Source organism: Macrobrachium rosenbergii, chromosome 55, assembly GCF_040412425.1.
Source record: "Macrobrachium rosenbergii isolate ZJJX-2024 chromosome 55, ASM4041242v1, whole genome shotgun sequence".
In the NCBI taxonomy this organism is placed as follows: Eukaryota; Metazoa; Arthropoda; class Malacostraca; order Decapoda; family Palaemonidae; genus Macrobrachium; species Macrobrachium rosenbergii.
In genome coordinates, this window is record NC_089795.1 from 65,693,698 (window position 1) to 65,765,786 (window position 72,089).

The 72,089-nt window shown below is 38.8% G+C and overlaps 2 protein-coding genes across 3 annotated transcripts in view; both read left to right on the forward strand.

Moving 5' to 3' along the window:
• Positions 1-2,108: 2,108 nt before the first annotated feature.
• Positions 2,109-56,602, forward strand: Zip102B (Zinc/iron regulated transporter-related protein 102B). Of its 2 annotated transcripts, none has more exons than XM_067098736.1 (7): positions 2,109-2,411; positions 12,717-12,831; positions 23,360-23,515; positions 24,204-24,278; positions 31,101-31,186; positions 46,616-46,750; positions 51,999-56,602. In XM_067098736.1, exons 1-7 carry the CDS (start codon positions 2,316-2,318, stop codon positions 52,209-52,211), a joined length of 876 nt encoding a protein of 291 aa, XP_066954837.1. In that variant the 5' UTR covers positions 2,109-2,315; the 3' UTR covers positions 52,212-56,602. The 2 variants fall into 2 exon arrangements, with proteins under 2 accessions (XP_066954837.1, XP_066954838.1); XM_067098737.1 differs by having other exon boundaries at positions 23,363-23,515.
• Positions 56,603-62,490: 5,888 nt separating this feature from the next.
• LOC136835829 (OTU domain-containing protein 3-like) overlaps positions 62,491-72,089 on the forward strand; it is a 212,835-nt gene continuing 203,236 nt past the window's right edge. The window contains exons 1-2 of the mRNA XM_067099680.1: positions 62,491-62,573; positions 66,685-66,839. Coding sequence (XP_066955781.1) covers positions 62,556-62,573; positions 66,685-66,839 — 173 coding nt within the window. The 5' untranslated portion in view covers positions 62,491-62,555. The remainder of the gene's footprint in view (positions 62,574-66,684; positions 66,840-72,089) is intronic.

Genomic DNA, 72,089 nt, shown 5'->3' on the forward strand with positions numbered 1-72,089 from the left:
AAATGAGACCAACAAGAGAGCGAGAATTAATGTATATTTCTTTATATTCTATCAGTGGATATTTCTGCATTATATTTACAGTAATTCAATGTTCACAGTTTCCATTTTAGATCTTCAAACACAAGCAGGCTAAAGGTATTGAATCAAAGAAAATGTTACGTAATTGTTGCTGACGTGAATATGGACATGGTCATGATTACTATTTTTGTGTCCGTAATGACAGTGTACGGACATTTTTATTACACATTCCAAAACACAACGGTTTAACAGCAATTTTAAACATCATTGACATTGTCCCGGGCATTATAAAAATATAGAGATGATTTACACTGATTACTGCATACAGGAGGAAATGGGTAGTTTTTGTATCTGCAAATACCTTATGCAGTTTATTACATCATCTTATATGAGGGATTGTAATCTCTCTCTCTCTCTCTCTCTCTCTCTCTCTCTCTCTCACTCACACACACACACACACACACACACACACACACACACACACACACACACACATATACATATATATATATATATATATATATATATATATATATATATATATATATATATATATATATATATATATATCACAGTGAAAGTGAACATTAACCTGTCTCTGTGTTATTGCTTGATGTTATTGAATGCTACTTTGTTATGGGAAAAGTTAAAAGGTGAAAATTAAAATAACGTAATCAGTTGACGGAGGGAAATGACTGTTCTTTAATTGTTATTGTAGAATCATGTTGCTTTACAATATATATGTTTTCCTGTATTTAATTCATTAGTCGATGGTATGTAATTAAGTGAGCGTCTGAGTGAATGGTTGTGCTTGCTTAGAATAACTTTAATATTCCTTAATATTCTTGTATTTTTTATGTGCTAGTGATCTTGTCATAAAAGAATTGTCCTGGATTTTCCCCTTTGTTATCGATGTAAGAGAATTCTATTTTTACTTCGTATGGGGAGATTCAATATCTGTTTCAGCTTTTTGTGGATTCTGTTTGCAAAGGTTTTAATTCCGAACCATTATCACTTTTCGTCTTTTATTTATCTTATACTTCTAGTTTAGTTTATAATTTCATTTTTATTTGTTTTTGTTTTCATTTTGACTTTTAGATAAGTTGTAAAACATCGAATCTTACTAGTATTGTGAAGCTCTTGGTATCTGTCAGTTCTGGCTCAGCCTGCTATTATACAGTATTAAAATAAATAATCTTGTGCCTAATACTACTGCACGTATTGCTTAATTTCTCTCAGTTCAAAAGTGTGAAGTGGCTGAGTCCAAAGAAATATGAAATCTATCTCTGTGGACATCCCCTGAATTCACTTGAGAGAGAGAGAGAGAGAGAGAGAGAGAGAGAGAGAGAGAGAGAGAGAGAGAGAGAGAGAGAGAGAGAGAGGGGGGGGGAGAGAACGAACAAATTAAACAGGTGTTATAGTTCTTGAAACCATTGTGGAGCTGATATCGGGCAAAATAAACTTATTTTCTCTAAAAGTGAAAAAAGTTATGTTGACACGAGAGTCAACAGGAGGTGCAACCTAAACACTTTTGTGTAAGGCTAAGATTCGCATAAGAGATAACCTCTTTTTCCTATATTCTCCACCTTAAGATCTAGACCTATAACAGCTGCAGCACCAGACCAGAACAACGCACTACATTAAAATAATTTTACTTCTTTGTGTAAAGTACACTACACACACACACACAACACACACACACACACACACACACACACACACACACACACACACACACACACACACACACACACACACACACACACATATATATATATATATATATATATATATATATATATATATATATATATATATATATATATATATATATATATATATATATATATATATATATATATATATTATATAATGGTAGTTTGTGTAGAGGGTTCAGGCATGCTGCTGATAGGCCTTTTGTACGCATTTTAAACATCATATGCTGTGAAACTTTTCTGTATGGAGTGTTCAACAATTTAAATCTATTCACGGTCCTTGACATTTATTTCTTCCCTTTACCTGAAATAGCATATAGGGAAAATGGGTTGGTTTGTAAAGATTGATACGATGAGAATGAGAAACATTACTTTGTCTTCAGCAGCCGAATTTTCGTGAGCCCAAATGTCACCTGTGCCTCTGTTGGTGTTGTTGTTATCCTTCCGCATCTGGAGGCCGCAGTAGTAATCGAGGGGACCCGTCACTCGTTGTCAGTGTGCTAACCAGGATCGTAGAGAATAACCTTTATGGAAGTTACAGATTTAAGTTTATAACGTCACCGTAAGGAAAGTGAGCCGAAAATGGAGCCCATTATGGTATTATCACTCTTGTCGATAGCAATGTTAGGTGGATGCTACATTGCTGGATCTATTCCACTTGTGATGACGATGTCAGAGGCAAGTCCATTAATATTAATGTTCGAGTACCGCACGTGACAATCCATGTCATTAATTATGCATAATTATCAGCGACATATTTCATACAGACATAGACCTAGGTTAGGCTAGTAGCCAGTTTTCATTCATTCAAATTGTTCTCATCTCCAATGATGCATGTACGTACCATAAGGTAGTCAGTCTTCCATATTTAGCTTTTCTGAACTTTTGTCTTAGCGTGTACCCTTCGTTGCCCCAGGGCTGTACAGGCGAATTATTAGGAAATTGAAACTGGGTGCATGGCGAGCCACCCAAAGAAAGTCTGGTAACAGTAAGCCTAAATCATCACCATCAACCAGGCTAAACTTTACTTTGTTACTTTCTTTGTGGGGTTAGTAGAGTAAAGGGTAAAATTTTACTCTATTTGCGCGGCCTGATTCCCGCCAATCGTCGACCAGGACAGGTTCGTCATACATAAATAGACATAACCTTTCCTGTAATAGCCTACCAGGTCTTGACCGAACCAGATCTTACCTACCTAACCTAACTTAGGCAACATGCCCTGACCTGGCTGAGCTGCTTTCCCCTCCTGCCCCAAAAAAAAAGGCAGTAACCTGCCCTGGTCAGCGACTGGTGGGAATCAGGCCACGCAACTAGAGTAAAGTTTTACGGAGAAAAGTTTTCTTTACTCTCTTCCATCCCGTGCGTTTCTGAACCCGTAACTTATTATTAAGCAGAGCACTGAAGGCACAGTTTCCTCTGAATTGTCTTGGTTTTCCAAATAATATGCTTCCTATGGAGTTTCTTCTGTTGGCAAACTTAAGCACAGGGCCCTACCTTCTTGGTTTCTCAGTACCATAGGGAAAAAGAGTTTTGTTTAACTTTTCATCCTATGCTTGCAAGGCAATGGGTATTGTGTTCTTTCTCATGGTGGCTACTCACCCCCTTTTGCCTGGGACTACCCCCACCTAAGGGGTAATTCTCTGTATATGCAAGACATAGAGTTTGTATCCCTGTAGGAACAAATTACAAGTTTAAAATAATTTTGATTTTCCTAGACATACAAACTGAAGCCTTTCTTATAGGTTTAACCCATATGAACGGGTGTGGATAATCCACCTTCTCTCCCCGTGTCTCCACCAGGTTACCCTCCTTGTTATTCAAATCTGTGGCTGTTCCAGTGAGCCTTAAAGGTTACTCCTTACATGAAAGGCTTTGGTTTGTATACCAGGAAAAAATACAAATTATTTTTAAAAATTTTTAATTTCTCTGCTCACATCTGCCCTGTGCTCTTTCTGCCTGAGCTCCCATTGGGCCTAGCTTTTAGTAAACCTCTTATTTCAGTGATTTCTTAGGTCTTCCCTACGCTACAGGATTTCTTCTTCCTACTTCATATCTTGCCTTGGCAAGTGCTTTCATTACATAGTGTCCCACGATCCCTTCTTATCACATGTGCAAACCATCTCAGTCTTTGAGATCTCAGTCAGTTCTCCAGGCTTTGGACATCTCTCTTTACCACCTCACATCTTTAGTGCTATCTTCCACCATAGTCTGACCATGAATCTTAAAATTTTAAACTACAGGCACACACCTTTTAAAATCTTCCTTTCTGTTGCACATAGTAGGATAGGCTCTGTGTTTTAGGTTATTGTTTTAGAATTTGGGTGGACTTTGACATAAGAATTTGACTTGACAGTAGAATTTTTAATAGGCTAGTAATGGCTAGAATGATTGCTGGAGACACCCAATAACTTTGTTGCACATTTTGGTAGGGATTAAGCACTGATCAAAATGTAAGACCAAATAAAAGATCACTGTGGAGGATCGCTTGCCCATTATATCTTCAACTGAACTTTAAATATGGACCAGCCATTTCTTCACTAAAACGATTATTTTCTTGTATATAAAACTATATAAATAAAGACTGTGCATAGATGCCATAATTTAATGTCGAGCATGATGGTCCAAAATTAATTATTTCATAAGATATTTAATGTTTTTTGTGACATCTGTTGAAATTCGTGTAACAATATGTAGTGTTTTTGTTCTAGATGAAGCACTACCTTTGATATTTACGTACAAATTGTGTGAAATAAGCACAAGTACAAAGTCAAATTAAAAAGAATTGTTTGGTCTCAAGCAGTCCTTCCCTTCATTTTATATCCTTGAGCCTAGAATGAGGGAGGACTTGGCTTGGTGGCTGGATGATGGGGACCTCCTAGTGGGAGTTTGTCTAAACTTCCCTCCCTTGGAGATGCTACTGTTCTTAGATGCATTAAGAAGAGGTGGGGTGCACACCTGGGTTATCTCTGTGCTTCATGTGTGTGGACAGAGAATGACCCTCATCAGTATGTCAGTATCTCAGGAATATTTGCAGCACTGGTAGCTGCAATACTTCAAGATAGTGTGATGGTCAAGCAATGAGCAGCAACACAGCTGTAGTGATGCATGTCAAAAAGGTGGAGGATGGTCTCCTTCACTTCTGCCAGTTGGCGATGCAGATGCTCAGTAGGTGCATCACAGCATTGAGCTTTTATCTTGGGACTTTCTCTTTGGATGGAATGTTTTGGCAGACCAACTCAGCTACCAGGAGTGATTGGTCCTGTAATTCTTGCAAGGGGAAGATTTTGTAGCTTCACGGAACACCTGTGATTAACTTTTTGTCAGAAAGCTTTCCCATTCCAGACTCCTCGGCAGCTTTGGGAAATGTTTTCCATGAGACCTTGGACAATCTGAATATCATTGTTTCTTTCTATCAGTCTGAGGCCCTGAGTGGTTAGCTGAATGTTTGCTACTCTGAGTTGTAGATAATCCTTGTGCCTCCTCATTGGCCCCATGCCAGCTGGTATCCTGATCAGGGTCTTCTGGTTGAGGTGCCCAAAGGTTTGTCTGGCCCACTATTTGCTATTACTCACATTTTGATGTAGCATCAGTTCTGTGCTGGAGAGTGGGCATGTTCTCCAATTAGTGTCATAGACAGAATCTCTCTGGTTAAAGCTACTTTTCAGCAGACCACAGACTTCTTCATTCACCTTGGTCAAGACTAAGCTTCTCTCACCCCTTTCAGTGAAGCTTATTCTTCTGCCTTTAGCCAGGTCTTCCAATTGAAGAATGTGGACCTTCCTTGGTGATTTGTCCATGCTCATAAGAGCTTTTAACTGTTTTTATCCAACTTGGGAGTTTTATCCTCTGGAGTAGGATGCAAATCTCATCCTTTGAAGCCTAACTCAAGCACAGTAGAGGCCTTGGATTGAGTCTCACCCTCAAGACTGCTAAAATAAACCTCATCAGAGCTTGTTGACAAGTTACTTGGTCATTCATATCTTGTTTGGTACTCAGAGGGCTGGGGATTACTGGAGCTTTTATGAGCCTGGGTCTCTTTGTAGTATGACACAAGAAGGAAATGTTCAAGAATACCTCTTCTTTCTGGCTTCATGGAACAATCAAGTATAGATGGGGTTCATCTTGTTAGGTGGACAGTCGTCCAGTCCAGGCAAGAGATCATGAAAATAATGATATTGGACGATCCTCAGCCATTCGGAGAGTTTTTGGTTTCACAGGTAATGAGGGTAGGTGTCTGGTGGCATTAGACCACTTTCACTTCATTTTTCCCAGAGACGTAGCCTACAAGTTCTTGACACCTCCTTAGGTCCTGTGGTGTCTGCTCAACGGGTTATTTACTCCCAAGCTCCTATCACCTAAGACTATAATAATACTGGAGGTGACCTAAGGTCTCTCTTCTCTGACTAATCTCTGGAGGTGATCATCTCTCTCTCTCTCTCTCTCTCTCTCTCTCTCTCTCTCTCTCTCTCTCTCTCTCTCAGAATTGTACCAAGATTATCACTTGGTTCATACAAGGAATTTTATATAAGTAACTTACCAAGTAATTACATAGCTATTGGTTCCCTGACCTATGGCAGCTTAAAAATTCAAAATTTGCATGGCGGCGCTACTATCGTTAGTGTGTAGGTGGCAAGGTCCCACCCACTATCCGGGGCTCAAAGGAACAACTTAGCAGAGAGCTCAGTTCGTTTTCTGCCGGCTTCTGGTCAACATTGGTAGTTTTACGCAGCTGCTGCTTTGCTTTTGGCTAGTTATTTGCCCTATCTTGGTGAAGTATTCAGGATTTGTTGCTCTGTGGCTTTCAGTCATTGTTCGCTTCTGTTCTGAGGGTTGTAGAACTAGGTTAACCAAGGTTTCATACGATTCTCATGCAAAATGCACTAAATGTAGTGGGAAGAATGTAGTAAAGATAATACTTGCATAGAGTGTCAGGATTGGGAGGATAAGAAATGGAAAACCTTGAAATCTCATCTAGAAAAATTAGAAAGAGATAGGAAGAGGAAAGCAGCCATTAAGGCTGAGAATAGGGCCAATGCAGGTTCTATTCCTTTGGATAATGTAGGGGATGATAGAACTACTACTACTCCAATTCCTCCTGCTTCTCCTATCCCAAGCCCTCTTATTTTACCATCTACTCATGTTCCAGGTTCCCATGATTCCACGCTTAGTGCCATTGCCAGCCTTGAATCAAGGTTCGATCAGAAGTTTAGTGTACAGTATTATGTAATACAATTATGGAAATGGGATTGGCTATTAGAGCCCTAATGGAAAAAAAAATGTGAGTAATGAAAGTGCAGTAAGAAGTGAGGGTGCTGTGAATATTGAGGAGGTGGCTGTCCGTCCCACCAGTGCTCCTAGATGAAGGTCACTGTCCCGCTCCCCCACACCGGGAGAAGACATACTGAAGGTCCAAGGAGGCTGTCGAGCCTGTCTTTCGCTCCCAGGCTTCGACTAAACGCCATTGGAAAGGCATTCCAGTGCATCAGCTTTCTTCAGATTCGGAAACTTCTAGTCTGCGCATGAAGCTCCCATATTGCTACTCTGTTTCTTCGCACCCGCTCAAGAGATGGGATCTTGGTGACACCTCTCCCTGGCTGTCAAGAGGTACAGGGAGGCTAGCCCACAACCTTCTTGCAGTTTTCAAGTCCAGCCTGATTCTCCTGCTCATCATCTTCATTCGTTGAGAGACAGTCCTGAGCACTATAAGCGTTCTAAGCACCCGACTTCTTCATAGTGCCTGGCGTCCACCGACTCATGCCAGACTTCCACTGATGAGCGCCTGGCGCCCACCGTCTTGTGCCATACTTCCGTTTTGGAGCACCCGGCACCAACTCCCAACTTCCAACACCAACAGCCGAACGCCCAGCCTCTGTTTCTGGGACCCATGCACCTTCTTCTGTTACTGTAATCCATCATCCTCATCGGTTCAAGAAGATTCTTTAGCTCCACTCAAGCGCCAATTGACTGAACTTATGGGTTTTTTGAAGAAATCCTCTTCAGCTCCAGAGTCCAAGGATAAACCGTTGTCTCCTATCTCTTAGGAGGAGGAAGAGGTTGTTCAGGATACGGTCCCCTCTTCTGCTTACTCGTCTCTTCTGCGTTTCCTCCTGGATAATTTTCCTGATTTCTTTGTGCCTGCTTCAAGCTTACTTCTCCAGCTTCTACCATCCTCATGTAAAAGCATTCATCAGAAGGTACCAGATTACCCAAGCTAGTTCTTTCCTCCTCCCTCGAAGAAGGCTCTCAAAGAAGTTCATATCTGGCTGGCTGCTAAGAGAGAACAGGGCAAAGCGACATTCGCTTTTCCGGCCAGCAAATTGTTAAAGATGAAGCACACTTTCTATGCCACCAGGGAAGCTCCTTCCTTGGGAGTTTTTGCCTCCTCCCAAGGGGACTTCTCCAGTCTGGTGGATTCGACTCATAGAACAGCCTTTTCTATGGCCAAAATAATGTTTTCCTCATCTGAACTGGATCACCTTATCAATCAAGAATATTTTTAAGGTGTTTGAGATTTTTAGTTTCCTCGATTGGGCCATTGGGACGCTAGCGAGGAAGATTGAAGACTGTCCTGATCTAGCTGAAGACTGCCTTCAATTGGCTGGGAGTTCTTTCGTGCTCAGATAGGGCAATTAGAGACGGCTCTTTAGAACTCACCTCCCTCTTTTCTATTGGCATCCTTAAAAAGAGGGAGCTCTGATGTTCTTTCACCTCGAAAGGAGTCTCGCCGACACAGAAGTCAGCTCTACTCTTCACTCTTTTAGGTAGGTCTCACCTCTTTCTACAAATCGTGGTGAAGGAGATTCTTTCAGACTTGCAGAATAAGTCTACCACTGACTTGTTGGCACGGTCCACTAGACGTCCGTGGGAGCCTATGCCTTCCTCATCAAGATCATTTTCCCCTCTACAGTCTCAGCCCTTTCATGGAGGGAAGGCTAAAACCCAGTCTAGACCTAGATCAAACTTGTGACCACCTACGAAGTCCATTAAGAGGTCTTTTTTCAAGACCAACCCCAAGAAGTGAGAAGTTAGTCCTCCATGCCCAAGTAGGACCCAGACGTCTACTTTATTGGAAGGAATGGGAGCACAAAGGAGCAGATCCTTGGGTGATCAAGGTTCTCAAGGAGGGTTACTCCATTCCTTTCGTAAAGATGCCTCCTTTAGTTACATCTCCAATCGCCTTGACAGCGTATTCAAAAGGTTCCATGAAGTTTTTGGCCCTCTCTCAGGAAGTCAAATCCCTTCTTTTCAAAGGAGCAGTGGAAGAAGTACTAGATTCCCACTCAGAAGGCTTTTACGATCGCCTTTTCGTGGTTCCAAAGGCCTCGAGGCTGGAGGCCCATTCTGGATGTCAGTGCCTTGAATGTGCTCCTACTGAAGAGAAAGTTTCATGTGGAGACCTTTCGCTCAGTCATGTCCTCAGTACAACAGGGGGACTGGATGGTCACCCTGGATATGCAGGATGCGTATTTTCACGTCCCTGTTCATCCAGACTCACGGAAATTTCTATGCTTCGTTTTTCAGGACAGAGTACTACAGTTCCAGGCCCTATGCTTCAGTTTGTTGATGGCCCCTCAAGTTTTCACACAAATCAAAGCAAAGGAACTGAGAGCAATTCACCTGGGCCTTCAGTCTTTCTCGGATTTGGTCTACAGCAAGAAGATAGTATTGCATGCGGACAACACCACTGCACTTTCTTACATTCGCAGACGGGGGCCACTCATTCCTTTCACTGTACGAGACGGCGAGGGATCTCCTTCTGTAGGCGGAGGAGAACCAAGTCACTCTTGACACCCGGCTCATTCAAGGGAGAGTGAAGGTTATTGTGAACAAATTAAGCGGCCTCAAACAGGTCCTTCCAACTGAATGGACCTTAGAACCATTAGTTTGCGACAATCTGTGAAAACTATGGGGCAAGCCCACAGTGGATCTTTTCGCAAGGTTGAGAAATCATCGTCTTCCACTGTTTTGCTCTCTGGTCCCGGATCCTTATGCATGGAGTACAAATGCCATGCTTTTGGACTGGACAGGATTAGATGTGTACGTCTTCCCTCCCTTCGGAATGATCAGTGAAGTAATCAACAATCTGTCAACGCATCAAAACCCCTCCATGACCCTAGTTGCTCCATTTTTGCCGAACAAGGAATGGTTTCCAGACCTGATTTGACTCCTGGTAGGTTACCCAAGACTCCTTCCACAAAAATGGTCACTGCTCACTACTCAGACAACCCCACTTTCTCAGATTCCACCAAGGGTTGTCCGCTCTGGCCCTGACAGGCTTCAAACTGTCAAGTGCCGCGTCAGAGCAAAAGGTTTTTTGAGACAGGCTGCAGAGGCAATTGTGAGATGCAGACAAGTGTCTTCTACAAAGTTCTACCAATCAAAATGGGCAGTCTTCAGAAGGTGGTGCAGCCGCTATAATGTCTCTTCTTCTGAGACATCTATAAGTCAAATAGCCAACTTTTTGATATTCCTAAAGTCTGTCGGGAAGCTATCGACCTCTACCATCAATGGGTATAGGTCGATGCTCAGCCCATTCTTTAAGCACAGAGAAATGGATCTGTCTTCTAATCAAGATATCAGCCACTTGATCAAATCCTTCGATATGTCTAAGAAAGAAAGTTCTTCCAGCATCTCTTGGAACTTAGACATTGTACTGAAATGGCTTTCAGGTCCTCAATTCGAACCTCTCCATTCTGTTTCCCTTAGGAATCTCACGAAGAAGGCTCTTTTTAGTGGCTCTCGCTACTGCCAAACGTATTAGTGAGTTAAAGCAATAGACAAGAGAATAGGTTTTGCTCAAGGGGATGCAGTCTGCTCTCTTTCTCTTGGTTTCCTCGCAAAGAACGAGGACCCTTATAAACCCTGGTCTAGATCCTTCGTCATCAAGAATCTTATGGATATCTTAGGACCTGAGGAAGAAGAAAGACTCCTCTGCCCAGTGAGGTGTCTCAGGTACTACCTTCATAGGACAGAAAAGATTAGAGGACCTTTGAACAACCTCTAGTGCTCTGTAAGAAACCCAGTTTGCCTGCTCCACAAAAATGCCATATCCTTTTTTTCTGGGAGAGTTAATATTAGAAGCACACTCACAGATCCAGGAAGAAACCTTTCCGTTAGTTAAGGTTAAGGCTCACGAAATTAGGGCAGTCGCAACTTCCCTCGTATTTAGACATAACTTGTCTCTTTCTACGATCTTACAGTTGATGTTCTGGAGATCCAAGTCTATATTCACCTCACACTACCTAAGGACATAGAGACCGTGTTTGAAAATTGTAACACTGTAGGATCTTTATCCGTGGCTGGCATGGTGCTGGGAGAGGAAGCATAGGGAACTCTGTTCCTTTGCTATCCACTCGCCTTGACTTAAGGTTTTGAGTTGATGGGAAGCCTGGGGGTACTTTGTACCTGGAGTACCCACCAGTTTCTTTTTTTATTTTGTAATGGTTGGGTTATGGTTTTAATTCTGTGGTGTAGGTGATAGTGTTGTTATTTTGCATTCTGGTCTTTGCCCAGGGCAAGGGCATCCTTTTAAAACTTTGTCAGCTTACGGTGTACTTCCTCTGCTGCAAAGTTCCCACTAATGCAGGGGCGACCTTTGGCAACACTGCCACGTCCACTACAAGTTGAGAGAAGCACCGACCAGAGGCAGTACCTACCTGCAGCAGCTCTATCAACAGGGAAGGAAACAACAAACATTTATTCAGTGTTAGCAACCTTTTTATTTCAAATTTATTACTTACTTCATGCTTTGGAGTAGAATATGTCCATGCTCTTTCCCAGCCTCCTAACAATGGGGAATCAGGTATGTAATTACTTGGTAAGTTAGTATGTAAAAATTACATTTTTATGATAAAATAAATTTTTATATATACTTAACAAGTAATTATATGATCGGAGCCCACCCTCCTCCCCTTGCATGGACATTAGAGCATGAAACGAATTGAGCTCTCTGCTAAGTTGTTCCTTTGAGTCCCAGATAGTGGACAAGTGCTAAGTTGTTCCTTTGAGTCCCGGATAGTGGGCAAATGCTAAGTTGTTCCTTTGAGTCCCAGATAGTGGGCAAGTGCTAAGTTGTTCCTTTGAGTCCCGGATAGTGGGCAAGTGCTAAGTTGTTCCTTTGAGTCCCGGATAGTGGGCGAGACCTTGTCACCTACACACTAACAATAGTAGCGCCGCCGCGCAAATTTTGAATCTGTAAGCTGCCATAGGTTAGGGAACCAATAGCTATGTAATTACTTGGTAAGTATTTTATCAAAAAATGTCATATTTACGTAAATATTTTACAACAAATGTGCTCAGAATTTGTTACTGATTTTATTTCTTATCTGTTATGATATTGTGTGAGATGTAAGTATAAGTTTACAATATAAAATAAAATAAATTATCAGGAAAAACATGTATAACTGGGTAAAATTTACCAGTGTTTTGTGAAAGAGGCCCCACACAGGGTTGTAAATAGTCACTTTCAACTTCCCGTGGAAGGTAGGGAAAATTTTTGTATAATTTTTTTTTACACCCTGTGCATTTGCATATCTTCTGCTTTCCATTGTTGTGGTTTTTTCTTAAATTGGCCAACCTTAAAGTTTGCCCAGTCTTGGGGGTTGCACGATATATAATTAGCCCGTCCCTTAAGGGTTAAATACTGTTGTATATTTTCTGCATTCTGGGGTGGGTTTTGTGGGTTATTCATTAAATAGCTAACGTTATTCAGTGCAAAAGGGGTGGTCAACCATTACTTGACAGTCAGTGTTGGTGCCCTCCTACTTTTTAATTTTTAATGACTACTGAGCAGGAAAAACCCATATGGTCAAATTTTAATGATAAACTCATTTTGAAAAACTTCTGTAACTTAGGAGTCCAATTTGTATAAAATTAACAGAGAAGCTTTATCTTAATTTTCTTAAAAATTTTGCCCACAATTGATATTTGTTATGCTTATATTATATGAATATCTCTTGGATTTTTGCCATTTTGTTGTTTCAGGACCGAATGGAAGTAATCACAGTTTTAGGGGCTGGATTACTTGTTGGAACATCCTTAACAGTCATCATACCTGAAGGTGTCAACACTTTATTTAACATCAGTCCAAGTCCTAAAGGTCAGTTTGTTTATAAGTGCAAACCAGTTTCCTTCTTGAAGGAAATATACTTGTAGATGCTAGTAATGGTTACGGTTGTGCAGGTCGAACATCACTAATCAGTTCAGCTCTAATTTCGTCTAGCATAATTTCAAATTTCCAGGGTCACCGCACCAACTTGTCACTACTGTTCGTTGGTGCTTTTGTGTGCATACGTACATACCCCTCACACGTGATTATGTTTATCTCTTGGGTTGTTAAAAAATTAGAAAATGCAGTAAAAATATAATTGAGAATAGCATGAAATATAAATAAGAAAATCATAGGCATGACTACATGAGACAAAACAAGCTGTAGAGAGTTCACCAACACCTTTGAATGAGTTTGTACATAAGAAAATAAGTAAAAATATTAATGAGAATAGAGTAAACCCCCCGTATTCGCGTTCTCATGATTCGTAGACTCACCTATTTGCGGATTTCTCTATGGAACTTATATACACATTATTCGTGGAAAATTCTCCCATTTGCGGCCTTTTTTACTGAGAAATATTCACTAATTATTGTATTTTCATATTATTTTCGTGACTAAATGCATTTTTTGTGATACAGCTATTAAAATACTCAGGTATAAGGATTTTTAGAGGGTTTTTTTTGTGTTTGAACTACCAAAATAGGCAGTTCTAAGTGTTTTTAGAGGGGTTTTAAGTATTCGAAGATTTTAGCAATTCGCATCCTCACAAATATTGGGGTTTTACTGTAGTGTAAAATATAAGGTAAAAAATCATAAGTGTAACAGCACGAACCAAAGCAAGCTGTAGCAAGTTCGTAGACGCCGGCGATTGAGGGTGTGTGTGCACGTATGTACCCTTTGCACACAATTGCTTTTCTCTTTTGGGTTGTAAAAATAAAAAATGAGAAAATGGTTGACCTGTATTGAAGAACACCAGTATAAAGCTAATTGATGTAACTGCTTACCAGAGGTAGTCTATACAGGGACAACGCTGTCTCGAAAGTTCTTTCCTGATCAGGATGTTGCTCCTCACCATGCTTCATTATGAAGAAATGGTAATTCAGAAGAATGTCATGGCTTGCTTATGTTTCTAATTGTGTTTTCTTCAGGCTCTGTTTTATGTGTGCAATTTCTTTAACAATAACAGAAGGGTGGGGCCTATTCTTTCACCTTATCCACTCATCCAATGTTAGTTTTAAAACATTTTCTACTTATCCAGGGAAAATTTTTGGAGTACTTTGTGTTATTCACATTCCTTTATGAAATATTTTTGTAATTTTTATCTACCTTAAAGTTTTAGTTATATGTTCATTGTTTACTCTGCAGTTTTGTTTTTAGGATGTGGTGATAAATTAGTAACACTAATTCACTTGTTGCTGAATTTGTCTTGTTATAGGGAAATTTTTCTATGGAAGTAAGCTAAAGTCAAGGTTTTATATAAGTAACTTACCCAGTAATTACTTAGCTAAGAGTTTCTACTCGAATAGCAGCTTAAATCTTGAAGTTTGTGGTAGCAATTCTTTTGTTTTGTGTAGGTGACAAGACCTCTTCCACTTTCGTGGTAAGAGAGAGGAACAACCAAGCCAATAGATCAATTTGTTTCTGCTGCTTGCATCGTCCACACAGTGTTGACTAAGCAGGTCAGTTTTGACAATTGTTTTTTCTTCCCATCCGTTGAAGTATTCTTTGTATGGTAGCCTTTTGGCATTGTTTTTCTTGATTGGATTTTTGTTACTTATTGTGACTTTTTAGCTAGTTAGTATGTCAGACACTAGCTCTTATAGTTTCCGAGTATTGCAGCAAAGGCTGCAATACCCAGTTAATGAAAATTACCTATGACTCTCATACCATGTGCACAAATTGCAGGGGGCAAGTTTGTACTATTGATTTGATGTGACGAATGCAGGGGTTGGGACGAATGTAAATGGAAGACTTTAACTTCTCATTTAAATAAATTAGAGAGAGATCGCAAGAGGAAGGCAGCCACTAAAGGCAGTGAGAAATTAGCTGGTCAGACACTCCTAAATCTAATGATGTAGTTATTTCTGCTGTATCATCTCCTGTTGTTCCTGTTTTCCCTGTATCAGTACATACTCCTAGACCTCCTGCTCCTGATTTTTTCACTTCTGAGCCTGAGCGCTTCGCCAGCATGAAAAATAAATTTGAACAGAGAATTAATATGGTGGTAGTTACAGTGGCCCAATTAGGGGCATCGATGCGTGTCCTTATGGATAAGTTCAATAGCAAAAGTGAAAGTGAAGTGTTAGTGGAGGAGGTGGCTGTTCATCCTGCTGATTCTCTTAGGCATTGGTCACTGCCATACTCCCCTGAACCAGGGAGGAGGCATACCGTTAGCCCAAGGGAGGTCAGTAGGGTCTGCCCATGAGCAGTCGCCCACCTGTTGCATCCTAGGTTGCATCAAGAGACAGCCGATAGAAAGGCGTCTTGGATGTGCATCAGTTCTTGTCTAATTCGGGAGATTCTTCGCCGTACCATAGGCGCCAATGGCATTTTCCCGACGAGACACATCCCTTGAAGAGGCGTTCTTCTTCCAAGGATCTAGCTCCTTGACTTCCCAGCAAAAGGTTGAGGGAGCCTCCTCTTGCGGTAAATGGGACAGCCCTGAACGTTTCTTCTCTACTGGATGCCAGGAATAAGTATTTAGTCACTCCTCTTTGTCTAAGAAGCGTCGTCTTTCTGACTCCAAGCGCCCCACTTCTAATGTACAGTAAACCCCCCGTATTCGCGGCGGATGTGTAATGCACCCCCCCCCGCAAATAGCTATAATCTGCAAATGCTTAAAACCCCTCTAAAAACACCTAGAACTGCCTATTTTGATAATTTAAACATAAGAAAAACCCTCTAAAAATGCTTATACCAGAGTATTTTAATAGTTTCATCACAAAAAGTGCATTTAGTGATGAAAATTATATGAAAATACAATAATTAGTGAATATTTCTCAGTGAAAAATACCGCGAATGGACGAATTTTCTGCGAATAATGGGTAGATACATTCCACAGAGAAATCCACGAATACATGAGTCCGCAAATCGTGAGAACACGAATACTGGGGGTTTACTGTACAACAAAGTTCTTTGTCTAAGCGCCTGGATTTGGCCGAGCACCCTGTACTTGATGAGTGTTTTTCATACAACAAGCGCAGAACGCCGTATATTACCTGAACACCTACCTTCAACTAAACACCCTGAATCAGCTAAGCTTCCTGAAGCTCCCGAGCGCCCTGTAACCCCGATTTCCCTGGCGCTTCTGCTCACTCTAGAGCTCCGACACCCTATAGTGCATCTTCTCCTCTGCCCACTGCCATTGCCTCGGGGGAACCAACCAGTATTTTCACATCGGCTTCTAAGCTTCAAGTGCCAGCTTCGTCCAGTTCAGCAACGAATTGTCAGTCTGCTTCAAGTTTGGATCCAGCTTTAGCTCCTCTTCAACACAAGTTGGATAACATTCTGCAATTTCTTCAAGGACCATCCACTGCTAAGGCACCTCCATCGGATGCTCCCTTGTCTCCGATTTCGTCTGAAGAAGAGGATTTTGATCAAGATTCTCCAACAACTCCTTACGCATCACTTCTGAAGTTTTTATTCCAGAATTTCTCAGATTTCTTCTCGCCTGTGACTCCTTCATCCCCGGCTTCGTCTCTCGTGATGAGTAGACAGCCTTCAGACACTGCTGGACTACCCAAGTTGGTTCTCTCGTCCTCATCCAAGAAGGCCCTCAGTGAAGTGGAGAACTGGCTTTCTGAGAAGAGGGAGCAGGGGAAAGTCTGCTTTAGTGTCCCTCTTTCAAGGCTTTCTAGGTCTCGCTACTTGCCTTGTGCTACTGGGGAAGCTCCTTCCCTGGGAGTGGCTTCCTCTTCCCAGGGGAACATCTCTGGCCTCATTGATGCAAGCGGTAGATCTGCGCTACAATCAGCGAAGGTCATCTTTTCGCTGCAAGAGATGGACCACCTCCTGAAAAGTCTTTTTAAGACTTGAAGTTTTAAGTTTCATGGACTGGTGTTTAGGTGCTCTCGCCAAGTAAGTTCAAGAGCCATTACTTCCGCCTGATTACTCTTCAGAACTTCTGGGCTTTCTCTCCTGCACTGACAAAGCAGTCAGAGACAGTTCGCAGGAGATTGCTTTGGGTTTTCTTTTCGTTTAAAGGTGTTACTTCGTCCCAAAAGTCAGCACTTTTATTTTCTCTGATGGACAAACATCATCTTTTCCCACAGACAGCTGTTAGTGAGATTGTTTCTGGCATGCATAAGAAGCCTAACCAGGATCTTCTGACACAGTCGACGAAGCGACAGAGAGATTGGTCCGCAGCACCCACCAGGACTACTTCTCCTCTGCTATCTAGGCCCTTTTGGAGGGCCAGGCAGAGATCTCAATCTAGGCCCAAGGGATCAATTAGGTTCATACCCCGAGCCATCAAGAAGTCATTGACTAAACCTTTAGCCCGCAAGTGAGACCTCAGTCCTCCATCCCTCAGTGGGTGTGAGGCTCCTTCTCTTCTGGGAGAGATGGAGTTCGAGAGGGGCAGACCAGTGGGTAGTCAGAGTACTCAAGGAGAGGCCTCCGTTGACCAACACTTCTGTCGCCTTGACAACTTACTCCGAAGGATCAGAGAGGTATTCGGCCCTCTCAGAGGAGGTTTCCTCTCTCATCAGCAAGAGGGCCATAGAATTATTCAGGAACTCCAAGTCGAAGGGGTTTTACAATCGACTCTTCGTAATGCCCAAGTCTTTGTGGGGTGAAGACCGGTGCTCGACTAGAGTGCTTTGATTGTCTTCATAGAGAAGTCAAAATTCAATATGGAGACAACACAATCGGTTCTTGCTTCCGTCTGTCAGGGGATTTGGATGATCTCATTAGACTTGCAGGACGCATATTTTCATATCCCTATTCATGAGGATTCAAGAAAATAGCTCAGGTTTGTCTTCTGGCACCAAGTTTATCAGTTTAGAGCTCTTTGTTTCGGCCTCTCGACTGCCACACAAGTTTTTACGAGGTACTCGCTCCCTTGGCGGGTTAGCCTCATCTAGCTGGGGTAAAGATCTTGCTTTATTTAGATAACTGGCTACTTCGCTCTCCCATGAAGGGTCAATGCATGGAGGACTTACAGAAGATGATTTGCATGACAAGATTTAGGACTTTTATTGAATCTTCGGAAATCTCAACTAATTCCCGCTCAGGGAATTCTCTATTTGGGGATTCTGATTGGCTCTCAGAATTTTCAGGCTTTTCTGTCCCCCAAGAGAGTGGAGGACTGTTTAAGGAAGGTGGTCCTGTTTCTCGCCCTTCATTCATGCACAGCAACTCAGTGGATGGGTCTTTTAGGCACACTGGCCTCATTGGAACAGTTTGTAAGACTGGGGAGACTGCACATGAGGCCACTACAATTTTACCTGAGAGCCTGCTGGGATCGGAAGGTACATCAAGATCTTTGCTCCTTTCGTATCACAGCAAAGATAAAGGAGGACCTGCGTTGGTGGAAGTCAGAAGAAAGATTGACGGAGGGGAAATCTCTTCTCCCAGTAAGCCCCGACGTAGACTTCTTCTCCCATGTGTTGTATCAGGTCCTCGAAGGAGAAGCAGCTTCACATCCACCTACGAGAATTGAAAGCGGTTCCCCTGGGTCTCAGTTATTTTGCAACAGAAGTCTGCAACAAGACAATCACAGTGCATGCAGACAACACCACAGCCTTGGCCTAAATAAGACATCAAGGGGGAACGCACTCATTCTCCCTGTGCGAGATAGCAAGAGATCTGTTGTGCTGGGCAGACCAGAACCAAACCCAATTAGTCACAAGGTTTATCCAAGGCAAATGCAATGTCCTGGCGGACAAACTAAGTCACCGGAATCAAGTCCTTCCGACGGAATGGACATTAGACGGTAGGGTTTACTCCAACCTTTGGAGATTATGGGGAAAACCGACCCTAGATTTATTTGCAGCTTGCAACGTCTCAGAATCACCCTCTACCTCTGTTCTGCTCTCTGTTCCGGACCATCTCGCATGGGCAACAGATGCGATGATACAAGATTGGTTGAATCTGGACCTTTACGCTTTTCCATCCTTTGGAATGATAAGGGAAGTTCTCAAGAAGTTCCGCTCTCACAGCAATGTAAAGATGACTGGCGCCCCCCTTTTGGCCACAGAAGGAATGGGTCCCAGACCTTCTGGATCTCCTCATAGACTTTCCAAGGCTCCTCCCTGCTATTCCAAGTCTTCTCAGACAACTGCACTGCAGGACTTTCCACCAAGGCCTGTCCACTCTGGCCCTGACAGGCTTTCGACTGTCAGTAGACTTGTCTGAGCGAAAGGTTTTTCTCAGTCGGCAGCGGAGGCCATTACCAAATGTAGGCATGCCTTATCCAACAAGCTCTACCAGGCAAAGTGGAAGTTTTTTAAGACCTGGTGCAGAAGAAACTAAGTTTCATCTTCTCAGACGTTTATCCCTCAAATAGCGGATTTTCTTCTTGAGGTCTTCTCTAGGAAGGTCTTCTTCCACCATAAAAGGCTACACAATGCTCAGCTCTATTTTCCGTCACAGAGGCCTCGACATTTCTTCTAATCAGGATGTTTCAGACCTAATTAAGTCATTCAACACCACCAGATCTAGAAAGGAGGAGAGTTGCACTTGCATTCTTCCTCTCTGAGGGATTTAACTAAGAAGACTATTTTTCTAGTAGCGCTGGCCACTGCAAAGAGAGTAAGTGAAATTCAAGCAATCGACAGAAGGATCGGCTTTTCGAATGGAGACGAAGTCTGTTCTTTCCTATTAGGTTTTTTGGCGAAGAACAAGAACCCTTCATACCCTTGGCCTCGTTCTTTCACCATTAAGAGCCTATCTGATATTTTAGGCACAGAAGAGGAGGAAAGAGTGCTTTGCTCAATGAGAGCCCTCAGGTACTACCTGCATCGAACTGAGAAAATTAGAGAGCAGTTTTCTAATTTGTGGTGCTCAGTCAAAAATCCCTCTAGGCCTTTATCTAAGAATGCCATTTCCTTCTTTTTGAGGGATCTTATTATTGACTCTCACTCCCAAGTGGAGGAAAATGACTTGAAATTTATGAAAGTTAAAGCTCATGATATTAGGGCAGTCGCTATATCAGTAGCTTTCGAACACAGTCTTTCCTTATCCTCCATTCTTCAAGCAATGTATTAGAGAAGTAAGTCGGTGTTTGCAATGCACTATCTGCGGGATGTGGAAACTGTTTACGAAAACTGCAGTACCGTAGGAACAGTGTCTGTGGCTGGCATAGTGATGGGTGAGGAAGTGTAGGAAGTATCCCTTCCCATGTATTTAGCTCTTTGCCTTGTTCGTGGTGTCGAGTTCTGGGGAAGCCTGGAGGGTGCAAGAGTGGAGTGCCTACCAGTGTTTTAGTGTTGGGTAGTTGTCATGTTAATTTTTATGGTGTAGGTGATTCTATTGCTGGTTTTTTTTGGTACTGCTCCCTGGGCAGGGTCATTGTAGGGTCAATGATATGAACTTTGTTGACCTTCGGTATTCTCCTTCGTCACAAAGTTCCTGCTGTATGTTCTGTCGAACTTCGGAGCACTACTTCGCTGCAGAATATCCCACTTTAATAGAGACGACTCTGACTATACCATCATGTCTCTGGAGGTTGAGATGAGCGCCAACAGAGGCAATAATTATGTGCGCAGCTCTTTCACCAGGTCAGGAAACAACAAGCTTTGTCTCAATGTTAGCCTATTCTAGGTCATTAACTTTTCATATGTAGATTGTTATTTTACTGTCCACAATTCCCCACCACCTTTCAATGTGGAATCAGCTTGGGTAAGTTATTTATATAAAAATGATATTTTTATGGTAAAATAAAGTTTTATGCATACTTACCCAGTAATTACAGATGGAGCCCGCCCTCCTCCACTTTTTTTGCATAAACAAATTAATCTACTGGCTTAGTTGTTCCTCTCTCTTACCCCAAAAGTGGGTGGGGTCTTGTCACCTACACAAAACAAAAGCATCTCTACCGCGAATTTTGAAATTTAATCTGCCGTTCAAGTAGAAACTCTTAGCTAAGTAATTACTGGGTAAGTAATGTATATATAAAACTTTATTTTATCATAAAAATGCCATATCTGTTGTGCACTTATGCCAAGCAGTCATGATGGTCATTACTTGTTGGTAACAAAGAACCATACTGAATATTAATGGTACTGACCTGAGCATTCTCAGCATGGTTTTTGTACACTAACTAGGAGTAGTTTTAATGTGGATTAACAAATGTAACAACTACGGTTATGTTGGTCAATGAGTGTGACAAGGTAGAGAGACCATTTCATGTGTATGCCAACACAAGCAATGTGGATGTAGGTCTCTGCATTGTAGATTTGGAGCTGTTGTATTAAATCCAGAATACTCTTAATTAGCAGTATCCTATTTATGTCAGCATCAACCATCAAAGGATTTTTTAGTTAAATGTTAGTAGTATTTCTGTAGGTGGCATTACTGTATTATTATTATTAAAAGCCAGTCTGCAACCCTTGTGGAAAAGCAGAATGCTGCAAGCCGAAGTTCCCCAGCAGGGAAAACAGTCCAGTGTGAAAAAGATGTTGGGAAACAACGAATAAAATTTAAAAGAAAGGTAGCAAAGAAAAAGAAATAAAATAAATGAGTACAGTCAAATAAATATGTAAATAAATAATAATTTCTATGAAGTTAGATATAGGTCAGCCTGCTCATCAGAAAGGTGTTTATACCTTGTTTGAACTAAAGAAGTTCCAGTGATTCGTCTACATATTTCAGAATTTAGTCACAGAAGAAATACAGTTTCTAGAAAACTGTGTGGTGTTGAGCCTTTTAGAGTACTATATCAAACTGCAAGACCGTTGGAATTATCAGCATTTCTGGCGCTATTGTGCATTTACTAAGATTAGGGATAAGAAATTTCATAGAATTCAACAATTTAAGATGCGAGTCAGCTACTGAAGACCAAGCAGGTGCTCTAAACATGGCATAATAAAAGAGTAGTTTATCAGGATAGACAAGTCAGCAAAGGTCTTGAAGTAATATTTTCTCAGTGCAGTGCAGTGCAGTGCAAGAATTATGCCTGCTATATTTCTCAAAAGTGAATCTGCAATTAAGAGTGATACCTAGAACTTTAAATGGGTTACATGTAGTCAAGGAAACAGTCAATAAAAATGGTCTTGGTAGAGGATCTAATTTGTTAGACTTAGTAACAGTCATATCCATTAGGTTGTGTTAGGGTTGAAGTTCATTCCTCCTCCCCCCATAATTTACACCTATACATAAGGGGGCTCAGTAGCCCTAGGTCTATACTCAGGAGATGAGATCAGTGCAAGGAGTGTAGCATCATTTGAGTGAACAAGGAGCTTGTTTTCAAGGCCGAACCACAGATTATGTGCATAAAAAGTAATGGGATAAGAACTTGCCCAAGGAACACCAGTTTACGTCCTGTAGTCACTGGAGTGCAGTCTGTTACACTAGTTAAATACTCGGTAATACTACTAAGAATTGGTTCACTGACCTCCAAGTTTGAAAATAATTGTTGTAAAAATATCACACTCTGAAAAAGAACAAAGGTTGAAACCAATCACACAGACTTCAGAATCAGAATCTATGAAATTATGTATGACTCTGGAAATTGAGATATGAGTATCACAAGCAACCAGGCCTTTGCAAAAAACCAAACTGCAAACTAGGAAACTTGGCTATTTCATTTGCCGGCATTTAAAACACAAAAATTTTGGATAAGTTCAAGATACCTCTTGTTTTCCCAATCCCCATAGTCCCTCCCACGTAGATTATTTTGAAACTTCTTACCTTCAGTTTACAAATATTACTCACCTTCAGTTTTCAAATGTTACCATAAAGAAAAAGAAACCACAGAACAAGTAACCTTCAGTTTTCAAATGTTACTGTAAAGAAAAAGAAACCACAGAACAAGTATTTTTAGACATGTCGGGCAGTTTGCCCCTCACAAAATGTGCATTGCTCTGAATTATAGTAATTGTAATGCCCTTTGCCTAATGCAGTGATAACATCAACATAGTCTGTCTTCACTCTCTGGCAAGTGTTCTAATTTTATACTGTGAGGCTGACCTTAAGGATTTGTTATTAGAACCAAGTATTGTTGGTAGATAAAAAAGTTACACAGCTAGGTGGGAAGAGATCAGTGGCAGTGAATAAAAAGTAAGAGACAGAAAACAGTGCAGTGCACAGTACATTTCCAGCAGTACCTTCATATGGGAGATCAGGGATTGTGGGAGGGTGGGGGTTGATCTGTTTCATCATGCAGTATTTTACAATAACTTGCACCCCACTGGCTCTTGTTGGCCATTTAACCAAAGGGTTATGTAACCAGATTATGTAAAGCAACATTTATACCATACTTTAGTGGAGCACAATACAATAAATGGTAATATTGTGAAATTTTTTTATATTTAATGTAAATTATCTAGTTGATAAGAAGTAAATATGCACAATATTCTTAGTGTTGGATTTTTGCTGATTGTCTACAGTTCAGAATTTTTCTCTTCCTCTTCAGCAGCTGCATCTACATCTAGTGAAGGACATGGCCATGACCATGCCCATGGAGATGAAGAAAAAATGGAACCTCACAATTTAGTAGGACCGCCATTAGTTTTGGGTTTTCTTCTTATGCTTCTTATCGATCAGTGTTCTGGCGGACATCGTAAAGCAGGTAAAGTTGTTTTGTCAGTGCATTTTCGCAAGCATTTTATCAGCCAATGTTGAAGCAGAGACATTAATGAGTTGTGCATCAAAGAGCAGATGGAGGTATGAATTTCTGTATTATGTTCCCCATGAAGCTGCCAAAAGTTGTTGAAAACCAGCTTAGATGCATCAACCTTTATACTGTATGCTGGAAGGCAAGAGTTTGTCATGTTGTATGTGGGCTTCTAGATCCATGTGACAACATGTGCAAACAAAATCTTATAGCTTATCCAAGCATTTAGAAAAATTTTTATTCTCATCTCTTTTATGTCAGAATTTTTTACCTTGAGAAAATGGTAATGAAATGTATATTTAAACTTTCTCTAGCTATGAAAAGTAAAAAACTTTTTAATTTGAGGGGCTTCAATCTTGTATTATATTATATTTATGGTTTATGTAGTTGATTTACATTATTTATCAAAGTCCTGTTGATAATAGAAATATTTTAAATGACCATTGAAAATTTTTTATAAATATGTAAAAGCTGCAAAGCTAGAATTGTTAGTTGATGGAGTCACTTCCATTTTTTTTTGTGGTTACATAAAGAATAAATACAGTAAAAAAAAAATGCCTTTCAGCATATTTGTAATGGCAGTAGTGAAGTTCTGTGTTATTACTTTAAGTTATTTTGTGCTTTTCTTTTGATGACATTGCAGATGCTGAGAATGGGAGCAGTCGAGGGAGCAGATCATCACTCACTGCTACTCTTGGTCTTGTAGTTCATGCAGCAGGTAAGTTTAGTTCATGTGGTTGGTAAGTTAAGAATTGTGAATTTCATATAAGTAACTTATAAGTAACTTACCAAGTAATTACATAGTATAGTTTTAACTCATGCGGCAGCCTTTATTTAAAAAATTGTAGTAGCGCTTCAACAGTTTAGTGTAGGTGACACGCCCCGCCCACCAATGGGAGTACTGGAAACAACTTAGCAGAAAACCTCATTCTGTTTCTGCCGGCTCTTGAGGAACATCTGGGGTTTGCTGCAGCCTTTGTTTACTAATTTTCAGTTGTATGGCTGGATTTCGGTGAAGTTTTATCGCTTATTTGAGTAGCCTTCAAGTTTTCATAGCTTTCAGGATCATTTTTTCTAGTTCTTTGGTTATTATTATATCTGATTCAAGTTCACCTGTGTTTGCTATTGTAGCGATAGTTCCAAACCAGATTAATCAGTCTTCATATGATTCTCATACAATTTGCAGTAAATCTAGGGGGCAGGAATATAGTAGGGAGAAAACTTGTGCAAAATGTTATAGTTAGCAAGAGTAGAAGCTACTTAATCTCAGCTAGAGAAGTTAGAGAGTGACAGAAAGGAAGTGGACTCTAGAGCAGAGAAACGAGCTTCCCTTATCCTAGAATTCTACCCTAGCCTAAGTTAGAAGATAGCTCTGCTATTCCTTCCCCCCCCCCGCTTCCTGCCCTTTTTTCTCCTGCTTCTAGCCCTTCCATTTTTAATCCACCTACTCCAGCACCTGGCTCCCTTGCATCCAACCCTTGCCATTGCCAGTCTTGAGTCTAGGTTTAACAAGAAGTTAACCTAGGAAAGTAATACCTCGATCTTACACTATTCGAGTTGTACAAATTCACAGATACATGAACTTTTCATTGGAACCTAACTAATTGTCATACACAATTTTTTCACAGACACGTGACATTTGTGAATCCTCGAGAAACCCTGCAAAAGTGTTTGTTTACATTTTTGTGCAATTCATAAGTTTTCAAGCTTTGATATTTTATTTATTAAATTTAATTTTATTTATTTATATACTCATTTATTTTTAATTATTTGTATTTATTTATGTATTATTATGTATTTATTTTTATTTGTTTTATTTAATTATTTATTATTTACTTATTTTTATTTAATTACTTTTTTATTTATTTTTATTTGTTTTTTAATTTTATTTATTATTTTTTAATTTTTTTATTTTTAGTTTTTCTTATTTATTTGTATTTATTGATTTTTATCCATTTTCATTTATTTATTTTTGTTAATTTTATTTGTTTATCTTAATTTAATTTATTAGTTATTTTTATTTATTTTTCAGGGTATTATTGTTTTTACTTATTTCTTTTTATTCAATTTTATTTAATTTTTATTGTGCAAAGGCAGAGCTGTCAAGTATGTCAATCGTTGCCCACGGTGTGGCAAAGGATTTCTACATACTAACTCTCTCTCTCAGTCACTTTCTCTTTCTTTCTTTTTCCTTTTTTTCTTGATAAATTTTGAATTTCCATCTTTTGATATCTAACGTAAGAATAACTCTCTCTCTCTCTCTCTCTCTCTCTCTCTCTCTCTCTCTCTCTCTCTCTCTCTCTCTCTCTCTCTCGTGTGTTATTCTCTCTGTCTCCGTAATATTTGATAAATAATTTCACTCTTTTAAATAAGGACAACCCTTATCTCTCTCTCTCGTTCATAGTTAGCGCTCACACATTTTTACAACTTATTATTTCTCTGTATGTCTTTACCTGTGCAGTAGATAGGTTAAATTGATCTAATTTAACTGTACCGTCTACGAACTGTAAATGTGCTAGTGTGGCAAATACATTCTAAAACATAGAGACATAATAACTAAGAGTTGTATTAGTCCAAATAAAAAACACTGTTCATGAAAAAGCATTTCAGAACATAGAGAGACGTAGAATAAAGTTCTTAAAAGCGAGGTTGAGAAGACTCCCAAAAATAGATCGTTCAGAAGGGAGAGAGAGAAATTCTCTTCTAACTCTCTATTTTTATGTCAACCATTTGTTTCTTTTTTTAAGGGTAATGTATCAAGCTAACTTTTAAATGAAATTACTGTAACTTTAATGTCATTTAAAAGTTAGCTTAATACTTTGGGAGCATGATTAGGGTCATATTTAGTGTTTAAACTCTAGAAATAAGCATTTATTAGGATTTCTAGAGACTGTGCCAAACATGCGCGAAAATTTGCGTTGCGCGATGGGTTCTGGAACCTAACCTTGTGTAAGTTCGGGGTATGACTGTAGTGATACAGTACAGTGAAGTGGAGGAGGTGTCTACTCATCCCACTGATTCTCCTAGACAAAGGTCCCTGTCATACTTCTCTAAACTTGGGAGGAGTCATACTGGAGGTCCAAGGGAGGTCGGTGGGGTTTGCCCACAGGTAGTTGCTCCCTCAGTTGACCCTGTTGCGCGTTCCCAGATATTGGCAGATAGCCACTGGAAAGGCATTTTGATAGGAGAAAGTGTTGTGCAAGTGAAGGGGGTGGCTGCTCATCTCGCCAATTCTCCTAGACGAAGGTCCCTGTCATACTCCCCTAAACCTAGGAGGAGTCATAGCAGGGGTCCGAGGGAGGTCGTTGGGGTTTGCCCATGGGTAGTCGCCCCCTCAATCGAGCCTGTTGATCGATCCCAGGATCTGACAGACAGCCGTTGGAAAGGCGTCTCTGGATGTGCGTCGGTTGTTATCCAACTCTTAGGACTCCAGCCTGGACTTGGAAGCACCTGAAGCTCTTTCTAGATTCGTCTCATCCATTGAAGAGGCAAGCAGATGATGCTGGCCGCATTTCTCCGCTGCCCAATTAGTGGTTTAAGGAGCTGGGCACAGTACTCAGTCTTCCTGCAGCACATGGGACAGTCCTGATTATTTCTCTCCTGAGCATACTTCTTTTGGGTGCCAGTATTTGGCTCTAAACGCCCAACGTTCCTTTCCGAGTGCCCAGCGCCAGCTCCTGAATGCCCGGCGCCAACTCTACAGTATCATTCTCCTGCTTAGAGCACCAAGTGCCTGTTTCTGACCACAGTCTCACCTACCACGTCCTTCCTGATGAGGAGCCATCCAGATGACAGACCTAGGCTTCCTACATGGTGCTTTCCTCGTCTTCTAGGAAGGCACTCAAGGAGATTGAAATTTGGTTTCTGCTAAGAGGAAGCAAGGTAAGACTTCCTTTGTTTTTCCTCCCTCACGCCTAATCCACAGGAGGTTTCTTTCCTACGCCACCGGGGAAGCTCCTTCTTCCCGAGGTTCAGCGTTTTCGTCACTGAAAATTATGTTTTTCGCCAGCAGAATTTGACCTCCTTGTCAAGACATTTTGGAGTTGTTTGAAGTTTTCAGTTTCTTGGATTGGATGGTGAGAGCCCTAGCCAAGAAGATTGAAGATTGCAATGGTTTATGGAGACTTTACCCCAGAAAGAAGATTGAAGATTGCAATGGTTTGTGGAGACTTCGCCTCAGACTGGCTAGGAGTCCTTTCTCATGCAGACAGACCGTCAGGGATGTCTCTCTTGAACTTGCGGCTCTTTTCTCTGATGGGCGTTTGGAAAGAAAGAGATGTTTTTTTGGTGCTCCTGTTCCACTGTAGGAGTCATTCAGACCCAGATGTAGGACCTTTAATGGAAGTCGACTTAGGATCTTCTGGCATATTCTTCCAAACACCCCAAGGATTCTTCTGCATTTGTTTCTAAGACAGTCTCTCCTATACAGCAACATGCCTTTCTATGAGTAAGCCCATTCTGGGACCCGCTCCAATGTCCGCTTCTCGACTGGAAAGTTTCCAGGACGTGGTCTCCAGAAGAACAGAACCTTCACATCAACATGAGAGAGCTGAAAGTTATTCACTTAGGTCTTCATTCCTTCTCGACCCTAGTTCACAAAAGACTATGGCAGTCCATTCAGATAATACCACAGCCCTAGCGTATATATGAAGCGAGATGGCTGTCTCTCTTTTTCTCTCTGCCAGACAGCAAGAGACCTTCTACTGTGGACAGATCAAATCGAATGAGTCTAATCACTCGATTTTTTCAGGGCAAAATAAATTCTGAAGGACGAGCTGAGGTGTCGAATAGTAGGTCCTTCCCACCAAGTGGACCTTGGATCTCTGGTCTTTCAGAATCTGAGATACTATTGGGCAGACCGACATTGGACCTGTTTGCCACCTCAAAGAACCATCGCCTTCCTCTTTTTGGTTCAGACCCTGAACCCTCTAGCATGGGCAACGACTCCATGCAGCAAGATTGGTCCCACTTGGAACAAGAACTATCAAGAGGAGCTCAAGTCCTTGCTCAAGAAATGAGGAAGAAGTCTTTCGTACACAAATGGGAGCCAGTCTTCTCGAGTTTTGGGAGAAGTGGAGCATCTGAGGGGCAGAACAGAGGATTGTCAAGGTTCCGAGGGAGGGTTTCTCCGTTATGTTCATGGAGAGCCTCTCCTTTGGTCCCTTCTCCCTTCATTTTGACAGCCTACTCAAGAGGCTCGGGAAAACATTTGGCCCTTTTCGGGGAGGCCTCCTGTCCCCTTCGAAAGAGAGTCTTAGAGGAAGTCAAGGACATCAACTCACAGGACTTGTACTACCGTCTGTTTGTGGTCCCCAATCATCAGGGTTGGAAGACCAGTCCTCAACGTAAGCACCCTCAATCTCTTCATCCAGCAGACAAAGTTCAGATGGAGATGAACCAGTCAGCCCTTTCATCCATTCCCCAGGGCGATTGGATGATAACCTTGGACATGCAGGACACATGCTTCCACTTTCCCTTCCATCCAGACTCCAAGAAGTATCTAAGGTTCGTCTTCCAGGACACTCAGGCGCCACACATCAGCGTCTAAACACCTGTCTCCTCTCGGAGTGACTGGTGCCACCTGAGCCCCTGGCGCTGTCCGAGCCCCCGGCACCAGCTAATCTCCACTTTCAGGATCTTTGCTTTGGCTTCTCTACAGCACCTCAAGTGTTCACTCGAGTCTTCGCTCCTCTAGCAAGTGACTTCATTTAATAGGCATTAACGTCAGTCTATATGTGGATGACTTACCTCTTCGATCCCCTTCGAAGGAAAGTGCATGAAGGTTTCTGCATCTCCTCTCTCTCAGGAACTGGGGAATTATCATCTACCTTCAGAAGTCCCAGTTGGCCCTGTCGCAAGAGTTCCTCTATTTGGGGATAAGTCTCAACTCTTGGACTCTTTTTGGGTTTTTCCGTTTGCTGAGAATTACAAGCTGCCTTCAGATGGTCCACAAGTTTCTACCCCATCGTCTTGCATGGCCCATTTGTGGATTAGCCTACTGGAGACTGTGTCGTCCCTCAAGACGTTCGTCAGGTTAGGCAACTTCTCATGAGAAGTTTTGCAGTTCTTCCTCTAGGCCAGCTGGGATAGGGAAACACAGCCAGACACCTATGCATTTCCCATAAACCCAGTAATCAAGTCGGACCTGCATGGTGGCAGTCTGAACGTAGACTTTCAGAAGGAAAGCCTTAAATCCTCTGAGCCCAGACTTAGACTTCTGTTCAGACTCCTCGGTCCTAGATTGAGGAGTCCTCTTGGGCTATGCCTTTCTGCCCTTCAACATGGTCAGGGAAGCGCTGAACAAGTCTTGGGCTCATTGCAATGTTATGATGTTTCTCATCGCCCTGTTCTGGCCCATGAAAGAATGGTTCCAGGACCTGCTACGGTTGTGGGTGGACTTTCCAAAACTTCTTCCCCTAAAAACCGTGTCTGCTCACTTTAAGAGATACCAAAGGGTTGTCCTTTCTTGTCCTGACAGGCTTCAGATTGTCCAGAAGCTTGTCAGAGCATAAGAGTTTTCAAGACGTGCTGCAGATTGGAGCCCTCCCTCCTCCCCTCTCGTGGACATAAGGAAAAAGTTAAGTACACCTTAGTTTACCAGACCACTGAGCTGATTAACAGCTCTCCTAGGGCTGGCCCGAAAGGCACAAACAGAATGAGGTTTCTGGTAAGTCATTTCCAGTACTTCCGTTGGTGGGCGGGTCTAGTCACCTACACTAAGCTATTGAAGTGCTACTGCAATTTTTAAAATAAAGGCTGCCAGGAGAGACACCATGCATGACTTTGTTTTTGAGATTGTCCCTCGTAGGGGGGTAGTGCCATTAGTGCACCTAATGCGGTGCACTGTAAGCATTACTTAAGGGTCTTTGCAGCGTCCCTCCGGCCCCTAGCTCAAATCTCTTTCATTCTTTTTACTCTACCTCCATTCCTATTCTCTTTCTCTTTCTTCCGTCTGACTTTCCACCCTCTCTGGCACCTTTCATATCTTCATACTGTCAATGTCTGTTTCAACGCTGAATGACCTCATAGGTCGCAGCACTTAGCCTTTGACCTAAATGCTGTATTCTATTCTCTTTGTTTTGAGATTGTCTGTCTGTTTTCAGCATTTCATCAGTTGCAGTGCTCTTAGAGGGAAGTGGTGGTATTGCTTTAGCAATACTTTTAGTATGCTTGTATTTTTTTTTTTTTTCAAGGCAGTGTTGAATAGCTATTTGTATGTGTTTGGCACCAAATGTTTAGTATTGTTCATTCTTTTATTCATTATAAGGTTTACTGCCTTACAACTCCATGTTGGTGCTGTCTCAGATATCTTTAGCTTAGAGCAGTGTTATTATTTGAAACTAGCAATGGTAGACAGGTGATTCTGAAATTGCCATGAAGTTAGAGGCTTGCAAACTATTGAAATGGATTTGTCAAGAAGTTGAAATGAATTTTAAGATTTTTACTGTAAATTTTATGATATTGATTGTGTCATGTTTTCACTGGTTATGGATTACAATTTTTTAGTTAACAAATTAACACAACTGAATATTTTTTACAGCTGATGGTATTGCTCTTGGTGCAGCAGCAGCATCTTCCCATACAGATGTTGAAATGATTGTATTTTTTGCAATTATGCTTCATAAGGTAAGATGATCATAACAAATTCTGTTTTATTTTATAGCTCATTTCTGCAGGGACATTTCATTATGTTTACATTACAGTATTCTCCCAGTTATTCCCATTTCAAAGTTGGCACTTCACATACACACTTTTCTCCTAATTGCCATCTTTGGTTTGCAGTCTTTCATAGTTTTATGTCTGTTCAACATCACCTTCAAAGAATACAGAATTACTAACACTGTTTTTATTAATCTTAAGCTTATTTTTCCAAACTTATAAGGCAAAAGAGAGAGAGAGAGAGAGAGAGAGAGAGAGAGAGAGAGAGAGAGAGAGATACATAATCATACCTGCATATGTATGCTTAAACTAAATCATAAAATTATTTTGAAAAATTAAATAATGGAAATTAAAAAGTGGAATTAAATGAAAAGAATGAATCCCCACTAATGTTTGTGAATATTTGAATGTAATTTTCGGTATGTTTTTTTGAAATGGGAATCAACATTAATTCAGGAGTGTAAATTAGTTTAAGGGTATTTAGGGTATTAATAAATTTATCATAATCTACAATTAGGTAGATATTTTTTATATTACTATTATCAATTTCTAAGTTCCAGTTTTGATTGTTAAGTTTATATTTTAGTAGAACAGTTATAAAATCTTGTTGGAGGCTATAGTCAGACTGCATTGTTTTAACACCACTAGATTTTAATCTTAAAATCTCACCTTTAACAAGTCATACTACTATATATTATTTTCATGAAGAGCAGTGTTATCAGTCTCATGTAGTAACTAATTAAAATAAACATATTTATCGTTTCTATTATGACTTCTTATTCTGTTAATTCTATTGATAACGTTAGTGTTAAAAATTCCTTGATGAATATAAGATTTATTAATAATTGAGGTCATAGAACTTTTATTAACCCCATTTCGTTAAATTGATATGGATAAGCAGTTTTTAGCGTTACAGTGTATGAATTTTCTACCTCCGGTCTGCTATTGTAATCATTAACAATAAGTACTGTACAGTATTAGGAATAATAGCAGAATATTTAAAGGCATGTCTTTTGAAGTGTTCATACTCATATTTGTTGCAATAGTTATTGCTATGGGAATTATTATTACATAGTTTCAAATGATTATTAATTCTTAAGTGTAGAGGGAAGCAGTCACCCATATACAGTGAACCCCCTGTATTCGTGGGGGATGTGTACCCCCCCCGCGAAAAGCTAAAATCCGCGAATACTTAAAACCCCTCTAAAAACACTTAGAACTGCCCATTTTGATAGTTTAAACACAAGAAAAACCTGTAAAAATGCTTATACCTGAGTATTTTAATAGTTTTATCACAAAAAGTGCATTTATTCATGAAAATTATATGAAAATACTGTAATTAGTAAATGTTTCTCAGTGAAAAATACCGCAAATGGGCAAATTTTTGCGCGAATAATGGCTAGATATGTTCCACAGAGAAACCTGCGGATACTTGAGTCCGCTGAATCATGAGAACGTGAATACGGGGTTTACTGTATATTTAATATCACATAAGCAACATTTAACCCTTTTGCTGTGCAGGACTGATCTGATAGTTCAGTAGTGAATATGGTGATGTTTATTACATTGTAGTTATAGACAAGCCTACCTTAGATAATTTTTTTTGCTTCAGGTTTTATCAGAGATGATCATGAATCAGGGAAATGACAGAAGAGGAAATAGATTTGTTAAGCACTAGAGGAGGTGTGATTAAACAAAGAAAACTTGATACAATTTGCAAATGGAAGACCATTGAAGATTCAGTTCATAAAAATCAGTGCTCTGAAACTTTTATTGGAGATAATAAAGTCACATTTTGTACAGAATGCCAAGTTTATTTTTGTTAATTTTTTTTTTTGTGAGGCTTTTCGGGATGAATTTTTGGCCAGGAGCATGCGTTCAAGGTTTGTAATAAAGATTTTCAAATTGAATAACATAAATGACATTACTTTACTCCATGCTTTGTGAGGTATCACACTGAAATGAATCACCAATAAACAGGTTGGGATGTTTCATGAAAAGTTACCACTTAACTTGATAAAAGGTAATGCCTAGGCTAGTCCTGGATTATTTAGCTCATGCTTAAGTGCACAGGCTTATATAAAAGGAAAAAAATTTTTACTAATATGTAGCCTCATTGTTAGGCTATTGATTTACTTTGCCCAGATATTGTTATTATCTGATCCTAGGGTCCTCGGTCTAAGCTAGGCCACTTAGGATACGTAATTCAAGGACATAGGCTACAGACAACATCCACTATTAATTTAGTCTGAATTATTCTCACTTACTGCCTAGATTATTTTAGACATCGTATAATCTGAAAGGATTTTCCATATTAATAATAAGTTGCGGAACGTTTTTTTTAGTTAAAACAATTAGAATTTTACGGAACTAGGTAGCAATCAACGCTTTACGAAACTAGGTAGGCTAGCGATCAACGAGCCAGGTTCCGACTTTAACGCACACATTATATAAATTCCAGAAGTTTAAAACTAAAACTTTAACTGGAAGTTAATATTGAGGACTTATCTTGCTATTTTTGATGTTTCCATAATCCCTGATACTAAAACGGAGAACGGAGAAAAGTCAAATTTTTTCGGAGCGCTGGTAATGACGTGAACCGTTTGCTTTAGACCAAACAGAGAGTAATGGCTCCTTGGTCTTTAAATGGCCCGGTTGTAAACAAGAGGGCGGATGCGCATGCGCAATAGTCACTTCTCTTTCTTGCAGGTTCTTTTGACATTGGAAAAACTGGGTTCAGCTTCGCTGAAGATAAGGGAAAGTGCCCTCTTATCTTTTAGTCCATTATATACTCCATCATGTGTTATAATGTTAATCATTATGACACAATACCTGGCCAAAAGACCAACTAGAAGAGAATTCTTTGATATTAGTTTGGTCCCCACGGAGTTCTGGTAGACCATGGAAGGTAACTCCTTGCGGATCTAAACAGTGACTACGCTATTAAAAAAAGCTACATAATTCAGTTTTGTATCTGAATAATTACATACATATCATTTGCGTATTTTATCTCTACTATAATAAAACATAATAACATGGTAGTACAGTGTAATATTATAACAGCAATGAAAATAACAAGGAATCGAAGTACAATTATAAAAGGGAGAAAATTAGTTGGTTACAAGATTAGCAGAACAATGATCTTGTCACTAGTGGTGAAAACAGGCTCACAGCAAAAGGATTAATCGGTACATTTTTATTAACATATCCAGTATGAGACATAGCTGGACATGTCTTACATCTCTTAGCTTTACACTTTTCCATCATGTAGGTAAATATTGGGTGGGGGGTACAGGAATTTATAAAAGTAGAAGTAACAGAATACTCAAAGGATACGTGTCAGACTAAATGAGGGGCGCGGCGTAACAAGGTGGCAAGCAACAGGCGTAACTGGTTTTTTTATTGTGAGCGAGCAGCTAAAGTACAGCACTATCCTGTACAGTCCCAAAAAAGGTTCAGAAAATCCAAAAGGAAATTTCGCCCTTAGCGAGTTCTCACTGCTACATCATAAGACTCGTCAAAAAAGGAGGCAAGCGGCAACCAGTGGAGGTGCGTGGGTGGGATGTAGGAGGATGTTTTTGTTTTATAATATTTTCATGGAAATTTTACTCAGATATGTTATAATAATAATTTTAGAGCATTATTAGGATAAATATTTTAGGTTGTTTTCACAAAAACATGCTTTAATTGCCGTATGAAAACATTTTCATTGTGTTCAAACACTTTACAATCTTACATTACCTCACTTTTGTGGTTGTGGCGCTAAATGACAAAACATACTATAATGATTTTTGCATATGTAATAGGCGAATAAATTTCCTTTAAAATGAATGATTCATAGAAATCGTTTGGCTGGTTTTTCTTTTATAAGATAGTTGGCAAACTTTAAATGATCATTTTTAAAAACTGGACCTTTTACACTGACTCAAATATAAGGCAAGCAATTGTACCTTAAGCTGATTAGTACAGTAGCAAAACTCAGAAAAAGAAGAAAAAGAGAAGAGATAAGAAGAACTAAAGTAATATGAACTATTGAAGTTAATAAGGATGAATAAACATGACAAGAATTAACTGGATTTAATGAGATTTAACTAGCATATATACATAGGCTAAAGCTTACATTAGTAATCAACACAAGATACCTTTACTGTGTAAGGAATAAGAGGAGTAAAAGAAGAACAAATAAAAACAGTAAAGAGCATCAAGAAACAAAATTTTTGAAGTGATCGTACCTCTCTGTTATGATAGCAGTTTTTCCTGCATCAGGTGGGAATTATACAGTATTTAAAAATGAGTTTTATCATAAAAATTTTTATATAGCTCTGAAAAATTATATACTGTATATGTAAAGAAATAAGAGTAGGAGGACTATTTATGCATATTTTTTTTTCTTTTTATAGCGTAGCCGCTGTACGTCCTTAAAGGAGTTGCACTCTCATGGTCTCCCCATGGCTCCATAAAACAGACCAACCAATTACAAAGAATTCTCTTATAGTTGGTCTAGGCCAGGGTAGTGCTGTTGGCACAGTGATAGCACATAAAGGACTTAGGACAGGAGTGCTCTATCTCCTGTCCTACAGCAACTGTCTTGGCTTTCTATGTCCCACTCGCACAGATGTGACAACAGCAAGCATGTCAGCCATCTTCCTCATTACACTCTGGTCTGTCCAAGAGTTCACAGATCTCCAGGTTATGCTCTGGAAATTTTTCAACTATGCATTTTTCGATCATCATAACACCACACAAGTTTTAAGACTCAGTGAAAAGTTTTAGTTCCTTAAAATTTTAACGGGTAGGCCTCTTGCAAGGTGAGAAGTTATGACTAGATTGCTAGGCTACTCTGCTATTTTTTCTTGTTTGACAAAGTAATAATTAGCATTAAGGCAATAATATTAGACAATTTTGTTATTGAAGCTCATTGTTCAAAGATGTTTATAACATTGACAGTGATTTGAAGTTACCAAAAGGGTAAATCATGTTAGCCTAATATCTTGTTTATGAAACATAAACGTGAACGTAGTTCCCATTTGTGCTTGACTAACGAGCCTTGGTGTTGACGAAAGACTAGTATTTTCTTTATTGTATTTTATAACCAAGCTAAATGGTTTTTGTGATACCGAAAGTTCCCCAGTTATCCTTAACACTGGGAATGTTTTCAAGTTTTGAAAGAAATACAGTACATTCTTGTGGATGTACTGCCAACAGGTATTACAAGCAGTCCCTGGTTAACGGCGATCCAGTTTTACGGCTCTTGTCTAGCGACGAAAATCGGCAATTTTCGGCACTGAAAATTGCCAATTTCCGCTTATCGGCACTGATAATTAGGTATTGGCACCAATACATACCTAACAGAGGTGCCGATAACTGAAAATTGGCACTTTTCAGCATCGATGTCGCGAAAATCGCTGAAAGTGCCGAAAATCGCTGATTTTCAGTTAGCAGCAATTTTCAGTTATCAGCACACCCTCAGAACAGACCCCCGCTGATAACCGGGGACTGCCTGTACACTGCCAGTAGTGACATCACAGTTATTGAGAAAATTGTTGTGATGCTTGTCCTTTCTTGAGGGAATACAGAAAGTACTTTTTGTAATGGTGAGCTTTGCCAAACAATTTAAAACATTAAAAATACTGATTTTACATATTTTGGTACAATAATTCCAATAACTATTGATTTTAATTATGTACCAACTAATGTAGCCTGTAGGCTACATAACTTTTACCTGGTGCTTGGGAATAGACCAAGTAATTAAGGTTATGAAATGTATAAAAATATACAGTATGGATATCCATTTAGTTCTTTGTTGTAAAATTTTCAGTAAGTTTTACAATGTTTATGCATTTGCTCTTTATCGCAGTCCAAATATCAACAATTCTGTACATATACATATGATTGTCTTTTGGAAAGGATTAGTATGGCTCAGTCACAGGATTTAAAAACTTTATTCATTATTTGTAGGGACTGTAATGCAAAGCACAGTAAGTGGCTAAATTCAGATTCTACAGATCAACATGGCTAGTCTGCTCTTGAGTTCTGTGTATCCTTTGATTTTGTCCAGCTATTGGAGGAACCCACGCACATTTCTGGCAATAGATTAGACCTCATGTTCACAGATGGTTAAGCTATTGTGAAGTTCAAGGTCTGTGAATATATAGGCACTTCTGATCATTGCACCATTGAGATGGACATATCTGTCAATCAGTACAGTATATTCCTAATGCCAACATTGGAAAAATGGTCTGGCTGAAATCCATAGCCAATTGGGATCGCATCATTGCAGCTTGTCAGGCACTTAATATTTCAGATGCTATGTTAGATTCTGATCTGAAGAAGTTAAATGAAATGCTGATGGCTATTTTAATAAGATATGTCCCTAGAAAGATAATTAAATTTAGGACAAATGACCAGCCATGGTTCGATTATACATGTAGACGAGCCTACCCTAACAAACAGACCAAATTCAATGCATGGAGACAAAATCATTCAAATGGAAATTACACCATTTTTGTTGAGTCTTGCCATGCTGCGAATAGAATTTACCATACAGCCGAGAGAAATTACAATAATTCCTTGAAGAGGAACTTGAAAATTTCTTAGCATCATCTGTGGTGGACCAAATTGGCATCATCTATCTATGGGTCAGGCTTGTCTTCCATTCCACCATTACTAACAGATGATGGTGGATTAGTTACTGGCCCTAGGGAAAGGCTAAACTGCTTCATTGAGCTTTTGAAGCTAAGCAATCAGCTGAAGATGTCCCTCTCCCTGATACTTGTCATCCTGAACCTATCCATACAAAATTTGCATTTTGGTCCAGGGATGTTAAGAAAATTATTGATAGTCTTGATAGCTGGGGTGGAGAAGATCTTAACCCTTAAACGCCTACTGGACGTATCATACGTCGACTAAAATTGTCTGTTGGGTGTCAAGTGGACGTACCGTACGTCGACTACAAAAAATTTCAACCTTCGGTAAACTTTGACTCGACCGAAATGGTCGAAAAACGCAATTGTAAGCTAAAACTCTTACATTCTAGTAATATTCAATCATGTACCTTCATTTTGCAACAAATTGGAAGTCTCTAGCACAATATTTCGATTTATGGTGAATTTTTGAAAAAAACTTTTTCCTTATGCCCGCGCGGTAACTCGGCTGAAAATTTCAGAAATTCTTTCGTCATTTTGTCGTAATTTTTGCACTGTTTTATATTAGCCATTACATAAAGTTTTATATATGAAAATGTGTGCAATTTCATGTAAAATACAGCAAAATACAACCCATGGTTGTAGCTTTTATCAGTTTGGAAATATTTTCATATAAATCACGATAACTGCCAAAATTTCAACCTTCGGTCAACTTTGACTCGACCGAAATGGTAAAAAAACGCAATTGTAAGCTAAAACTCTTACATTCTAGTAATATTCAATCATTTACCTTCATTTTGCAACAAATTGGAAGTCTCTAGCACAACATTTCGATTTATGGTTTGAATTTTTATATTAGAAAAAACTTGGTTGTAGCTTTATCAGTTTTGAAATATTTCCATATAAATCACCTGAAAATTCAACCTTTCGTCAACTGTTAAAAAAACGCAATTATAAGCTAAAACTGTTTTCAATCATGTACCTTCATTTTGTTTCTATATTTCGAGAATCGTTACATAAAACATTTTATATATGAAAATCGTTACATAAACTTTCATGTAGAATACAACAGAAAATAGCTCATGGTTGTAGCTTTATCAGTTTTGAAATATTTTCACATAAATCACGATAACTGCCAAAATTTCAACCTTCAGTCAACTTTAACTCGACCAAAATGGTCGAAAAACGCAATTGTAAGCTAAAAATATTACATTCTAGTAATATTCAATCATTTACCTTCATTTTGCAATAAATTGGAAGTCTCTAGCACAATATTTCGATTTATGGTGAATTTTTGAAAAAACATTTTCCTTATGTCTCGCGCCGATAACTCGGCCGAACATCTCAGAAATTCTTTCGTCACGTTGTCATAATATTTGCACTGTTTTATATTAGTCGTTACATAAAGTTTTATATATGAAAATGTACGCAATTTCATGTAAAATACAACAGAAAATAACTCGTGGTTGTAGCTTTTATCAGTTTTGAAATATTTTCATATAAATCACAATAAATAGAAAAAATTCTACTTTTGGTCAACTTTAACTTGACCGAAATGGTCGAAAACTGCAATTGTAAGCTAAAACACTTACAGTCTAGTAATATTCAATCAATTAGCTTCATTTTTCAACAAACGGGAAGTCTCTAGCACAATATTTTGATTTATGGTGAATTTTTGAAAAAAACATTTTTTTACGTCCGCACGTTACGAATTCATGCATCATTTTGTGATAATATTTTCTCTGTGTTGCTTTGATCGTTTTACAATTTGTTATATACCAAAATCATCGCAATTTAGTGTACAATACAAAGAAAAACAAAATAACCCGTTAGCTTTAACCGTTTTGCTCACAGCGCGATTTGTATAAAATTATATATGAAAAATTTTTTGCACTGTCATATGTTTCAATATTTATATATGATAATGATATTTTATTTCATTTCTGATGGTTGCATACTAAACTTCAGGCAATGACAAAAAAAGAGCCAAAAATGAACTCTTAATCTTAAAAACTAAGCGTACTGTGATTTTTTGAAAAAAACATTTTTTCCGCTTCGGTGCTAACTCCCGAACGCTGCCGGCATACGGGAGACGTTTTTGTAAATGGAGGCTCGGCGTTTAAGGGTTAATGGTTTCTTCCCTTTGTTTTTTAAAAAGGTTTCTAGTGTGTTGTCTCCCAAGATTAGTATATTCTATAGGTTTTTATATTGACGTAGTATCTTTGCGATGCATTCACTCTTAGTAATAACAGTGCATGTTCCAATCTCTGTTCTCCTGTGCTCTCCAAAGTTGCTGAAAAACTTATTTTTAGGCCACTATATAAGTATGTGGGATCTAAAGGATTGTCAGTTGATAGTCAATATGCATATAGGAAGCAGTTATTGTGAATTAATATTTTAATACATGATGATGCTCTTCTAGACTTGACATGCCATTTGCAAGGGAACCTTGATAAGGGTTTTGAGTGCAGACTAATTCAAATAGATTTTAGTGCTGCTTTCGATTTAGTAAATCACAAGGCACTTATTTATCATTCGAATGTTCGAGTGGGTGGATATGTTTTAGGATTACAGTACAGGTACTTCAAGATTTCTTACAGGTAGGCAGCAGTGAGTTGCTGTGGACTGGATCTTTAGTGAACCAAGACTTATTACATTAGGTCTGGAGTTCCACAGGGTAGTGTTCTTGGTCCTTTGTTATTTTTAGTGTATAGGCAGTCCCTGGTTATCGATGGGGTTCTGTTCCGACAGTGTGACGAAAAGGAAAATCGCTGATGACTGAAAATCGGCGATTTTCGGCTTATCAGCACAGATAACTGGGTATCGGTGCAGATAACCGGTATCGGTGCTGATAACTGGAGATTGGCACCTCTGTTAGGTATGTATCAGCATGGCAATACCCGATTATCGGTGCTTATAAGTGGAAATCGGCTATTTTCGGTGCTGAAAATTGCAGATTTTTGTCACTAGGCAAGCACTGTAAAACTGGATCGCCGATAAGTGAACCTGCTGATAACCAGGGACGGCCTGTACAAGTGATATGGTTGTTGGCCTGGAGAACATTATTCAGTATGTCGATGATACAACACGTGTAGTAAAGTCTCCACTTAAGAGAAATGAAGCCGCCCTCAGCCTCAGTCGAGACATGGACCAGATCAGTGAATGATGTAGGTGGGGTATGAGGCTGAACCCCAATAAAACGAAAACACTATTGATTAGCAGATCTCATACAGATTTCCCACCCCATCCTCTCCTTCAGGTGGATGGAACTTTGCTGAATGATCTGAAGCTTTAGCTATTCCAGGTGTAACTTTTGACTCGCAACTAACTTTTGAGTAACATCTATTGAAAGTTTCAGCAAATGCCACACGAAAGTTTGGTATTGTTCGTAAGACCTCATATATTTGTAACAGAGATAAAATCAGTGCAGCCTGTTTTAGGTTATTTGTGCTTCCTTTTCTAGAATACTGTTCTCTGGTGTGGATGTCTGCTTCTGCCAGAGGTTTATCTCTTTTAGATAGAATGGTTCATAGTGGCAGGTTTCTGTTTCCTAATAGTAGCAGTTATAATCCTAATAGTAGCAGTTATAAGGTGGACCATTGACAGCTTGTCTCTTGTTTGTCACTTTTTCATAAGTTGTATTTCAACAGATATCTTTCACATTCACAATTGATCCCTGATGCCCTTACCTGCCGAGAGCAACCAGATTCACTGAACAGTGGCACCAATATGCAGTAAATGTGCCTTGCTGTTGAACTTCTCGGTTCCAGAGGTCCCTTATTCCTTACACCATTGGACTGTGGAACAGCCTCCCAGAGGATGTCATGCAGTTGGAACTTTCTACTCTAATACTATTCTCCTTTGCATTGTAATACATTTTTGTGTTTATTAATTTATTTTTTATTTTGTAATAAGTGGGATCTCTTTTTCTATATATTGCCCATTACCTCCTCCACTTCTTCCTAATGAACACCATATTCTTTGGAAGCTTGAATTTTGAGTCAATAACCCTTTGGTGGGCTTGTTCCATGTGAATGGGTTTCATCTTTTGAATAATAATAATAATAATAATAATAATAATAATAATAATAATAATAATAATAAAAATAATAAAAGGATTTTGACAAAGGAAAAATCTATTTCTGGAGAGGGGCCTGTGTCACCCGGTGAAATAGTCCATTCAGCACTTATTTCTAGGTAATTCCGTTGCTAGATACCAGAGAAAGCTAAATGAAATGCTGGAGTTACTACCCCAGAGCGAGCTCCACTAGATGGAGTTGTGTATGGAAAAGGGTGAACTACAAAAACACGGAACCTTATCCTATAGAGATTCCCAATGTCAAAATCCCAATAGTAGTAATTGTGAATTGATATTTTAATACATTGCTGTACTGTATATAGTCAAACCTCTTAAAACTGGCATTCTGTTGTCCTGGAACTCATGTGGCCAATGATCGGTTTTTTCAGAACCTGGTACAACAAGAAACTGGAGGTTTTTTGCTCAGTCGTCCCAGGTCTATGGGCTGTGGCAGAAGAGGCTCTGCAGCACCCATGGGACAATCTGAACATTTACGCCTTTCCTCCCTTTTGCCTGATTCATCTCGTAATCAACAGTTTAATGATCACCCAGAACCTCAGAATGATCCTGGTGGCTTCCTTGTGGTCACACGCCGAATGGTATGTCAACCTGCTAGCCATGCTGACCGAGGCACCGAGAGAGATTTACCCCTGGCACAACCTCCTTTGCCAACTGCACATCAAGAGGTTTCACCAGTCTGTAGGGTCCCTATCTCTTCACTCCTGCAAGCAAGAGGCTTTTCTCACAAAGCAGCAACAGAGATGTCTGGCTATCATAGGAAATCGTCTACAGCTGTGTATCAGGGGAAATTGGCTGTCTACTGTGACTGGTGTTGTTAGCAGGGTTTCCCCGGTCAGAACTTCCATTCAGCAAGTAGGTAACTTCCTCGTGGTCCTCCGTAGGGAGGAGCTAATCTCTGTTTCAGCCATTAAGGGTTACAGGGCGGCTCTAGGGCTAGTTCTGCTCTTGAAAGGTGTTAACCTTACCTCTTCATGGGAGATCTCTATGCTATGCTTCTCAAGAGTTTTGAACCATCCTGTTCTCCTAGAGAGTTTAGACCTCCTAACTGGGCTTGACTCATGTCTGTGGCAGCCTCATTCGTGCCCCATATGAACCCTTACAAAGTTCATCAGACAGATGTGATCCTCAAGACGGTATTCTTACTGGCCTTAGCCTCAACAAAGATAGTAGGGGAGCCTCACAGCCTCTCTTTGATGTTAAAAACAAGGAGTTGTGGGTCAGGTAGGCTTCAAATTTGTCCTGGAATTCATAGTTAAAACTCAGAATCCTTTGGTTCCTGATGACAAATTTGAGTCCTTCTCGATCCCCTCCTTGAGAGACTTTGTGATAACAATCCAGATGAATTGCTTCCATATCCTGTTAGGGCACTGCAAAGCTACCTAAAAGGGACTCGGCATCTCAGGCTTGAGTGTCAAAGACTTTTTGTTAGCACTGGCCGAACAATAAAGAAGTGTCCAAGAACACCATTTCCTTTTGGCTATCGGTAATTGGACGAGCATACGCTGCATCTTTGGATGCAGATACCAATACATTGCATGCCATAATTCATGATGTTAGTTCCATCACCTTCAGGAAGAACCTGTCAGTTCAAATGGTATTGAAGGCTGGTACGTGGGTTCACAAATGACCTTCACCTCTTTCTACCTATGGGACGTTGCCCATAGGTCCTTGGACACTTTTTACTTGTGTCCAGTGGTGGCTGCTCAACAAGTTGTGTAGCTCATCCAGTGCTCCTAGTGGGACAGGTTGTATCTTGCCTAATATGTTGGTTGTGAAAGTGAGAATGAATGGAGTGACTGGCCCTCTTCCTTTCTCTTTCTTCTTCTCTTCTTCTGGCGGGTAGGGAGAGAAAGTGAGCCATCATTTGCTGGAACTGACTAAATACAGGTGAGTGAGCACCCATTCTATTTTCGATATTATGATTATTCCTGCACAATACAAATTCTAGAAAACAGAGGCAAGTTCTACCTTTTCTCTTACAAGGGGAGAAAGGGCTTGACAGTAGAACGAGGTCATTAGCTACCGAGAGTTTTGTTGTCTCCGTCAATTACAGGTTCGTACTTTTCTTCCTCGACACAATTTACAATGGAGTTCCCATGTGTTGAAGCCGAGATGTCGGGCTGTTGAACAATCTATTACTTAACAGATCAGAGGGATATGACTCCTTCCTGTACTCTAACAATTGACCAGGAAGTGAGCCCAGGTGAGCCAGACCACCAAGAAGTAAGTCTCTCATATGTAAAGACCAAAGGTCTGTATTATATAAGTAACTTACCAAGTAATTACGTAGCTATTAGTTTCTAACTATTATGGCAGCTTAAATTTTGAAATTTATGGTAGCACTTCTATTGTTTTGGTGTAGGTAACTCGCAGAATTTTTCAAGGGGTTGTTGTGGATATCACCATCTTTGGTGAAGTATTCCTTCCTTTTGGTAGCCTTCATGCTAATTACAGTTAGCTTAACTAGATTTGACAGACTTTTTTCCTGAATGTGACCTAAGATTATGTCTGACTCTAGTTTGACTGGTACCCAGTTTTGCAGCCAAGGCTGCAATACCAGAGTGACGTCAGCCAAATACGACTCGCATACTATTTTCTGTCATTGCAGAGGGCAAATTTGTTCTTCTGATCTAACTTGTGAAGAGTTTAGGGATTGGGATCAAGGGAAATGGAAGACTTTGAATGCACATCTTGACAAACTTCAAAGAAATAGGCAGAGAAAGGTGGCCACTAGAGCTGAAGCTAGGGATTCTGCTAGCTGGGTTTCTTCTCCTGATGTACCTGTTCTTTCTATGCCTGTGACTGCTTTTTCCTCCATTACCAGCCCTCCAACTTTTTCAGCAAGACTGTTATCTAGCTCCCAAACTTCCGAACCCGATGCCATCGCCAGCCTCAAAGCCAGGATAGACCAAAAATTCAGTCATTAGGTCAATACTGTAGCCCAAATTGCGGCTTCAGCCAAGGATCTCATGAACAAGATGAATGCAAGTGATTGCGGTGCAAGTGTAGTGCCAGCGGAGGAGGTGACTACTCATCCCACCGATGCTCCTAGAAGAAGGTCCCTGTCAAAATCCTCTAAACCTGGGAGGAGGCAAACTGGAGGTCCAAGGGAGGTCGGTGGGGTTTGCCCACGGTTAATTGCCCCCCCCTCAGCTGTGCCTGTTGTACGTAAATCCCAGGACTTGGTGGACAGCCAATGGAAAGGCATCCACCTGGAAGTGCATGCGTTGTTGTCGTCCAGTTATTCAGACTCCAGTGCTGGCAAGGGGCGAAGTTGGCACATTTCTAGTGGTTCTAGGCCATTGAAAAGGCATGCATCCACTGCTGAGTGCACTTCCCCACTTCCTTGTAAGTGGCCCCAGAACAGGAGCATACCCCAAGCCTACCTGTAGCATCTGGGACAGCCCCAGTCGTTTGTCTCCTGAGCCTTCGGTGGTAAAGCGCCAGTATTTGGCTCCAAAGCGGTCTTCCTCTAAGAAGCATTCCTAGCGCCAGGTGAGATCCGAGCACCTAGTGGGATCTGAGTGCCCAGTGGGTTCTGAGTGCCCAGTGGGATCCAAGCACATAGTGGGATCCGAGTGCCTGGTGTCCAAGCATCCAGCGTTTGAGCGCCCAGTGTCTGAGTGCCCAGTGTCCAAGTGTCGTTCTGTGCCTGCGTGTCCACCTGTGTCAGTGCGTCCCACCTGTCCGCTTGGCGCCAGCATTTGTCAAGCATTCAGCGTCACATTCCGGTGCCAAACGCCACTTCTTCAGTCTGACTCGGCAGGTTTGTATACCCGTTGTTCAGGATCCTTCGTTGGAACCTATCCAGTGCTGTCTGGACAGTATTTTGAATCTCTTACAGATGCCTCCTACAGTGACTCTGGATCTACTGGACTTGGCTCCTTCGAATTAACAGAAGTTTATAAATAAAAATTAACATACCTTTACTGTAATTGTAAGCTTCTGAATTATATTTTATAACAAAATTGTAATATGTTTAATATGGTACATCGAAATTTACCCAAACCAATTCACTGCCCAAAATACATTGTAGAGTACTTGAAAATGTTCCGCTATATGGATCATTGTCTACCATGTAGTAATGCCACAGCATTGTTGAGCCTATCAAAGATATTTCACAATATTTACAAATAAAGTAAATGTATATAGTACAGTGCTTGGGTTTGTACACTTGTTTTCTTTTGTATACACAAGCCACCTGGAGGACAAACCATGGGTACTTCATATACTGTAGATGTTTCAGAACTGACTGTAGCATCTGATGCAGGATGCAGTATGAACCCTGTATATTAAATAGAAATGATTATATTTGAAGCTAAGAAAGACCAGTATGCCTATATTTTAATGTAATTATTATTGTAGAGTGTGAAAACTAGGAAAGCATTTTCTGTTTGGCTGTCAAATGATCTTGTTAAATTCATGTTATTCATCTAAAATAGTAGGCCATTCATTGAAATGTAATAAATATTGTGCCTGTTGATTATACTGTGAAATGATGTACCTTGTATTTTCTCTTTCTTATGTGTTCTCTGATTGCCACATTAAGAATGTGTGTATCTTATTTTTGACCAGTAGTTTTCGTTTTGTAAATAAGATATTTTATGACAGCCTGCTTTTATATTTTTTAAAAATGTTTTATTTTTTCAACAGGCACCAGCTGCTTTTGGTTTGGTTACATTCTTATTGCATGAAGGCCTAGAAAGAAATAAGATTCGTCGTCATTTATTGATATTTGCTCTAGCAGCTCCTATTGGTGCATTTGTTACTTATCTTAGTATTATTCAGGTGAGTCTTTTTGGTTGATAAAGTTTAACCTTTGTTTTAGTAAAATTAGAAGGTTTATTAAAATATAATTTATCTGTTTTGTAAACACTTGGATGGAACTAGTAGCCACTGGAATAAGCAAATGTCATTTAAGAAGATAAGGAATTCAAAGTATAAATGATTAAAATTTTTTGGGTACATATTAATGAGATTACAAGATGAACAAAATTACAGAATTAATATTTAATGTGTGGTATAGAGGAAATAATAAGGAAACGAGAAATAAGTTAGAAAATACACCTTGTCAGCTTTTTACATAAAGAGAGTAAAAGAGATAAAGTAAAAGCATGGTCAGTGATGGTTTACAATGTAAAGATAATGGAGGCCTATGTGATTATTTACAGTTCATATTTAACATGTTAAACTCCGTGCTTTTAGAACACTTAAAGCATAAAATTGGTGGTATCGAGGATTCTGCAGGAAATACTTTCACTCTGGATAACCAGAAGGTATTGTTTATACTTTAAGTGAATAAATTAGTTATATAATAATGAAATATGGTACATATTTGTGCATGCACACACACATACAAGTGCACAAAAAATGCACACATGTATATATAAATTTGACACATCAGGACCGAACCCCTGTCTTTCAAGTGAGAGTCCAGGGCATTAGAAATTCCTCCATACACATCATAAAAGAAGTTGGAACCTAATTACTGCATACCTGAGGTTTTTCCCAGGCAGGCTAGCCTAGCACCCAACGAATCAGTGAATTTTGCCCAACTTCTCGACCCAGTAGCAAATAAATTGCTAACATTTCATTTTCCTTACCCCTTCACCATGAGATATGATGGGAATGAACACATGGGAATGTTTCACAAAAATAAATCTCTGACTCACACTGGGACCAAACCCTGGTCTTTCAAGGGAGAGTCCAGGGTGTTAGCAATTCCTCAACAAAAGCCATTAAAGAAGTTGGAACCTAAGTGCAACGTACCTGAGGTTTTCCCAGGCAGGTGCCTAGTGCTCAGCATACTATCGAATTATACCCAACTTCCTAACCCAGCAGCAAATGAATTGCTAACATTTCATTCGACTTAACCTTTCACAGTGAGATATGATGGAAATGAACATATGGGAGCTTAGTTAGTTAGTTATAAATGAGAGCATGTTTCACAGATATAAATTTCTGACTTACATCAGGACTGAACCCCAGTCTTTGAAGTGAGAGTCCAGGTCATTAGCAGTTCCTCCACACAGGTCATAAACATATTTCTCATTACAATGTTCATAAAGCTGACTGGGAAAAATGTCAGTTACACTCAAGAAAATCCCTCCATTTGAATTTTTAAGAGACTACTGTGAAACTAAAAATTTTATGACAAAATTTATCAAAAACCCCAAAGATAAAGCTATACCTCATTCTATATTACATCTTAACAAAAATAAAGTACCTTGGTGATCTGATACTTTATCAAATAAAACAAAACCATTCAGCTGGAAAACAGATTAGGCAATCTGAACATAAGGTTGAACAAAATGATAAAACATTACCTTTGCAAGAAATTAACTGTACACTAGTATGAAATATTATCAGAGTCAGCTACCACTTGAAATTAAAGATAATATATATATGTGGAGGATTTTGCTATATACCACAGGCAGTCCCCGGTTATCGGCGGGGGTTCCTTTCTGAGGGTGTGATGATAACTGAAAATTGCTGCTAACCAAAAATAGGTGAATTTTGGTGCTTTTTTAGGCAATTTTCATGGCTTATCAGCACCGAAAAGCACCGATTTTTGGTTATCGGCGCCTCTGTTAGGTATGTATCAGCTCCAATACCCAATTATCGGCGCCGATAAGCAGAAATCGGCGATTTTAAGCGCCGAAATTGCCAACTTTCGTCACTAGACAAGCCCCGTATAACCGGATCGCCTTTAACCGAGCCCACCGTTAACTGGGGACTCCCTTTATATGGCATCACACATAAGACATAGTTAACATATCATTAACAATAATAAAAGTAGACAAATGGGCCCCATCAGTAGGTTGCCAGTTCTCCATATCTCCATAGGAAAGATGTGATTTGGAAAAAGAAAAGATTAGAGATCATCACACACCCATAAGTCACACTGCAAAATTCTTAGGTTATCAGCGATCCAGTTTTACGGTGCTTGTCTAGCAACGAAAATCGACAATTTTCGGCGCCGAAAATTGCCGATTTCCGTTTATTGGCGCTGATAATTGGGTGTTGGCGCTGATACATACCTAACAGAGGTGCCGATAACCTAAAATTGACAATTTTTGGTTATCGGTGATTTTCTGTTATCGTCATGCCATCAGAACAGAACCCCCGCTGATAACCGGGGACTGCCTGTACTGTAACAAAACAACAGTTGTGTATATTTTATACTATGGGTGTCAAATATACAGTTCAGCCAAAGATTCAGTTAGGAAAATTCTGGATCCACTCAATAATTAAGGACTCAGAGCATGCACTGGAGCTATTAAATCTTCCCAAGACTCTGCTATCCAAGTTTAAAGTGGTGAAGAGTTAGATGTGGTGAACCAAATCTATCTCTTCAACAAGGCTTAATAATAAAGCATCGTGCAGTAAAAGTACAAGTAAGTGATTCACCCAACAAAAAAAACTTTTTTGATCAGAGGTATACATTTATGAATAAGCCCTCACCATCTTACCTAGTTAGAGCCAATAGGCAGAATGATTCAACAAATATAAATATAGCATTTTCTCTAAACATGAAGTACCACCTCCTTGGATTATGCTTAACCCTTAAGAGACAGGCTAATTGATGTAGAGGCAGTCGCCGGTTATCGGCTATCCTGTTTTACTGTGCTTGTCTAGCGATGAAAATTGGCAATTTTTGGCGCCGAAAATTATGATTTCTGCTTATCTGTGCCAATAATTGGGTATTGGTGCCGATACATACCAAACAGAGGTGCCAATAACTGAAAAATGGCGGTTTTGGTGCTTTTTGGCACTGGTAAGTGCTGAAAATCACCGAAAAGTGCTGAAAATCGCCGATTTTCAGTTATCAGCGATTTTCGGTTATCATCCCGCTGTCAGAACAGAACCCCCGCCGATAACTGGGGACTGCCTGTATATATCATGCAATCCCCCAGACCAGGCAAATTTTAAGGTTGGCCAATTTAAGAAAAAACACATCAGTGGAAAGCAGAAGATATGCAAATGCACATGGTATAAGAAAAAAAATTATACAAAATTTTCCCTACCTTCCACAGAAAGTTGAAAGTGACTATTTACAACCCTGTGTGGGGCCTCTTTTACAAAACACTGGTAAATTTTACCCAGTTATACATGTTTTTTCTGATAATTTATTTTATTTTGTAAAATCATAATTGCAGCTCACACAATATCATAACAGATAAGAACTAAAATCAGTAACAAATTCTAAGTATATTTTTTGTTGTAAAATATTTATGTAAATTTACTGAGATCAGGATATGCAGTAACTTTTTTGGAGGTATACATGTTTTTTCTAATATTTCTTTGCACTTTTCTTTGCAAAATTACAATTATAACTGACATCACATGAAAGATAAGAACTAAAACCAACAGCATGGGAGAGAGGGGAGCAAGACATCCCCCCATCAAGTCAAGAACAATACTGATTTCCCTAAGATACCCACTGATTGAGCTGGGCTGAATTCTAAAGTTGCCAAGATTCATTTTATGGGCCATTGAAGTGATGGAAACTCTTTCCCGCCTGATACAGCCAAATCATATGGTGCGTAATATTAATACTCAAATACCACCCAAAACCTGTTTCAGATCCTCTCATGAGGGGATCCGTCCACTAAGGGTTAAGGGCCACACTTGTACACACCTCATTTATCTGTAAAACTACACATATACCTCAGATCATCAGAAGCAACGTGCAGTAGAATATATATAAGACATGAAAGTTTACATTGTATTATATATATGGAATCAGATATTCAACATCCATGGGATTTGCAGCCATATTACCCATTAAAACATATTTTCTTGGCTAACAATGCTTCTGTTTTCACAGCAGAATTATGTGCAGTAGGATCAGCCATTAAAATGATTAAAGATATGCTGCTACAGAAATTTTGTAATTTTCACTGATCCTAAAAGTGCTATAAAAGTCCTATAACATTATAATCCAAATAAATTTTTTAAACAAATGAAAATGTCACTGTTTGGATTCATGCCCAAATAGGCATGAAAGGAAATGGCACCAATAAAGCAGCCAAAGCTACAGCTGCTTTGACAAGGTCATATGTAGGCGGCCGTAATAGTGATTATATACAGTAATATCTAATCATAATCAGTAAATGACTTGTACAAGTAGTTTTGTATCATCGTAGAAATTGTCACTTATGTTTGACTTGTGGGTAGTTGATGAGTAGCCAACATTATCCAATTCTAGGATATACAGAATGTAAAGGAACAGTTGCAGTTAAACAATTTTCGTGAGTGTCCAAAATACAATCAACAATAAGTTTAAAGTCTTGGAAACAAATCAGTTAGAGAAATTTTGTCAGAATCTAATCTCCATCTTTTTCAGTTAGCACTATTTTAAAATTTATAAACAGCCATAATTTAAACAGTAATATCTACAATTTATTGTTAATAAAGAAAAATCTTTTAGGCAAGCCCTGTGACAGCTGAATCAATTAGTTCAGCTGGTTATATTATTAAATGATGATAATTGGTTCTATAGTATTTTTGGAATATATTTTCCTCTTTGATCCTTTATTATAAATCATGATAATGAAAAGAAGAAACTGCCCTTATACCTGGAATTTGAATAAATGTCAGAAATTGTAGCAGTGCAGCAGGAACTCACCACAGGACTGCTGCTCATCTTGACTTAGACATGAATTCAGACATAGGGGGATAGTTTCTCCATATTCCTGTGGTATACTCATTCAATCTACCTTGAATTATAGCACAGGTATTATTATGCAATTTTCAGATGGAACCACTGGATATTTTCTTAGATTTGTAGTGTTCCATCCCCAATACTGACAGTTTAAAGCCAGAATAAAAAATTTTTGTTAATCATCAAATTTTAACTCAAAATGTATCTTTACAGGTGTTCTTATCTGCACTTTTCATTTTATGTCGATTCAAGTAGAGATATATTTGAGTATCCTAAGCACTGTAATGGCAACCAACTTTGTGGAAGTGCATGCTAAGTATGTGATTATTACTGAAATTTAGTTGAAAACATAGGTTGTTTCTCTTTCAGAGTGGAACAGAAACCCTCTCCTCGTCTCACAGTACAGGTGTTGCAATGCTGTTTAGTGCTGGAACATTTCTGTATGTTGCAACTGTACATGTTCTTCCAGAACTGACTAATCATAGCCATGATGGAGGAGGACAGTTTTCCCGCAAACAGTTGCTAGCATTGATCTGTGGTTCATTGCTGCCATTATTTTTGACCTTTGGTCACCATCATTAACAGTAATTCCAGTATGATAGTGCCCATATGGTCTATCATTGTTGAAATATTTTACCAAGATTATTGTTAACTTTATGTCTTTATGCAGTATTAAGACAATATGATTTTTGTTTTTGTGCACAAATCCTTTAGGCAAGCAGTGTTAGGGTGAGTGGATGTCTGTGATACACGTGGTAAGTTATAACTGTTAATTTTTTGTATTGTAAGTATAGAAAAAATACTTGCCAAGCTGCATTTTCAATATTATTTGGAAATGTTTTATATCTGAAATCAACTAATATAAAGTTGATGTTTCTAAGTAGATGCAAAGACCTACAGGGTTGTGATTAAGCTCTTTTAAGCTTTGATTATGTATGGTTGCTCATATTCTTTTATCTTTTATGCATATTATAAAGGCATTCTGTCACTAGATTGCTCTAATAATATACAAAAATCTTTCAGAATTTTGAAACTATGAGTAAAAAAGTTTTATATATTTTATGTAGTTTTATAAAGATATATAAGTTCTAGAAATCATCTTTTGACTTTGTACCTGTTAAGCATGGTGATACATCTGAGGTTAATATACTGTATGTGATCTTTACAAAGAAGCTTAATTTTTACTATTAAAGTGGCAGATCTGTGGAATGGAGTCATTACACCGGCATTGATTGAATGTCTTTTACATTCCTGACTAATAATCACCAGCTCACAGAGCATACCTACAATCTCCAAACACACTTAGTAAAACATTTGACCATCCAAACCCTTGGGAGACACATCTGCTGTTGTGTACTTTTCAGCAGACAGAATAATAAAACCATATATATGTATATGCAATATCATGAAGTACCATAATTATGATTCATAGCAGTTATAGTTAATAAGTACTGTCTGGTGTTCTGTCATTGTTCTATCAAACTATTTCTTTTGGGAATGACAAAGTTAAGTACTTAAGTCTTCCGTGGTCAACAAGAAAAAAAACAGGCTTTTCAATGAATGGGATTTAATAGTAGACAGTTTAACCAGACCAATTGTGCATTCCATAAATTCAGTGCAACAGGAAAGTGTTGAGTCTTGTTTAGATTTATTTCTTTCTTGTAATGTTCTAAGGTGTAAAAACTATCTTGTCCATGGTGTATGTTCTCTTAAATATTGAGAAAACCAGGACTATTGTTGTATCAAGTGTATTTGCTTGTCAGAAGACCAGTGTTTATACAGCTGATGAAGTCATTTTTGTTTTAGAGAAAGTTTAGTCATGAAGTGAAGGATACTCTAATGGTATTGGATGTTAATGTGGTGATTTGATTTAAATTTTTAGTTTAACAGAAATTTTCTTCTCTATCCATACCATTTACAGATTCAAAGAAGTACAAAATGTGAATCACCTCAATTTTGTATTCCTTTTAGGTTTTTATTTGTAGTTTAGGATGTGGGGTGCTTACTATTGTGTGTGTGTGTGTGTGTGTGTATGTATGTGGTAATTTAACTTAGATTTATGGAGTTATGTGCAGTGCATGATGTTTGTTTGAGTGGGTAGGTAGTGGATTTCATTTAGATCATCTGGTTGTGTAAGGTAAATTTTGACCAGGTGCAGCAGCTTTCTGATGAATGATATGGAACAAGAGGAGAACTTCACAGATTCATCAAATTCAGATTTTTTGGATGTCTGTAACTTTATAATTACGTATACATTTAAAATACTATATGAAAATAAGATTATATGAATTGTATACTGACAAACTGGATGAAAAAGAAATTACTGTACATTCTAATACATTACATTCAGAGCCTATTGAAGAAATTATAGCTACCTACCAAAGTAATAGGTTTGGAGTATAGATATTGAATTTAGATTTTCAGTCATTTTATTGCATTTTTGTGGATGTTTATTAAGTATTAATTTAATCCTTATTAAAAGTGGTAAAGCTAATCAGATTGGTATTTGATTTATCATCTTAAATTGACAACCTGAATACTGTATGGGTATTGGAACAAGTAGAGCTTTGATAGAAACCTAAACTTTATATATAAATGAATTTTTACAGCACTGTTAACTCAGTATGTTTTTATAGTTTCATGTGGAATATTTATATGAGAGTATGAAATCAAACAGAGCCTAGAGTGGTTGATTTCAAACTCCAGTTATACTGAGTTACCAGTGGTTTTTAAAATCCACAAATACCTAATTCAGTACAAGCCAGAGATGTTTAAAGTTAAATGCTGTATTGCAAAGAAATGTCTAGCTTTTACACTTGCAGCTGGATATGAGCATTTTTCCATCCATTTCAGTCTTGGTGTTCACTGTATACGTATGTCATTCTGAAGTTTTGAGCATAAGTGTTTGCTGTTTGTTGATTTTTGTTTTGGGGGTCATCACTCAAGACCTGGGTAAGCTATAGAAAAGAAACATTGTGCTGTTCATGTAAGTTTATATTGCTAGAGTGCTGATTTTGGGTTGTGTTTGAACAATATTAAATATTTTTTAACATAAAAAGAAAGTGATCACTTTGGTGAAAAAAGCTATAGCATTACAGTTCTGGGTTCTAGATATTCTATTATGTCAGTGTACTTTATGCCATAAGCTTTTTTTGTGCTTAAACTGATTTTTATTCCTCTTCTCCTCATTCCACTTTCCCATCTTTTAAACTTCCACAACAGCTGCCAGGGGTCTCCTTTTCTGCACATCCATGTAGCCTCCTCCATTACTATGATGACCATTAAAGGGCTTAGGGCTGATCATCACTGGACACCAATATTTACCTCATATTCTTTTGGAATATTTGCCACTGTCTTCACTCTAGACCTTATAGGTCTTTTTGGTACCACTCAGCCTTGGAATAACTATCTGATTTCTTGTCATAGCACACAGTCAACTGCCAGTGATTGCTGAGAAGCATAGATTGATGTTGAGAGCATAGGGATGCTATTCTCCAATATACTTAAGAATTTGGATATGCATTTACTTGACATAAGAAGTGTAGTACATGAATGAAGCATTTTATTAAAACATGTCAGACCTCAAATACTTTTTAAGTAATATCTTCACAACTGAATACTCTCTCCAAGTAGATTAGCATGTTTACTATTTTTCAAATAATATGGAAACATTTACCTTCTTACATTCAAATTCTGCATACCTCTGATCTTTTTGATAATGTTGCTACACTTTTTGAGGTCTAGTTGAAGTGGACCATATGTATGATTGATGTCATGACAGATGATCATTTTAATTCTTGCTGCTTTACCCTGACAATGGACATCTTCCCTTTCATGAAAGAAGCCCAAAACTCTTGTAGTCACAAATTGCTCTCACATTATGTTATCCCCTAAGCTCTTTTCACTCCAAAAATGCAGGTGGACAGCTTGATTGGGATAGATTATGCACTTAATTTGGGTGTCAGTCTTGTATTCTTTAACCTCTTGAGAGCTTCTGAATTGATAAAACCGATTAAGATATCGTATGCTTCATGACTTAATTTTTCATTTTTCATTTTAGCTGGAAGAGAAAATGCAAACTGGCAAACCTGTTGAGAGTTTCCAGTATGTGAAGCTAGACTGCTGGGGTTATTCTTTAAAATACTTATTACAGGTATTGCAGGAAGGAGTGATTATATCACAACTATTTTGTAACCCATTGCTAATCATCACCAGTGTGAAGATGTACTTCCCCTCAAGCTCATTAGTTAGAAAAAAAATGCTTAATTCAGTTTTCACAATGTGCTAAGTTTACTTTAGAAGGTTAGATTAATTTTTGTGTTGAGCTTTAAGACAACATACTTAATTGACATTTTTGAGAAACAAATCTCCAGGAATACTATTTTCTGCTTAAGGAATGTTAGCTGGGGTAGCTTACCCTCACTCCCGTACACCCTACTATTTCTCTTTCCATGGTTAAGTTTTAATTGGTTTGTCTGTCCTTGTAGCAAAGAAAAGCACTTGTAAAATATTGGCTTGTGTCCTAAGAGCAGTAATATTTTTGTTATTGTAATAGAAAAGTGGGATTTAACTAGTAGTAGTGTATAAAAACATTCATTTTCCCCTTGTTTGGTATTATATTTTGTTCTTTTATTATGTTAATGAATTGTTTTGTTTAGAAAAGTATTTGACGTAATACAGGAGAACCTAACAAAAAACTTGAAAGATGTATCTCATTTCAAAATTCACTTTCCAGTTTCCCATCAGTGACAAAGTTTTAGGTTTTCAGTGTTATCATAGTAAGGTTTTGTTAATACAAAAAGCTTAATGTCTTTATTTGATGATAGATACTGCTGTAGACTTGTGTTGTTAGAATTGTAGTCCAGGATAATTAAGATTCTGAATTAAACTGGGTTGTCTGGTACACTGAGGGCAAATTCTTCACAAAACTGTAGGTAAAAGTGCAATATGTATCAATAAAACTTATCATCTTTTCTTGTTGTTTTAATATGAACAACTTTGATGGCAAATAAGTTGAAAAAGTATGGGTTTTGTAACAAGCACCTCATTAAGGGTCACCTGTTTTGTTTGTTACAAGAATTTCCAAGACAGGAATCTCCATGGGAGGAAGAATCGCCTATCTGTGTGCATACTATACTTGGGCAGACCCACAGACACTCAACACCGCTCTTGCTTTGTTTGTTTGTGCTCACAAATGTATCATTCTCCAGACTGTTGAGCTTGTGTAAAAAGATGCTTTTTTCTCTTAATCTGATTTTGTCATCTGTTCATTGCAGTGTCATCATTTTGCTTCCAATTATATTTAATGCAGTGTTTGTATCAAATATTGAGTGCATTTCAGTGGCAGGTCATCTCACCAGGCAGTGCTGAAGGCTTTCAAGTACTATACAGCATTTCTTCACCAGAGAACATCAGGTGAGATTGGCTCTATAAATACTTCACTAAGGGTTCCTGTTTTATTTTTTACAAGAATTTCCCAGACAGAATTTCTCCAGGAAAGGAAGAATTGCCTACCTAAGAATTAGTTTTGTCAGCTGTTTGATGAGCTTGGCACTGCTGTTAGTGTGTGTTTAGTATAGTTAGCTTGTTGTTGCATTAGTTAGCACCCATTCAGTTTTTCCTTGGCTGAGCTATTTAGTATAAGTATATTGCTGGTGGAGTAGGTTATTCTTCCCTCACAGCTTTGTGCTATTTTATTATATTTCTGTTATTCTGTAGACCTTTCAGATAGTCTTTCTCATTACTTTGTATTTTCAGATATGTATAAGCTTGTATTGTTGGTTTTTCTCTCTAAATGTTTATATCTTTTTAGTTTTTTTATTTGTCACCATTAGTTTGGTGCTGTATTGGTGGTAATGTCTTAATTGTATTATGAAAAGTTTTTTAGTTATTTGGTCAACATAAATGAATGTGTATTTATGAAATGTGAATATCCTGGAATTTGTGATACATTTTCTGTTTTGGTTAACTTGAAAGCCCTGGTCATAAGGGTTGGTGTAGATGCCTAGAATTACCTGGCTATTGTTAGCTTGTTATATGGTGGCTATTGACTTGGACCCTTTTGTTGTGTGTTCCTCTTGTTCGAGACAGGTGTTTGTACTTGACTTTTGGTGCTCCATGTGTAAGAATTGGCCTGCTAATCAATGGTCAGATATAATAGGAGGGGGCAGTACTTGAAAAAAATTGCCACCTCTGATGTTCCTTCATTTGATTCCTCTTCCTCTGACTTGCTTCCTGCTGCCCAGAGTGAGATCTCCAAATCATTCCAAAGAATTCATTTATTCTGGGGATCTTTCCCAATATTTGGCCCCTTTATCATTGAGGGGGAGGGCTTTAGGAGCCACTGGTAGGGATATAATGGCCAGCCCTTGTAGGGCAATCTCATCAGTCACTGCATCTCTGAACATTTCCACCAATTCCATTCAATCTCTTCTTTCCTGTAGGGAGTCTAATTTAGTCCTATCAGGGTGCAGTTTAAAACATCTTTTCTGTTTTTTTTATAGAATATCTATGTCCTTCATTAGCCATGTGAAAAAGCATATATTTATTCTTGAGTCTGCTTCCATTGGTATATTAGATTTATAACATGAAAGAATAAAGTTATTTGTAAATGCAACAAGGTTTTGAGATTTAACTTAAGTAAAGTATCACCTAGTGAGAAGTGCAATTGATTGCCCTTTAGTTCATCTCTTGGGATATCATGAGAATCTTCTTTACCTTTGGTGTGTGTTTACAATTTTGTATCATTTGCAAAGAGCTTGACATGGGAGTTGACTACATCAAGTGGATCATTAATGTATAGAGTAATGAAATTGTGCTCTCTAAACTTGACCCTTCGGGTACTCCTCTCATAATGAGATCCCAATTTAAGTCATCTTTTCTCAAAACATCTCCCTGACACCTATTTTGAAGAATACCTTTCCACTCCAAAATTTGTTCTTGGATACAAAATTATCCGATTTTCTTAAGAGATGCTTGTGTGGAGAGAAATCCCAAAAACAGTAAATTATATCTCTCCCATCACCCTTTTTTAATGACTGGAAATTATATTATATGTAACTTAAATCTGTTTTATCAAATAATGGCTTTTCCATGAGTGTGCACGCTTTACTTACGAAAACCATGAAAAAATTACAAAAATGGCTTTAGAGAAATCAGTAATAAGGCATTTAATGACAGATTGCTCAGTAGTGTTTCTTCAGCAAAAACAAAAAATTAAGAAAACTACATACATCAGTATGACAAAAATATATGAACACCTCCCCCCAAAAACTTATTCTGTTGCCATTCATAGGAACAAGAAGATATAAGGGAAAAGAACTAAACAAAGTATCAAGAAGAGATGAAACATAAACTGAATTCTTACCACAAATAAATAATAATAGTAATAATAACTTCAGTTCTAAGTACAAGAAAGAACAGATATTTTAACTTAAAGCACATGAGCCAATAGATAGAGATAAGTGCAAAAGAAAATTTAATCAATTCTGCAAATTGTCAAACTAATCAAGATGTTCAAGTAGTACCTAATGAAGATGAAATTAGATTCCACCGTAGTGCTTAAATGAGGCTGCCATAAATATTTCTTTTATAAATGCATTGATGGGCATAAATGAACAATACGCAGACAATGCGATTGTTGGCTTTATTGATAACAAAAACACTTTCTAATCAATACCCAAATATACAGTAGTATCTTCTTTATATGTATCCCACACATTGGATTCTATGAGAAATTGCTCAGAACTTACCAGTAAGCCTTTCAGTCCATGAAAACAGGAAATAATTTACATTTGCAATAAAATCATATATGATAAAATAGAACTTCAGTGTGTTTCATTGAAATATCCTGCCATACTGTTACATGTTCCTGGCAACCAACCAAACTTCTATCTTAGTACATCAGATTTACAAAGTACTGTACATAATAAATTCATTACCACAATTATCACTATGACTTGGTGACTTCAATGCACACAGACCCCTGTGGAATTCAAAGTGCTGACAGGTTTGTTCATTCACAGAACATTTAATTGATTATAACATCTTGTTTTTCTAACATCCACACCAGCAGTACCTAACAATTCTTCACAATGCCGCCATAGAAAGTAGTTATTTTCAGTGACACTAGAAGTGCTATTAAAGAGCTTCAGAACAACATAATCTAAAAATTCTCTTACACAGCAAATTAAGTTTACATTCCACAAAAATATATGAACCTGATGTAAATGCTAAAAGGAAATGGATACCATTAAAGCAGCCAAAGTTGCAATCACCAGTACGATGGCTAGATCAAACATTATCATCCCAGTCAGTTATTAATAACATCTACACTATAAAACCCATAATTTTTAATAAATTGTAAAATTTATGGGTTAATGAACTTAATTTCAAATTACAGTAGATAGTCAAATCCATAGTTGAAATATGGTATTCCTAGAACTGAAAACGACGCCACATTGAATTCATTTGATCTCTTCTTCAGTCAGTCACACTTGAGCAACTTATGGATACTTAATGAACAGTCAGCATGACCCAATCTCTATATGTAGAGAATGCAAGTCATCACTAAGAGTTATACACATGTGACTTTCCAAACTTCAGCTAACAGTGAATGACAACTTTGGAAATACATCAGTGATGGCAAATTTGTCAGAATGTTATTTTCAATGTACCGTAACCCAATATTAAATTTCTTAAGAATTGCTACTTACTGTATTAGAAAAATCCAAATTCTTTTATCAAAAACAAGATGTTTTTGGCCAGCCCTGAGAGTTGGATATTTTGACTCGGTGGTCTGGTTAGACTGTTTAATAATACAGGTAATTATTCCACTTTCGACAACTCAAACTAATATAGAAAACAATCTTGAATGGCATGGGATAATAGAAAATAAAAGGTCTAATAATCCTTTTATTTTTCATTATCCCAAATCCATCAGGAACTTCCTCATTAAAGTATACTTAAATAAAAGAGGGGAAGAAGCTGGAGTTTACAAGATACCATGCAGCAATTGTAATGAGATTACGTTGGGGAGGCAGGTAGATCCATCTCGCAAAGATTAACAGAGCACAAAAGATCACTGCAATATGCTTCAGAGTTTGGGAATTTTCCTACATATTAGGGATAAAGGCCATACAATAAACTGGATTGTGGTAGAACTGGTTTTCAAAAGTAACTGTCCGTACAAAAGGAAGGTGCTGGAATCTCCTATCATCAATCAAGCCAACAATATGAACCTGTCAGGAGAACATTGGAAATCGGATGACATCGACGATTTAATCATCAGGCCTCTTCTCAAGCAGGTGTTCCAGAAAATACGACCACTGGACTCGTTGCCAGACGGGAGTTAATGAGGCCCAAAACACCAGGGAATAGCTTAATTTCCATTCTTCCTGGGTCAACAGTCACCTGCATACCAGCAGCGACGTACTGCCACCTGCATATTCTTTGTATATATATACTCCTGTAATACATCATGTCCATATTTTACCAGTGAACACGGGCACAGAAGGAAGTGCCCGAAATATATGGTTGCAACATTCAAATAGTGTTTTATGGGCCTTTTATCAGTAAAAGGCATATATATATATATATATATATATATATATATATATATATATATATATATATACATATAATGTATGTATGTATATAACATACAATAAGAAGGAATAGATAAATGTGAAAATTACAAGTATATATATATATATATATATATATATATATATATATATATATATATATATATATATATATAAGCATAAGCTATAAACGTCCTTTAATATCCAGTTCGCTCTGCCTTGGAAATTATATATTTTCATATATGATGGCTGTGTGGTTTAAGACATCACTGTAGTCCTGAGTTCTTGTCCTCTGAGGTTCGAGCCCATGAGACGACGAACTTACTACCGCCTAAAAAATTCCCCTACGGGTAACTTATATGAAAATATATTATTTCCGAAGCAGAGCGAATTAAAGGACATTTGTAGCTTAATGCTTGTATGTGAATCACGGCGATGTGATTAAATTCATTATATATATATATATATATATATATATATATATATTATATATATATATATATATATATATATATTATATATATATATACTGTATATATATATATATATATATATATATATATATATATATATATATATATATATATATATATATATATATATATATATATATATATATATATATATATATATATATATATATATATATATATATATATATATATATATATACATATATACAGTATATATATATATATATATATATATATATATATATATATATATATATATATATATATATATATATATATATATATATATATATATATATAGCCAAATTCTAATATCCCCATATGACCATTAGGGGGAAGACGTAGTGATGAATGTTGTATCATTTTCACACACACTCACACAAAGTTGATATTCTTGTCTGTGGTGCATTAATTGCCTATGCATGACGTCACATGGTGCAAGGTACCAATTAAACAAAGTCGTCAACACAGGCGTAGGGACCAATTATAAATATACTATAATGGAAATGGCTTTTTTGTCGCGTTTCCCTAACGTTTCACCATTTTAAAACGTTTTAAAGCATTAATATTTTAAAACATTCTAAAGCATTGAACAGCTTTACCAAATTTGATTCGTAGAGACGTAGACTATTAATGTAAACAAACGGGCCAATCAGCTGAGAGAGAGCGAGGTTGACTATAGCTGGTGTTGTCAGTCTCACTTGCCTTCGAAGCCGATTGGTTGTTTAGTCGTTGCGATCAGGCCTCGAGAAGTCGTCGAGACCCTCGACCCACTTTTCGTCAACTGTGACCTACGGAACCTGTGCACTTCCTGAAAGGTCATTACTGATTAGTGACTGAATGTCAGTCGACTTCAGAGTCTATACGCTATGTTTCAGCAATTCTGGGCATGAGTCGAGTTGTTTTCCGTATTCGTTTGTAGCCTAGAAGAAGGTTGCTATTGCAGAGATAGGTTGTGAAACAACACTACTTACGTACACTCAGACACATACATTATAAGCTGTTATTAGGCTAGGTTTAATCTTAGGAAATTTGTCCAATGAATCCAACCACGCTTAGGTTAGATTAGTCATAGACATACTTAGTCATACCCTGCAGGTGTTTGGCTGTCGTAATGTTTTACTGTAAATGTAGGCTAATCCAGACTTCAGCAAAATGTGTACATTTTCTTGTGACCTGTAATGGCCTGTAACGTGTTTGACCTTGAATCCACTGGTAGGCTAACCTAGGACATACAGCCTTGCCTAATCATTGGTCTTACCTTCATTATCTTCATGACAACTTAGAAAGTTAGGTTTGCTATGCCTCTCCAAAGTTAGTCTAGGCTGTTTGGTTGTTCCCTAACTTGTGCAGTGGAACTATAGACCCTGTTATTGAAAAAAATATGATTGCAGTGTAAGAGAAAGTGGAGACGGCAAGGCTGTACTAAAATAATATCATGTAGGCTAGGCAACAGTGTACAGACCTGAAACCTTGTCAGATAGGCTATACCTTGGAATCTGTTGTCTAGGAGCCAGTGCGGAGAGGGCTGACTCCTTGTTAATATCAGTGACACAGCCTATGGAGGCATCTTGCTAACATAGTTGGTAATAGTGCAGGAAAGTTGCACAAGCTATTTCTGTAGGTTGTGGCCAGCTTAAAAGCAGGTGAAGACACACATTCTTCAACAAGGGTACATTGTAGCCTAATTTAACTTTCCCTCAACCTCTGGTACCTGGCCCTGACCTGGCCAGGATGGTGTTGTACCCCTGGACCTCCCCCCCATGTTCCTATGTACATAGCAGAATGATGTGTGTGCAGCTATGCTTCAATGTTACCATATAGTCTAGATAACACTGATTCTATTGATGGTAGTTGCGCTTATATGAGAAATATGGTTTGTTTTACAAGTTGCCCATAGACTTAATTGCATATGTCCCTTTAGTATTTTATTTCACATAAGTAACTTACCAGGTAATTACATTGCTATAGTTTCAACTTGCACAGAAGTCTTTATTTAAAAAATCTTGGTAGCACTTTGATAGTTTAGTGTAGGTGACAAGCCTTGCCCACCAACGGAAGTACTGGAAACGACCTAGCAGAAAACCTCATTCTGTTTCTGCCAGCTCTTGAGGGACATTGGAGTTTTGCTGCAGCTTTTGTTTACTGATTTTTGGTTGTATGGCTGGATTAGGGTTCACTTGAGCACCTGCAAAGTCAACCGAAGCAACAGGAGGGAAATGAGACCCTCTTCTCTGTTGACATGCCACTTGGCATGTCTCGAGGAGAATATGCAAACATATCCAGAGGTTCCTGTTGATCAAGCACCTGCCTAAATCCTTTGTAGAACCGGCAGCCAGATACATTCGGACAGAGAATGTGACTCGAACCGACACTTGCTGGAACTGGCTTCTGAAGTGGTAAGCTTACACGTCGAGCACCTGTTCTGTTTTACTTTCCTAGAATCATAGGAGCAGTCCCTCTCCTTCCTCTAGCAAAGGGAGGAAGGAGACCCTGGCAATAAGACAAACCGTGTTCTGGTTTTTGCCTTACTGCCTCAGACTCCTTAGATTCTTCCTAGCCTATTTTCGTATGAGTTACAATTCCTCACACATTCGAAAATGTCCAGAAGTCTGACAATTTATCTCATATTCCTAAACTCTGATCAGTATGTCAGAGGCATGGTACTCCTTGCTCTTTTGACCAGGAGTAGCCCAGGTGTGGCGAACTCCAGTCAGTTCAGAGACTCGCTTATATTCCTCCCTCCAACAAGTGGTTCTTCCTAATGTAAAGGACTGATGGTTTGTATATTGTGTAGGAAAAAATCACAGTTTTTTAAAGTAAATTGTATTTGTTCCGACTTGATATACAAACCATTGGTCCTTTACAATTGGAATTACTTTACAGCGAAGCTGGACACGGCCGTTAAACTCTAGAACAAGGTGGTTAGGCAGTAACTACCGTCAGGGAGGCGGGAATACCCGCCTGCCCGGATGTAAACATTCCAGTTTGCTTTTGGCCGTCATACGTTGCAGATGAGTTTTCGGATCTCTTTGCCTGACTCGTCAAGCTCTTTATTATCCTGGCAGGATCTTTCTGTATTTTTGTGCATATATTACATGTGTTTGATATTTATTAATACAAACCCATGATTTATGATAGCCTTGCATAAGCCGTCGTTCCTCTACGTCTGTGGCTTGCATTTGACAGCCAAGAGCATATTTAAAGGGACGTAACTGAGTGGTAATACTTCTCTTCCAGTAGCCCTTTATTTAGATACTGAAGGCGTTCCCATGTACGTTTGGAGATATTAGATTGGGACGTAATATCTTCGCTCCCCTACATTGATCGGGACGTAAGAGTTCACTCCCGTTCTTGGGCTCCTGGCCTCCGTGTATAAGGGCATGACTACAGTACTTCCTTTCTACTTGTGCCAAGTGTTGTTTTCACCGCCTGCGCTATAGAGAATTGCGGGTGGGAGGTTGCGGGTGTCGCAGTGCCCTTGGTGGCCTCCCTTCCTTCCTTCTCTCACCCTGTAGGTTCTTCCTTATCTCTCCTTCAGTAGATCTCTCTCTCATTCGCCCTCTTTGCTCGCTCGTTGAGTGAAGACCGCGAGGGGAGGTGTGGCACAGGTGGTCGGGAGACCTCTTCTAAGGGGCCTCCACTCACTGCGTAGGGCAATTCCCCTTGGAGCGAGAGGAGTCTCCCTCTACTAACCATCTTTGCTTTTTCTTTCAGGTTGACAGTGAGCATCGCAGGCACAGCAGTAGTTGGCTGGATATCTCAGTTGGGATATCTTTGCATGAAGGAGTCCTGACGTTCATTCAGTGTTGCTTTGGGATTGACCGCAGTACCTGGTTGGAATGGCATAGTTCCACGACAGGATCATTCCGACTCTGTTCCCGCCGATGTGGATCGATCGCTATCATTGCTGGCCTTCATGTATGCTGTGGCACTCCCTCTTGTAAGGTTAAAGCTCATGAAATAAGGGCAGTTGCCATTTCGTTGGTATTCAAACGTAATGTATCCCCCTCATCTGTCTTGCAAACTACTTTTTGGAAATGCAAGCCTGTATTCACTTCCCATTTGCAACATTTCCTTCTGTTATCTCTTTGCCTTGCATAGTGCGTTGAGTCTTAGGGGAGCCTGGGGGTACTGTGTACCTGGAGTCTCCTCCAGGTTTTAATGGTTTGGTGGTGATTTTTTATTTTTTGTGGTATAGGTGACTGACTTTGTTCTGATTGTATTTTGTGGTACTGTGCCCTGGGCAATGGCAACTTGTATTCTTTGCTAGCCATCAGAATTTGTCCTTCACTGCAAAGTACCCACTGAAGTAGTTGGTGCTTCATGGCTGTACCGCCTCGCCTGTACATGATAAGATGAGCGCCAAGCAGAGGAAGTATCTACCTGCAGCAGCTCTCTTATCAGGAAAGGAAACGACAAACACTGAATCAGTGTTAGCCACTTTTCTGTTCTCAAATTCATTACCATTCCTAATGTTTTGGGGTAGATGTGTCCACTCATCCCACCTCCTGTCAATGTGGGAATCAGCTATGTAATTACTGGGTAACTTACTTACAGTATATAAAAATAAAATTTTTATAATATAAAGTTTATATATACTTACCCAGCAATTATATGATCGGAGCCCTCCCTCCTCCCCTCGCATGGACACCACAGCATAAACAAATTAAAGCTCTTTGCTAAGTTGTTCCTCTCATTCCCCTGAGAGTGGGTGGGGCAAGTCACCTACCCAAAACAAACTAGCGTGACCCGCAAGTTTCAAAATTTTAGCCACCGAGCGAGTGAAACTATTAGCTATGTAGGCTAATTACTGGGTAAGTATATATAAAACTTTATTTTATTATAAAAATGTAATTTTGAAAAATTATATTGGAAGTTTTTATTGAAAAGATTTTTGACCAGTTTGATACACTTTAGTGAATTTGATATAGATGTGTTTTTTCTATTTTCTAGTGTACAATACAATCATTGTCAAAAATACCTATTTTTTAACAGATGGCCCGTAAACGTGAAGAAAGGGCTACCAGGAGTGCCCAGCGAGCTGCACGAAAGGCCAGATCAGGTCAGAATGGTACAGATTCAAATTATGTATCATTGAAACAACAGTTATTTGCTATGGGACTTACTCTTAGGGAGATACCTGGTGATGGGTAAGAATTGTGGAAATTTTGTCTTAATATTTTAGCTTGAGATAAAGGCTTGTATATAGTATTGCAAATTATGTGAATTTTGAAGTATTTTAGCTTGGGATAGAGGCTAGCGTACAATTTTATATTTGTAACTTACCCAGTAATTACTTAGCTAAGAAGTTTCTCTTGCCTCAGCAGCTCAAATTCAAAAATTCATGGGCGAGTGCTTCAGTTTAGTGCAGGTGACTGGTCTCGCCCACTAACGAGAGTATCAGGAACTACTTGGCAAATACTCTTGTCATTACGTTTCTGCTGACACTCAAGTCAACACAGTGTCTTTGTCAGCTTTGTTCTTAAATTTGCCGGTCAGAGACCGGATTTTGGTGATGTTTTATCACCAATTTCAGGTAGCCTTCAAGCTTACAGCATTCAGGACAGTTTTTGATTGTTTTGTTTAAGTTGTCATATTTCACAACAGTAGCGAATTCATAATCAATTGTTTAACTACTGGTAGCATAGTTTAACCGACGATATGGCCTTTACCGGTGAATGTAAACGTGTTCGTTGCCGAACCAGTACTCATGATTTTGTATTCTTATCTGCAAGTCTCAGTCTTAATTAGAATATGAGACTTGTATGTATGATGATACTGTGTGTATGGTGTCTTGGTTGGTAAAGGTTAAGTTCCTTTTCCGAATAGCGTAATAATAATAATGTGTTTGCTACCGAACTGATTTTCCTTTGTAAGTAGTGTAAGAAACTTGCAGTTTTGCGTTCGCTACCTCTTCTTTAGCGTAAAAAAATTTTAATGTTGCGTTATCTACCCAGTCAATATTTTCGTTATTGAAATGCATAACTATAAATCTCTAATGTGTGACAGGAATTGAGACATGTATTTATGATGGTATTCTGTGTACTTCATCTTGGGCTGTAAAGGTTAACTTTCCTTTTCCGAGTAGTGTAATAAACGTAACCTTGTATTCGCTACCGGACCGATATTTTGAGAATGAAATACAGTACACCAGCGAGTCTCAAATAATGTTTGATAAGTATTGAGACTTGTATGTATGGTGGTGCTGTGTATACTGCAACTTGGGTTGGTAAAATTTAACCCTTTAACGCCGACTGGGTGTATTTTACGTCGACAAAAATTGTCTGTCGGGTGCCAAGTGGACGTAAAATACGTTGACTACAAAAAGTATTTTTAAATATTCACGGAAAAATACTTATAGGCCTCATTTGTAAAAAATTTTAAATCACGCCTTGAGGGATGCTGGGAGTTCACGGATCACGCTGTTGTTTTGTTTACAAGCGTGACCCAGCTGCGCATGCGCGAATTTTTTTCTTACCCCAAAAGAAAGCATCAGCTAACTCTGCTGAAAATCTCAGAAATTCTTTAGTCACTTTGTCGTAATTTTTGCACCGTTTTCTATTAGCCTTTACATAAAGTTTTATATATGAAAATGTGCGCGGTTACATGTAGAATACAACAAAAAATAATTCATGGTTGTAGCTTTTATCAATTTTGACATTTTCATATAAATCACGATAAGTGCCAAAATTTCAACCTTCGGTCAACTTTGACTCGACCAAAATGGTCGAAAAATGCAATTGTAAGCTAAAACTCTTACATTCTAGTAATATTCAATCATTTACCTTCATTTTGCAACAAACGAGAAGTCTCTAGCACAGCATTTCGATTTATGGTGAATTTTTGAAAAAACTTTCCTTACGTCCGCACGCGCTAACTGCTGAAAATCTTGGAAATTCACTAGTCACATTGTCGTAATTTTTGCAGTTTTGTATTAGCAGTTACATAAAGTATTATATATGAAAAGTGTGCAATTTCATGTAGAATACAACAGAAAATAACTCATGGTTGTAGCGTTTATCAATTTTGACATACAGGGTATTTTCATATAAATCATGATAGGTGCCAAAATTTCAACCTTCAGTCAACTTTGACTCGACCGAAATGGTCGAAAAATGCAATTGTAAGCTAAAATTCCTACATTCTAGTAATATTCAATCATTTAACTTCATTTTGCAACAAACGAGAAGTCTCTAGCACAATATTTCGATTTATGGTGAATTTTTTAAAAAACTTTTTCCTTACGTCTGTGTGCGGTAACTGCTGAAAATCTCAGAAATTCTTAAGTTACTTTGTCATAATTTTTGCACCATTTTATATTAGCCGTTACATAACGTTTTGTATATGAAAATGTGCGCAATTTCATGTAGAATACAACAAAAAATAACTCATGGTTGTATCTTTTATCAGTTTTGAAATATTTTCATATAAATCACGACAAGTGCCAAAATTTCAACCTTCAGTCAACTTTGACTCGACCAAAATGGTCGAAAAATGCAATTGTAAGCTAAAAATCTTACATTCAAGTAATATTCAATCATTTACCCTCATTTTGCAACAAACAGGAAGTTTCTAGCACAATATTTCGATTTATGGTGAATTTTTGAAAAAAACTTTTTATGTCCGCACGTTACGAATTCGTGCATCATTTTGTGATAATATTTTCTCTGTGTTGCTTTGATCATTTTACAATTTGTTATATACCAAAATCATCGCAATTTAGTGTACAATACAATGAAAAAAAAAATAACTCATTGGCTTTAACTGTTTTGCTCACAGCGTGATTTGTATACAATTATATATGAAATTTTTTTTTCATACTCATATATTCCAATATTTATATATGATAATATTTTTTTTCATTTCTGATGATTGCATACTAAACTTCAGGCAATGAGAAAAAAAGGAGCCAAAAATGAACTCTTAATCTTAAAAACTAAGCGTGCTGTGAATTTTTGAAAAAAACTTTCTTTCTGCTTTGGCGCTAACTCTCAAACCCCGTCGGCATACGGCAGACACTTTCGTAAATAGAGGCTTGGTGTTTAAGGGTTAACTTCCCTTTTCTGAGTAGCGTTAAAAAACGCAATATTGTTTTCACCACCAGACCGATATTTTCAGTATTGAAATGCAAATCTGTAAGTATCAGTTAGCAATTGAAAGGAATTGAGGTATCTTTATAATGGTACTCAGTGTGCTTCATAAATTTGTCCTTAAAGAATTAATTGAACATCTTATTATTACACTTTCCTTTGCAGAGAACTGAAAAGTGTAAGGGCAGGAATACAGTAGGAAAGAATTGTGCTCAGTGTTTTGGTTACAAGAAGCTTTCGGAGGATGACAGGAATCATGAAGAGTTCCACATTTTTTTTTTTTTTAGCTCCTTCTATGAGCGCCCAGTAACTCTCTCCTGCTCGAGGCTCACTGTCTGGCGCCCAGGCATCCGCTCTCGGGCGCTCGGCGCTAGTTACTGGGATTTTGGTGCCATCTGAGCCATCTCTCTCATACTGCTAACCTTCCTGCCCATTTTTTCCACTTGCTCCCATGCCTGGCTCCCTCGCTTCCTTCTCGTGCCATTGCCAGTCTTGTTTTAGGTTAATAGATGTTAACCTTGTGATAGTGCAGTGGAGGAGGTGTCTACCCGTCCCTCGATTCTCGTAGACAAAGGTCCCCGTCATTCTCCCCAAAACCGGGGAGGAGACATACTGGAAGTCCAAGGGAGGTCGGGAGGTTACGCACAGGTATTCGCCCCCTCAGTCGAGCCTGTTGTCCCAGGTATCGACAGACAGCCACTGGAAAGGCGTCTTGCTGGATGTGTAGTGGAGGTGGTGGCTATCCGGCCATATCGGCTCTCCTAAACCCAGTCCCTGTTAGACTCCCCTAAACCTGGGAGGAGGCATACTGTCAGTCCATGGGAGTCCGAAGGGATTTTTGCTCCTGGATAGCTGCCCCTCAGTCGAACCTGCTGTCCGCAGGTGTCGACAGACAGCCATGGGGAAGGCGTCCATAGAAATGTCCTTTTTTTCTAGTGATAGTCCAGTGTACTTTTTTTCTAGTGATAGTCCAGTGTAGAAAAACACAGATGGTGTTTTTTCTAATGAATAGCAGTTGTTGAAGAGGCGTTTTTTCTAATGATCTTTGCTCTTCTCTGATCTCCTGTGAGTATCTCAGGGAGCAGGAGTATAGTCTACACCTTATTTCTAATGGGACAGCGTTATGCTTTTGTCTCCTGAACTTCTGGTGGTGGATCGCCAGTTTTGGTGCCAAGCGGACCATCAGTGCACGTGCGTTCTTTTTGTCCTCTTTGTAGGCCCTGTTAAGTGCCCGAGTGCCTAATAAAGCCTGAACCTTCAGTAGTGCCCGAGTGCCCTACAGTGCCGGAGCTCCTCTTCACATAGAGTTCACAGCACCACTTCTCATGCGTCTGGCGCCATCCTACCATTGGCTGATGCCAGTTTTTTCTCTTAGCTCGGTTCCTGTCCCTTCTGGGAACATACTGTTGTTCCTTTTTGAGTACAGCTTCCAGTTGAAAGCTGGGCTCTGGTCTTCAAGTGGTGGATGCTAGTCTTTGATCGTTGGGTGTCTTCTCTGCAGTATTGGACTCCCTCCTATAAAGGGAGTTGGGAGCCTAACTTTGGTTTGTAAGGGAGCAAGACAAGTGTTCTTTGTCCATTACTACCTCTGATCCTTAAATGGAATTATTTCTCCTGGCTGAAACTCTTGTCAAGATCGGAAGTAAGTTCTTTCTTGACTGACCTCAGGAGCAGGGGCTCAAAAGATAGGAGCCTCTAAAGTGTTGCCAAGAGACATCACTTAGGCTGGTCCCTTAATCCTGTCCTATGCGGTAAGGACAGTTAAGTTTGAGATTTCCACTCCTTCATTGGGATTGCAAGAAGGGAGCCATGCTTCTTCTTCTCCTACTGGGAGAAACACCCAGTCACTGTGAGCCCTCTTTTCTTCGCCTTCAGCCATCTACTTTCAGATGGCATGTATCCTCGGTTTGTTTTCCCTCTCTTAAGCAGGGCCCATTCCAAGCACCTGGTCAACTTCAGAGCTCTTGACACCAGATTTCTGGCACTGAATCCCGAGCTCCCGACACCTGTTCCTGAGTGTTCGACATTTTCTAGCCATACTAGGCTCCCACCTCTAAATGCCAAGTTCCTTTTAACAGTTTGTTTCTTCACTGCAGCAGAAGTTGTCACCTCTTGTTTTGTTCAAGACCGTCTTTTATCCCATGGCCAGATTTCAGTATCTTTTGTGGACTTTCCAAGTTCCTGTGAGCATGTTAGATGTTGGTTTTGGCCAAGTACAGTTCTGCATATGTTTTCAGTCTGTACAACGTGTCATCGAGTCCACGCTGGGCATTATCGCATAAGAAGTCGATCCCCCCCTGATGGCTATGT

Coding starts and splice junctions, on each gene's coding strand:
- Zip102B (XM_067098736.1), top strand. CDS start 2,316: ATGGAGCCCATTATGGTATTATCACTCTTGTCGATAGCAATGTTAGGT. Junction 31,187..46,615: donor TTGCAATTATGCTTCATAAG/GTAAGATGATCA, acceptor TTTTTTCAACAG/GCACCAGCTGCTTTTGGTTT. Junction 46,751..51,998: donor CTTATCTTAGTATTATTCAG/GTGAGTCTTTTT, acceptor TTTCTCTTTCAG/AGTGGAACAGAAACCCTCTC.